The sequence below is a fragment of the Bos indicus x Bos taurus genome, chromosome 24 (genome assembly GCF_003369695.1).
Source record: "Bos indicus x Bos taurus breed Angus x Brahman F1 hybrid chromosome 24, Bos_hybrid_MaternalHap_v2.0, whole genome shotgun sequence".
Taxonomy (NCBI): Eukaryota; Metazoa; Chordata; class Mammalia; order Artiodactyla; family Bovidae; genus Bos; species Bos indicus x Bos taurus.
This window is the reverse complement of record NC_040099.1, coordinates 62,289,620-62,361,708: the sequence shown is the minus strand read 5'-3', so window position 1 is coordinate 62,361,708 and position 72,089 is coordinate 62,289,620. Positions and strand designations below refer to the sequence as shown.

General features: G+C 42.3%; 2 protein-coding genes across 2 annotated transcripts; both read right to left on the bottom strand.

Moving 5' to 3' along the window:
• Positions 1 to 24,245: 24,245 nt before the first annotated feature.
• Positions 24,246 to 43,130, bottom strand: LOC113882832 (serpin B10). The gene is made up of 7 exons (XM_027525969.1): positions 42,960 to 43,130; positions 38,882 to 38,947; positions 38,318 to 38,455; positions 36,899 to 37,016; positions 30,549 to 30,691; positions 27,134 to 27,289; positions 24,246 to 25,064 (listed from the first exon to the last, which is right to left on the bottom strand). The coding sequence occupies exons 1-7, from the start codon at positions 43,125 to 43,127 to the stop codon at positions 24,660 to 24,662; spliced, it is 1,194 nt and encodes a 397-aa protein (XP_027381770.1). The 5' UTR covers positions 43,128 to 43,130; the 3' UTR covers positions 24,246 to 24,659.
• Positions 43,131 to 53,445: 10,315 nt separating this feature from the next.
• LOC113882960 (plasminogen activator inhibitor 2-like) lies at positions 53,446 to 71,228 on the bottom strand. Its single transcript, XM_027526202.1, has 8 exons — positions 71,143 to 71,228; positions 66,746 to 66,925; positions 62,530 to 62,649; positions 60,758 to 60,886; positions 60,004 to 60,121; positions 56,000 to 56,142; positions 55,165 to 55,329; positions 53,446 to 54,625 (listed from the first exon to the last, which is right to left on the bottom strand). Exons 2-8 carry the CDS (start codon positions 66,914 to 66,916, stop codon positions 54,221 to 54,223), a joined length of 1,251 nt encoding a protein of 416 aa, XP_027382003.1. The 5' UTR covers positions 66,917 to 66,925; positions 71,143 to 71,228; the 3' UTR covers positions 53,446 to 54,220.
• Between the last annotated feature and the right edge of the window lie 861 nt (positions 71,229 to 72,089).

Sequence of the window (72,089 nt, the reverse complement as noted above, 5' to 3'; positions counted from 1 at the left end):
AGGGAATCATTCTGTCAGCCATCACCTACACTTCAACATCCTCCCATCTGAGATTGTATTTCTATGTTCCTTAAAAGAGCATCTTAACAAAATCTCGATTTGAACATGAATGGGTTTTACCTACCAATTTTATCTGTCTTTCATTGTATCCTATGGTCTGATTCTGCCCTTAGCCTCTCATGAAGCAACTTGCCAGGACTTATGAATGACTTCTGATCCCTTTTCCATTTACCGCCACCCTTCTGTGGCACATGCTTCTGTGACACGTCCTTATTGCCATGATGCTCTCCCCTTCCTTTTGGAATGCCTGCTGCTGCCTTCCTGCCTCTCTGCTGCATCCTTGCCCGTGTGTGTCTCTCCCTGGCACTCACAGCAGGTTCACAGCAGACTCACTCACATGCTGATCCCTTTGGAGTCCCCGCCTCCCATTTTAGCTGTGATATTTGGGTACAAATTCCCAAGTACAAATTCTCCAACCAAGACTCCTGCTCCCATGTCTGGGCTCTATAGAATCTTCACCTGAAAAATTACCGTGGATCAAACCTAATATACCTTTCCTTCTTCCCAGTTACACCCCTTACGGACTCTCCCTCTCTCCTGGGCACCAGGCTCCCTGGTTCAGATCATCCATGACCCATTTCTCTATACTCAAGGAGTTATCTGGCCACATTGGCTCCAGCTCTGATGGAGTGAGTTGAGCAGTGATGGACCCAGAGAAGAGTGGAGACAACAGGTACGTACCCGGTGATGTTGTAACTTCACCAAGAATAAAGGGCAGTGTTGATGAAAGGGAAGATTATAGAGGGTTTCTGAAGGTTAGAAAGCATTGGAAAGCAGTTTTAAACACAGGTGGGGGAGTGGTGTGATGAAGTTGCAGTTTAAGAGAAAGGCTCATTGGTAGCTCAGAAGGTTCTTACTGGTAGCATCTTATCAAATGCTCTCACAGTTACAAATACTCCAGGTTACAAATCCTTTGGAAATATACCCTACACTTGCTAGCAGCAGAATAGCACAGGTCACAGTTCTCCATTGCAGCATTGTTCATAATATAAACAGATGGTTGCATATCAGTGTTCATCCCAAAGTGGATGGGCAAGAAGTATTATACTACTACATCATCCGCTCAGTGCACTGCTGTGCAGGAAATTATGTCCTGATAGAGGACAACTTCCAAGGCATTGTCAAATAAATAAAAGCAACATGTACCGAAACACCATGCTTAATATATCACTACTTATGTTTTGAACTAGGGCATGAAGGAGAAATATATTTTAATGTTTGCTTATAAGGAATTCTAGAAGGATCCGTAAGAAACAAAATACTACCTAGACACACAGGGTAAATGACAGGAGGCACAGATTAAGGCAAAACATATTTTCAGTATCTTGAATCATGTACCTGTATTAAAACCTCTTTGGAATTTTCAATAAATTGAATTTTTAAAAACCTCCAAAGAATAAAATGCATTTTACTGTTTTTATTTAACTATATTATTTTACTGTTTTTATCAGCTGAATGACTTTCTGGTTGTTTTACCACGGTTATGGTATGGCTTCTCTAAAAAGTCTATTCATGAGTCTTTTCTGGTGGTTTTGATGTTTTTATTTTAACTTTGATAAGAAACAAAGAAAAAGATTTTTCTCAACACCCTGGGTAATTTGTCCTTTTCTTTTTTCCTCCTTTTGGATACTTTATATACTTTGTGGGTTTTGGCACTATTTTCATAACTTTTATTTGCAAGAAAGAGGATAAAGCTATGCTAGTTTGCTAGGGTTGCCAGAATAAAATATCACAGACTGAGGCTTAAATAACAGAATTTCACCAGGTTATCCCATCTCACAGCACTCAGCTGCTCAGAGCTCTCCCTTACTGTGCTATTTTGTCTTATCAGCAGTTATGTTTCCTCTTTGTTGCTGATTTTAGTTGTCTTTTTTCTTAGTCAGTATATCTAAAGATTTGTTACTTTTGTTGACCTGTTTGAAGTAACTTTTGTTTAAAATTGATTTCTTTGGTGTTCCTCTTCTGTATATTTATCTGAGAGCTAATCTTTACTATTTTCACTCCTTCTTCTAGCTTTGAGTTTGGTCTGCTCTCCCTTTTGTGCCTAGGTGAAAGATAGGTTGCTTATTTGAGCTTTCTTTTTCATGTATGCATTCACAGCTTTACATTTCACTGTTGGTGATGTTTTTGCAGAATCCCATACATTTTGGTATGCTCTGTTAATATTTTGATTTGTCTCCGGGTATTTTCTAAGTTCCTTTTTTAAATTATTTTTTAGCCTACTGGTTATTTAAGAGTGTGTTTAATCTTCACATACTTGTGGATTTTCCCACTTTTCCTTCTACTATTGATTTTTCATTTCATTGCTTTGTGACAGGAAAAAGTTCCTTTGTATGATTTGAGTCTATTTAGAGTAGACTTATTTTCCGGCCTAACATATGGTCAGTTTTGGAGAATGTTCCCCGTGCACTTGTGAAAAGTATGGAATCTGTCTCTGCCCGGCTCACACAGTGCCCTAGCTGCACGGTTCTTAGGGGTCACCTCTCACTGTCGGGCACGACTGTTGGGTCCGTCGGCCATTTTCATGCATTAGTCACACGGGGCAATCACTGGGGCAAAAGGGAGGCCTTTCTGTCAGCTGGTGACCCTCAGTACCCCATTCTATGGCAGATAGGCCAAGAGTGAGCTCTGGTATGTCCCGGGAGCCTCTCTCAGACTCACCCCTTGGCTACATTCTCAGAAACTGGAAAATTTAGCCCTGCAAAAGGCCTGGCCCAAATACAAACTCAGTTCAGCTCAGTCTCTCAGTCATGTCCGGCTCTTTGTGACCCCATGGACTGCAGCACGCCAGGCCTCCCTGTCCATCACCAACTCCCAGAGCTTGTTAAAACTCATGTCCTTTGAGTTGGTGATGCCATCCAACCATCTCATCCTCTGTTGTCCCCTTTTCCTCCTGCCCTCAATCCCTCCCAGCATCAGGGGCTTTTCAAATGAGTCAGCTCTTCACATCAGGTGGCCAAAGTATTGGAATTTCAGCTTCAACATCAGTCCTTCCAATGAACACCCAGGACTGATCTCCTTTAGAATGGACTGGATGGATCTCCTTGCAGTCCAAGGGACTCTCAAGAGTCTTCTCCAACACCACAGTTCAAAAGCATCAGTTCTTCAGTGCTCAGCTTTCTTTATAGTCCAATTCGATGTTCGCTCCTGCCATCTCCTGTTTGACCACTTTGAATGTACCTTGATTCATGGACCTAACATTCCAGGTTCCTATGCAATATTGCTCTTTACAGCCTCGAACCTTGCTTCTAAGACCATTCCCATCCACAACTGGGTGTGGTTTTTGCTTTGGCTCCACCCCTTCATTCTTTCTGTAGTTATTTCTCCACTGATCTCCAGTAGCATATTGGGCACCTACCAACCTGGGGAGTTCATCTTTCAGTGTCCTATCTTTTTGCCTTTTCATATTGTTCATGGGGTTCTCGAGGCAAGAATACTGAAGTGGTTTGCCATTCCCTTCTCCAGTGGACCACATTCTGTCAGACCTCTCCACCATGACCTGTCGTCTTGGGTGGCCCCAGAGGGCATGGCTTAGTTTCACTGAGTTAGACAAACTGTGGTCCGTGTGATCAGATTGGCTAGCTGTCTGTGATTGTGGTTTCTGTCTGTCCTCTCATGCCCTATCTCAGTGCCTGCTGTCTTACTTGGGTTTCTCTTACCTTGAACATGGGGTGTCTCTTCACGGCAGTTCCAGCAAAGCACAGCCACTGCTCCTTACATCGGACGTGAGGTAGCTCCTCTCAGCTGCCGCCCCTGACCTTGGAAGTGCGGCAACTCCTCCCAGCTGCACTTCTGCACCATGGGGGACCCCAAAAAATGGCCTCTGAAAGGCACACTAGCTTTTGCCAAAAGCAGTGAGAGAACTCAGAATCTCCTTACGTTCAGTCCTTCAGGGCCCTCAGTCGGAATCTGGATTTCAGGGACTCATGCCACATGTCTCCCTGTTGCCTCCCTGTCTCCTGTCCCCCTCTGTCTCTCTCCATCAAGTTTCCTAGACGACCCCTACTCGACCTTTCATGCCCACATGATCTCTTGGAGAGGATTCTGAGGTTCCCTTTGGTCCAGGTCTTCCTCCTATATTCAAAAGCCTGAAGGATCAAAAGCTCTCCTAATATTCTGAAGATCCCCTTCTAACTATGCTTATCTCTCAGGTGGGGAGAGAACCAAGCTTCCCCCACCCCTGAACATCCTAAAGAATTCCCTTCTAACTACTCCTGTTGCTCAGGATGGGGAAGGACCAAGCTTGCCCCACTCCTGCAAATTCCCTTAACCCTTCAGATCCTTCTGATGGGACAAAGACCTCCCTTCCCACCAGAGGGACAATCCACTATTTTTGTCAGCTGATCTGCCCCTGATACCAGAGTCAATTTGAGCACTATTCGGCCTATAATTCAGGTATAAAACTATGACTACAGAAAGGAAAGGTGACTTTAGGACACAGGATGGCCATGATATTCCTTAGACTTTGAAGAAAACTGGTTAAACTGAAAAAAATTTTTTTCTTGGAAACTGCAAAACAAGTTCTTTTTGCATATGCAATTAAAAACAACAAGTTTGTTAAAAAGACTGCCTAGGGAAAAGCTTGAAGTTAACCCTTTTCATGTCCCTGAAATACATGAAATACACAGCCCACTTTGTCTGAGACCTCAGCCTTGGGCAAATTACTACTACTACTAAGTCACTTCAGTCGTGTCCAACTCTGTGTGACCCCATAGACGGCAGCCCACCAGGCTCCGCAGTCCCTGGGATTCTCCAGGCAAGAACACTGGAGTGGGTTGCCATTTCCTTCTCCAATGCATGAAAGTGAAAAGTGAAAGTGAAGTCGCTTCAGTCGTGTCCGACTTTTAGCGACCCCATGGACTGCAGCCTACCAGGCTCCTCCATCCATGGGATTTTCAGGCAAAAGTACTGGAGTGGGGTACCATTGCCTTCTCCGTTGGGCAAATTAGAACTTCAAGAAAATGGGTGGCGGGGGGGGATCATCAAAGAGACATTTTAAATGTCAAGTGGAAAACTATGAGATTTCTGCCTTTCTGTCTCAATTTATGTATGTCTTAATGTGTGTCTTTTGTTTGTTTGTTTTAACAATATTGCCAAAATGGTAAATGAGTTCTAATTTTATTGGCCTAAAGAGAAGTTGAAGAATAAAAGTTCTTAAAGTAAGGGTTGGGGGGAGTTGGTTGGTTGGTTTCACTTACCGGCTCTCTAGTTGTTCCACCACCACTTGTTGAAAAGACTATCCTTTCAGGATGCTGGTTGAAAGTCAGCTGGCCATATATTTGAGGGTCACATTTCCCTGGTGGCTCAGATGGTAAAGTGTCTGCCTACAATGCAGGAGACCCGGGTTCAATCCCTGGGTCGGGAAGATCTCCTGGAGAAGGAAATGGCAACGAACCCCAGTATTCTTGCCTGGAAAATCCCATGGACAGAGGAGCCTGTTAGACTACAGCCCATGGGGTTGAAAAGAGTTGGACACAACTGAGCGACTTCACTTCAAAGAAAAATAAGTACTTACAAATCAGACAATTCTAAATACAAGTGCAATTAATCTAAATGAATATCAGATTCACGTGAACTGGGAAATATTCAATATGAAATATCTAGTATTAATGTTTGTTTGCTAATCTCATATAGACATGTCTAAGAGTCATTAACATTAAGCATAATATTTTAATTGTGCCTAGGTTTATTATAAGTTAAATATTGTTATATCTGTTACAAGTTTGTCAACAAGGAAAGTACCTCTAGAAAAAAAAAACTCATAAAAATGTAAGTGAGATATGAACTTTTAGATAAACTATTAAGACTAATTATATTTTAGGAATGCCTGTCTAAAGTAGTCTCTCCAGATTGGGGTAACTTGAATTTCTAGGGGTGTGCTAAACTAAGTAACAGAAGCTTATTGAATAGCTAGGTCATTTCCAAATAAGATTCTGAAACATTCATTACTGAACACTAACTTCCTCTTAGAGAGAAACTAGAGATTTTAGACTATTAATGAATAATGTTTGATGCCATCCTGAGACATTCTCTAGAATTTTCTTTAGAAATTACCGCTGGTAATTATGTTCGCCCAATATAGAATGCTAATATAAAGGCCAGTTCTTGGTTGCTTAAGGAAAGTAGGATGTGTGTTTTCAGTAAAAAAGATATGAGACATGAAATTACATTTTATGGAGGGAGAGGGAATTGGGTCTGACTTACAGGTGGCTGTTTCAGGATGGGAGAACAAAGTAATGGGTACAGAATGTGATGAGAGGTTTTATGGGAAGTGGACCCCAAGGGAAGAGTTTTGTGCATAAATACAAGTTTTATTGAGATGTTGAACTGCCTTTGATAATGGATTTTAAGTTTCTTTATCTCTGAAGTGATCTATGTTTACCTTTGAAATCTTTTGTTACCTTTGGCTAAGTGAGTAACAATTGTTTCATAGTGACTTATATGATCCTATCTGATAGAGTGCTATAAACCCGTTTGATATTTATTGAAAACATTTCCTAAATCATTTGACGTCTAGCTAACTTTGGGGTGCTTCAGAGGGCCCCTGAGACATCCCAAAGAGAGATATTAAACTACCTGAGTTCATTTGACATGTTAAATTACATGGGAAGTATTGGAGGAGCAGTGAATCTTGTCAGGTTATATTGTATGGTTGAGGTTACTAATATAGATATCCTAGAAATTATGTGAAATTCATGAGAATCAGATATGTCCTGGTAAAATGTTGTCAGTTATAATTCTAGTTATCATATTAAAGTGTTACATATCACAGCAATGACCAGGCTTCTTTGTCAATTGCAATTTAATCAGATTTTAAACACGCCTTCTATGGTCTCATTCTGATGCCTTTGCAAGAATACTGCTACTTGAAGATTTATGAAAAAGACTTCTAAGATTCACCGATAAACACATTTTGTTTGTTTGTTATCTGGTAAGCTGGTACTAAAGTGGGATTTAGTCTACTCTCTATCACGATGGTGTGATCACTCATCTAGAGCCAGACATCCTGGAATGTGAAGTCAAGTGGTCCTTAGGAAGCATCACTACAAACAAAGCTAGTGGAGGTGATAGAGTTCCAGTTGAGCTATTTCAATCCTGAAAGATGATGCTGTGAAAGTGCTGCACTCAATATGCCAGCAAATTTGGAAAACACAGCAGTAGCCACAGGACTGGAAAAGGTCAATTTTCATTCCAATCCCAAAGAAAGGCAATGCCAAAGAATGCTCAAATGACCGCACAATTGCACTCATCTCACACGCTAGTAAAGTAATGCTCAAAATTCTCCAAGCCAGGCTTCAGCAATACGTGAACCGTGAACTTCCTAGTGTTCAAGCTGGTTTTAGAAAAGGCAGAGGAACCAGAGATCAAATTGCCAACATCCGCTGGATCATGGAAAAAGCAAGAGAGTTCCAGAAAAACATCTATTTCTGCTTTATTGACTATGCCAAAGCCTTTGACTGTGTGGATCACAATAAACTGTGGAAAATTCTGAAGCAAATGGGAATACCAGACCACCTGACCTGCCTCTTGAGAAATCTGTATACAGGTCAGGAAGCAACAGTTAAAACTGGACATGGAACAACAGACTGGTTCCAAATAGGAAAAAGAGTAAGTCAAGGCTGTATATTGTCACCCTGCTTATTTAACTTATATGCAGAGTACATCATGAGAAAAAGCTGGACTGGAAGAAGCACAAGCTGGAATCAAGATTGTCGGGAGAAATATCAATAACCTCAGATATGCAGATGACACCACCCTTATGGCAGAAAGTGAAGAAGAACTAAAGGGTGTCTTTATGAAAGTGAAAGAGGAGAGTGAAAAAGTTGGCTTAAAGCTCAACATTCAGAAAACGAAGATCATGGCATCCAGTCCCATCACTTCATGGGAAATAGATGGAGAAACAGTGGAAACAGTGTCAGGCTTTATTTTTTGGGGCTCCAAAATCACTGCAGATGGTGACTGCAGCCATGAAATTAAAAGACGCTTACTCCTTGGAAGGAAAGTTATGACCAACCTAGATAGCATATTCAAAAGCAGAGACATTACTTGGCCAACAAAGGTTCGTCTAGTCAAGGCTATGGTTTTTCCTGTGGCCGTGTGGATGTGAGAGTTGGACTGTGAAGAAGGCTGAGCACCAAAGAATTGATGCTTTTGAACTGTGGTGTTGGAGAAGACTCTTGAGAGTCCCTTGGACTGCAAGGAGGTCCAACCAGTCCATTCTGAAGGAGATCAGCCCTGGGATTTCTTTGGAAGGAATGATGCTAAAGCTGAAACTCCAGTACTTTGGCCACCTCATGCGAAGAGTTGACTCATTGGAAAAGACTCTGATGCTGGGAGGGATTGGGGGCAGGAGGAGAAGGGGACGAAAGAGGATGAGATGGCTGGATGGCATCACTGACTTGATGGACGTGAGTCTGAGTGAACTCCAGGAGTTGGTGATGGACAGGGAGGCCTGGCGTGCTGTGATTCATGGGGTCACAAAGAGTCGGACACGACTGAGTGACTGAACTGACTATGTTAAGAGAACAAAGTTTTCTTAGAATGAAGCTTTCAAAAACAGATTATGAATTTCTTTGCCTTTAAGTGATTTATATTTGTTTTTAAAATCTTTTGTTACTTTGGTAAAGTAAATAAGCATTATTTAAGATTACAGAACATGTAAAAGCTCATTCTGCCTCCACAAAAAAATAACCCCTCACTGTTAGATTTTGCTATTCTGATGTCCTTAAAACATGGCAACAGTCTACTCCTAAAATGGGGAATTAAAAATGCATGAACAGTAGCTGTAAATCAAGAAGTCAGGGCTATGGGAAATCCAAGGCGGCCGCTTGGCTTTTCCCGGCTCCCTGACAAACCTCATTTTTATTTGATGGGTTAAAGCCTTCCCTGGCTTCAGGGCTAATGCCCTCACAATGACAAAAAATATATATTTCACTTAATATTAAGTTCTAGTTTCATTAGTTAAGGTCTGTGTTTACCACGACTCACTTCTGAGATCATTCCTTGTTGTTATGTTATATTGCTAAAAGGTTTAATTAATTAAGTTATTTAAAAGGACGCTCTAAGTTTGTTTTTAAAGCTTATCTCAGTAACCAATCTTTGGATAAAGGTCAGGTCCTCCATGATGTACAACCAGGAGATTAACAACGGGCTATAATCACTTAACTGTGTCAGATGACCTGGGGTATACTGGGCTCTACCTAATGAAAGTTCTTGACTTAAATTCTTGCTTGTGACCTTACTAATACCTGCTAGCTATATTATTTTCCATGTTGCTTGTTACAGAAGATTGTTTCTTACATTACTAAATGTGTGACTGACGTGATAAAATGCTGATATGCAATTCCTTATGCTTTTGAACTGTGGTGTTGGAGAAGACTCTTGAGAGTCCCTTGGACTGCAAGGAGATCCAACCAGTCCATTCTAAAGGAGATCAGTCCTGGTTGTTCTTTGGAAGGAATGATGCTAAAGCTGAAACTCCAGTACTTTGGCCACCTCATGCGAAGAGTTGACTCATTGGAAAAGACTCTGATGCTGGGAGGGATTGGGGGCAGGAGGAGAAGGGGATGAGAGAGGATGAGATGGCTGGATAGCATCACTGACTCGATGGACGTGAGTCTAAGTGAACTCCGGGAGTTGGTGATGGACAGGGAGGCCTGGTGTGCTGCAATTCATGGGGTCGCAAAGAGTCGGACACGACTGAGCAACTGAACTGAACTGATGAGATAAATGAATGTAATAATGTAACTCTAGATATGGAAAGAAGCAACAAGAGGGAATATTCTCCTGGGCCAAGAGGCTAGTAAGACAGGTATGGTCCTGAGACTTTTGCTACTTGCAAGCTCTGGTCTAGTAACAGCACACAATGGCCTGTCAATGGGATCTTCATTAGACCTGGGACACAAGGGCCCTGAAATGCCCCCAAAGCATGGTCAAATATGTGGTTATGAAGGGACCCTGCTGACTGGAAGTTGGCCCTTGCCAGCTGTCTCTACAAAGATTACATCGTGACCACTGCAAGCTGCTGACCTTGAAAGGAGTTCAGGGTGGAGATCAGAAATAAGGCACTCTGTGCTCTGGGAATAACCCAGAAGGACCAGCCTTCAGAGAGTCAGATGTTTTCAGGTAAAGGTTTTTATGAGCCCAGCTTCTCGCCTCTTCTTGCACCTAGAGAAACACTAATGTCACAACCCAATGTCTAGTCCTGGTTCTCCTGGCTAACTCCTCGGGAGCTTCTCTGCTTCTCTCAATCTTTGGGCCATGTATCTTTAACTTTCTTGTTAAGTTTGTTTCTTCTAGAATACAACAAACCTCCAAGTGATAGTTTGACAAGAATATTCCCTGGCCAACACCCAGACAATGATGAAACAAGCTGCCTTATCATTCCATGGACTCTCATCTCCCTCCGTAAATGCATCCTGGCAGAGAGCAGGCAAAGGGAACCTAGAGCCCCATGATGCCCCTACAGCCTGAAGAAGCCAGAGTGGTCATCACCCCTTTCCCCTGAGACCAGGTTCCCAAATGCCTGAGAAGGGAAATAGGTAGATCGTTAGATGTGAGCAGTGTATCAAAAGGGGCCAAAGAATTGGCCCTAAAAATAAAGAGAGGGAGGACGGTGGAGACCCAAGGATGGAAGAGCAGAGAAAACCAAGGAGGAAGGGAAGTCAGGAACGAGAACCAGACCCTGATCGTCCTTCCCTCCCCCATGGCGTAACTACTAACGGATTTCAGGTCCTCCTGAGCAGTACAACCTGTCTCCCCTCCTACCCCATAGGGAGAAGGTCTTTGCCTTACTCTCTGCCCCGCTTCTTATCCAATCAGCAATGACACGCAAGACCCCTACCTGCTCCTGTACCCTGGGTATAAAATTGGACTAAGGGCCCCTGTTCAAAGATGGTTCTCTCTTGAGCTGGCCCGCTGTTCCAATAGCGTCTCCCACGCTAATAAACTTTATTTCCCTCTCACTCTGTCTCATGTCAGGAAATTCTTTTCCAACCAGAGCCCAGACCACGACAATTTTCCTTACTGTTGTTACAAAATACTGATTAAATTTTCCTATCTAAAATAGGAATGTCTGATTTACTTACAGGCATGACTATAACTGATACAGGAAACCCCACGAGGCTATCAGGGGATTTCTCAGAAGAAAACTACAGGCTAGGAGAGAGTAAAATGAAATATTCAGAGGCAGAGCAATAAAAATTGCCAGCCAGGAAAACTCTATTCACCAAACTTATCCTTCAAATATGAAGGGAAAATAAAGGTTTTCCTAAGGAAACGCTGAGGGAGTTCAGCACCACCAGACCTGCCTTGCAAAGAATGATGAAGAAGTTCAAGCAGAATAAAAAAGATGCAAAGTAACACATGAACACATACAAAAGTATATAACACACTAGGTAAGGTAAAAATGTATAGTCAGATTTAGTTAATTCCAATTACTTAGAAGAATGGTATATTAACAAGCTCAAGTATAAAGGCTCAAGGAAAGGATGACTAAAAGTAACTACAGCTAATATACCTTATCACCAAACACACAGCATAAAAGAGAGAACCGGAACATCAGAACATTGCAGAGGAAGAGTTAAATGGCGGAGCCACTTTATTGGCTAAAAAAGCCAGGTTGCCATCAGCACAAGACAAACTGTTTTAGGTATAAAATTTTAATGTAAGCTCCATGATAACCACAGTAAAAATCTAGAGTAGATGCAAGAAATATAGAAAGGGGAAACAATACCCTGATGAAAAGCCACCAATTTACAAAAGTAGGCAGAGACAAAGGGAAAGGGAATCAATGGAGACAAAAAACAACCAGAAAGCAATCACTCAGATGGCAGGAGTCAGTTCTTACATATCAATACCCAGTGTAAATGCAAATAGAGTGGGTTCACCAATAAAAAGACACAGATGCTTTAAAAAAAAAAAAAAAAGACCCAACTATATGCTGTCTACAAGAAACTCACTTCAGCTTTAAGGATATACAAAGGCTCAAAGTGAGGGGATAGATAAAGGTATTTGACAGGAATGAAAACAGAAAGAAAGGGGGCATAGTAATTCTTATATCAGACAAAATAGACTTTAAGAAAAAACGATAACAAACATCAAAGGAGGCCATTGTATGACAAAGGGTTAATACATCAAAAAGTATACACACACACACATACATATGCAAAGATATAAAACAACATTAGATCACCTAAGTATTTTAAGCAAATAATAAGAGATCTATAGGGGAAAAAAATAGACATTACAACCAGAAAAGACTCATGAATAGACATTTTAGAGAAGCCAACCCGTGTGTGATCAGATGACAGAGTCTCAGTGGGCTCATTAGGCACTTGTAATCATTCTTTCTGTCTGAGTAGCTCTCTTTTTGATGCCCTGCCCCACACATATCACCTTCTGTGCCTCCCTGGCTCACCTGTGTTCTCAGATCAGGGCTTTGCTGGGCTGCATCTGGGTTCCCCTCCCTGTACCTGCAGCATGGAAATTGCCTGAAGGCAGACAGCTGGGAGTCTTCAGATGGATTTGTGTATCCATCTTCACTCTAGGAACTAAGTCCTGCATGGCCTGCTGTCCAGGACCTGAAAACAGTTGTTTCGAGTATTTTGTTCAGCTTTCTAATTACCAGTGCCAGGTGAGGATGTTCAGATGCTGTTCCTCTTAAAGCTGGAAGTGGAAGTCACATTTTATTTTTACAGACACTCTTTGAATCAGTAATTCTAAATCGGGTAACCATATATGTTTGAAAGTATCTTTTGCTTCATTTTCTGTGTTTTGTTCTTGCAAATGTAAAAACAAAACCAAATATCAAGAGACACACTAAAACAGGTTTTGTTTTCTGTTTTCCCTGGTTGAACTTTATGCCAACAAATCCTAGGTAAGGACTTAGGAAGCTGCAACTCCAGGGTGGCAAGAATAAAGCAGCAGCATGCACCTCCTGCAGCATGGCAAAAAAAGGCTCTCTGGTACCACTAAGATCCCTGTTGATTGCAGATCCTGTGATCTTGCTGGTGCCTTGACTTACTGTGTATTGTCACCCTGCTTATTTAACTTATATGCAGAGTACATCATGAGAAACGCTGGGTTGGATGAAGCACAAGCTGGAATCAAGATTGCCAGAAGAAATATCAATAACCTCAGATATACAGATGACACCACCCTTATGGCAGAAAGGGAAGAACTAAAGAGCCTCTTGATGAAAGTGAAAAAGGAGAGTGTAAGATCTACCTTAAAGCTCAACATTCAGAAAACTAAGATCATGGCATCTGGCCTCATCACTTCATGGCAAATAGATGGGAAAACAGTGGAAACAGTGGCAGACTTTATTTTGGGGGGCTTGGAAATCACTGCAGATGGTGACTGCAGCCATGAAATTAAAAGAGGCTTGCTACAGCTGCTGCTAAGTCACTTCGGTCGTGTCCGACTCTGTGCGACCCCATAGATGGCAGCCCACCAGGCTCCCCTGTCCCTTGGATTCTCTAGACAAGAACACTGGAGTGGGTTTCCACGTCCTTCTCCAATGCATGAAAGTGAAAAGTGAAAGTGAAGTCACTCAGTCGTGTCCGACTCTTAGCGACCCCATGGACTGCAGTCTACCAGGCTCATCCGTCCATGGGATTTTCCAGGCAAGAGTACTGGAGTGGGTTGGCATTGCCTTCTCCGAAAAGACGCTTACGACTTGGACAGAAAGTGATGACCAAACTAGACAGCACGCTGAAAAGCAGACACGTTACTTTGCCAACAAAGATCTGTCTAGTCAAGGCTATGGTTTATCCATGTGTCATATATGGATGTGAAAGTTGGACTATAAAGAAAGTTGACTGCTGAAGATTTGATGCTTTTGAACTGTGGAGACCCAACCACTCCATCCTAAAGGAAATCAGCCCTGAATATACATTGGAAGGACAAATATGAACCTGAAACTCCATTACTTTGGCCACTTGATGCAACGAGCTTACTCATTTGGAGGTCACCTTGATTTGCCTGTGAGTGTGGGAGCCCAACCTAGGTGGGGCCTCAGGGGCAATTGCTACTGAATAATGACATTAAAGCAAGTGCATTCCAGCCCTGTGTGACTCTCAGCACACGAGAGACTGGGAAAGCTATCTATCTTGGAGGAAGGAAAGGCAGGCGAGAGAATGTGTTTTCAGGGCTCTCCTCACAGCTGGGGTTTGGCTCCCCAGAGGTCAGACCACCAAGCCTGCTCCAAGGGCCTCAACTCCCAAGTCAGGGCCGTGTGTCACCCTACACTTTCCGAGCCTTGCAAACACATTTCTAGGTCAGCGCGGTACTGCCCGTGGGGAAGGAGGCTTCAGGAGTGTATCAACACAACAGCAGGGTGCCATGCTGGGGTCACCTAGCCAAGGGCACCTGGCACCTCCCATGGGCCCCCGGCAAAGAGTGGCAGGAGGAGCCCTGGCTTGCGAAAAACCGAAGCAGAGAGCACAGCTAGCTCTGGTAGAAGGAAGCAAACAGCCACGGGAGGCCTTTGCAGGCAGTGGCTGGGCTGCCCCGCGTTAGGGCTCCCTGGGCAAAAAATCACTAAAAATTGGTAACACCAACAATGTTACACCAATAATTTAGAAAGTATTCCTGATTATGTGTTGAAAACAATTACTGTAAAACCATTTGTTGCTGTTCACTCACTCAGTCATGTCTGCCTCTTTGTGACCCCATGTGCTGCAGCATGCCAGCCTTCCCTGTCCTTCTCTGTCCCCGGAGATCGCTCAAATTCAAGTCCATTGAGTAAATGATTATAAAGGACTCTACTTTTTAACAGATGTGTATTCTCACTCTAACTACAAGTGTACTTTTTCACTTTTAGAAAGTAGTATTTGAAAATGAACAAGTTACACATGAATCCAAAATTTGCCTAATTCACAAATAGAAATATTTAATTTCCTCCACTTTTCTATCCATGGAATATCCTGTTTAGCTTTGTATTATATTTAGCATAATGAACATTTGTTAAAATAAGTGTCTATTAAAACAAATAAAATGTTACATATTAAAGTTTTACTCCACTGAGAAGTAAATATGGGAGCAGGGTATTTTAAAATGTCTTTATTCTCTCTGTTATTTAATATGACTAAAAATAATCTAAACTTAAAATATTACTTATATTTATAAACATTATTTTTATTAAACCTCAATTTTTGGCTTCAGAAAATTATAAATAGTCAGACAGGAGAGTTTGAGAGGGGATATATTTATTTGTTCTGATATTCTGCTTCAGAACTTCTGGGGAACTTCCCTGGTGGCTCAGACGGTAAAGCATCTGCCTGCAATGCTGGAGTCCTGGGTTCAATCCCTGGGTCAGGAAGATCCCTGGAGAAGGAAATGGCAACCCACTCCAGTACTCTTGCCTGGAAAATTCCATGGATGGACGAGCCTGGTAGGCTACAGTCCATGGGGTTGCAAAGGGTCGGACACGACTGAGCGACTTCACTTATTCTGCTTCAATGAGCAATAATTTCTCAAGTTAAAACACACACGTTTTGGGGGAGGAGCCAAGATGGTGGAGGAGTAGGACGGGGAGAACACTTTCTCCCCCACAAATTCATCAAAAGAGCATTTAAACGTCGAGTAAATTCCACAAAACAACTTCTGAATGCTGGTAGAGGACATCAGGCACCCAGAAAAGCAACCCAACTCTTCGAAAGGAGGTAGGAAAAAATATAAAAGACAAAAAAAGAGACAAATGAGGGAGGGATGGAGCTCTGTCCCGGGAAGGGAGTCTTAAAAAGAGAGAAGTTTCCAAACACCAGGAAACCTTCTCACTGCCGAATCTGTGCCGAGCTTTGGAAGCACAGAGGGCAACATAACAGGGAAAAAAAATAAATAAACAATTAAAACTCGCAGATTGCGAGCCCTACGGTAACTCCCCCAGTGGAGAAGCAGCGCAGACGCCTGCAAGCGGGGGCTGGGCAGGGAGGCGCAGCACGGGCTGCATCGCTTAGAGTAAGAATCTGGCCTGAATACCCTGAGCACTATCTGAGCGAAATTATTTGGGCTAGCAAACCAGACTGTGGGATATCTACCACGTGAAAAGCCAGCCCCAACCTAAGACATCACCTGGCCTGCGCACGGAACAAAGGACTGAACAGAGATGGCCAGCTGCAGACCTTCCCCGTCTGGTGACAGGCAGCCAGAGCCGGAAGGGGGCAATCGCAGCCCCAGAGAGACATTATCTATAAAACTGTAAGCAGGCTTCTTTGCTAACTAAAACTTCTTGGGGGTCTGGATGGTCAACATCTGCCTGAGAAGGTGCACCGGTTTTACACTCAGATAACCGAGTGGCGGGGAGGCGATAAGTCGCAGCATTGGCGCTCGCCAAACACCTCATCACCTGAGCTGCTCGGACCTGGGAAGAGCACAAAACGCAGGCCCAACTGAGTCTGCGCCTCTGAGGACTACCCAAGTGCCTGAACCTGAGCGGCTTGGACCTGGGAGGTGCATGCAGCCTAGGGCCAGCCTCGGATTGTTCTCAGTGGAACAACCTAGAGCCCGAGCAGTGTGGGCAGGGAGGCTACACGCGCCGTGAGCGGGGACAGACCCAGTGTGGCTGAGGCACTGCGAGCGCACGCCAGTGTTATTTGTTTGCAGCATCCCTCCCTCCCTCCCCACAGCGCGACTGAACAAGTGAGCCTAAAAAAAAAAAAAAAAGTTTCCCCCCCACCGTCCCCTTTGTGTCAGGGCGGAAGCCAGACACTGAAGAGACCAGCAAACAGAAGAAGCTATGACAGAGGGAAACACCTTGGAAGCTACAGGCAATAGATTAAAACCCCGTGGTTACTATGGACTACATAGGAAGGGGCCTATAGATCTTGAGAAATATAAGTCGGACCAAGGAACTAGCCAAAAATGAACTGAACCCACAATACTCACAACAAAACCAGAGAAAGTCCTAGATATATATTCAACTGGGGCTGGGGACAGATTCTAAGGAGGGTCTGTGCACCCTGGTATTCATGAGAATGTGATGTGTATATGAGAGTTTTCTGAGACACTTTCACCAGGGAGTCTACTTCCCTAAAGTAATAGCTACTGTTTCACTGGTACATGTGTGTGTGCTCAGCCACTTAAGTCGTGTCTGACTCTTTATGACCCCATGGACTGTAGCCCACCAGGCTCCTTTGCCCATGGGATTTTCCAGGCAAGAATACAGGAGTGGATTGCCATTTCCTTCTCCAGGGGATCTTCCCAACCTAGGGAGCAAACCCGGTCTCCTGCATCTCCTGAATTGCCTGTGAATTCTTTATGCCCTGAGCTACCTGGAAAGCCCACTTCATTTGTATCTAAAGTCATATATAAACCATGTCAGATCAACCAGATTATATATTGATTGATTTTATACACACACACACACACACACACACACATATTGATGTTTTTGAACTGTGGTGTTGGAGAAGACTCTTGAGAGTCCCTTGGACAGCAAGGAGATCAAACCAGTCAATCCTAAAAGAAATCAGTCCTGAATATTCATTGGAAGGACTGATGCTGAAGCTGAAACTACAATACTTTGGCCATCTGATGTGAAGAACTGACTCACTGGGAAAGACTCTGATGCTGGGAAAGATTGAAGGTGGAGGAGAAGGGGACGACAGAGGATGAGATAGTCGGATGGCATCACTGACATGATGGACATGAGTTTGAGTAGGCTCTGGGAGTTGGTGATGGACAAGGAAGCCCGGCATGCTGTAGTCCATGGGATCGCAAAGAGTTGGACACGACTGAACGACTGAACTGAACTGACATATATGGCTGATCTATAGATAGATAAGATTATATCTAAAAAATTCCAGAAGATATAAGTCCCCATTTGTGTTGCACTTTTTCCACTTATGCATAACCTTATACTAGAAACAATGCATTAAAGAAAAAGTTCATTTACATGAATGCACTTCCATTTGAAATATAACATCGGTAAAGGTTTAAAACAGAACAAAGTTGAAATTCTTGGCTTTTTTGTGGAATAGAGTTGCAGTTTCCCTTGCTTATCAAAGACACAGCATATAACACTCAGTGCATCCCATGAGCACTAGCAGGAGGTTTCATCTCACACAGTTCTCCTTGCCACTTTCAGGTCTGCATTCTCTCCATCACTTCAGGGCCCCTCCAATCTCCTGGCCTCACTGGCTTCCATCAGCCAATGTAGAGTAAGAACAGACGAGCTCTATGAGAACACAGAGGAAGCCCACATACCTGGGACATCTGGGCCACCGTGTTCCCCTCAGCCCCCATTAAGACCATGGTCAGGACAAAGGAGAGGCTCAGCGGAGAGAAGAACACGTGTCACGAGTGGTCCTCTTCAGCCAACATTTTTAATAAGTTGAAGGCAAAAGTGCAGTTTGCTTCACAGAGAGCATTCATCAGTGGAGGTCTGTATCAAAAGCCAAACAGAAGCACATCAACCATGCCCTCCACTAGTCACCTGCTCATTCATACCCCATCTGTGGACACTGGGTGTGGTCAGCAGAGTAGCTGCACCCTCAAACATCCACATTGAATCCCAGAAACCTGTGGGTGAGACTGAATGAAGGATCGTGCGATGGAGAGAGTCACCTGGATCACCGGGTGAGCTCGGTGTAATCACGGGCTTCTTATAAGGACCGCAAGGGACTTCCCTGGTGGTCCAGTAGTTAAGCTCTGCACTCCCAATGCAAGGGGTCCAGGTTCAATCCCAGGTCAGAGAACTAGATCCCAAGTGCCAAAACTAAGACTTGGCACAGCCAAATAAATCACTATTTTAAAAAAATCAAGGCAAGAGGGTCAGAGGCAGAGAAGGAAATATGAAGATGGAAGTAAAAATGAGGATGATGTGGGGGTCACAGATCAAAGAACAGCCTCTCGGAGCTGCAAAATGCAAGGAACTGGACTCTGCCCTAGAGCCTCCAGAGGGGGGAGAAAAAAAAGTAGCTCTGCCAACCTCTTACAGAACTCTGACCTCCAGAAGTATGAGATGAATCCCCCTATTACTGATCGTTCTCCCTCAATTTGGCATCTCTGGCATAATCTTGAAGCAACGTTCCCCCCTGGGAACACAGATGGGATATGAAGCTCAGATCTCAAGTCATCAGGTGAACACTTTGAATCAGGCACTCATTACAGATCCAGCCATGACCTTTCCCCAGCTTAACTAAACTACAGACAAGATTCTTCTCGCCTCTAATCCCTGACCTCCCTTTCCTTAAAGAACTTACTTTAGGCAATTGGTCATCTTAAGGTTTTTCTTTGCAGTCTCTTATGGGTTCTGCAGAAGTGGAACCTCTGAACGAATGGAGGACAGACTGTATTCAGCATCTTTTTCTCCTGGGGGCCCTGAATGCCGGCCACCTCCCTGGTCCACCCTCTACCTCTAACACATACATACATCCGAAACGGAATTTGTTCAAAGATCGTTTATGTTGAACTTTCCTTGTAAGATTCTGGAGGAAAGAAAACCAAGGTGAAAAACAAAGGCCATAATTCCTGACTGGGAGCTCCCACCCTTGGGGAGATACGCAGGCATAAATGTTCAGTTTCAAGCCAGCTTTGCACTCTATACCAGGATAAACAACAAAGTGCTAAGGACACCAACAGTAAAGCGGAAAGAATTCTCTGCAGAAGCCCAGGAGAAGGGGAGCAGTAAGCTGGTTCTCAAAGACCGGGCAGGAGCTCTGGAAGGCAGAGTGTCAGGGCCAGCAGGTGCACAGGATGGAGAGGAAGGGCCGGGTCTGCATGGAGCCCAGGAAGCACGTGAGCTCAGTTTCCTATGAGAGACACGGGGCATGAGACCAGAAAGAGGCGCCCCACATACCAGGTTGAGAGTCTGGAACATGAGCTATGATCTAGGAAGCCAGGCACTGTTCTCAAACAAATGTTTTATATGAGTTAGAAGAATATTGTGGCTCATGGTTTGGTGTAGGAAAAAACTGGGGATCCCTGCTACTGACCAGCACCTCCCCAACACAGCAGAAAGGTCTGCACTAGAGAGTGGAAGACAGAACTGCCAGGCTGGGGGGCTGGTCACCCGAGGACAAGGAGGACGGAGTACCATGCTGAGGCTCTTAGCTAATCCACCCAAAGGGTGGGACACCAACCACAGGAAGGTGTATGAATCAGCTTGGAATGGGGAAGGTGCTACATTCCATTTGAGATGAGTGGAACATACCATTTCAAGGGATCCTGTGACAAAGACAGCCCAGGGGTGTTTGTCAACATAGAGAGGGGGCTTGCGATGACTAAAGGCTCTAGAGCAAAAGACTGACAGCCCTCAGTCTACACCTCATTCCAGGAACCTCTAGGTAAATGGGTGAAATTAGAAAGAACAAGTGGAGGCCTAAGAGGCGGCGGGGGGAAAATCCACCTCGTTCTGGGAATTTCCAATGTTTGGAGGTAGTGAGAGGAAAAGCCAAGAGACTGGGACCCGACAATCTGGATGTCCTGGGAGAACCGGACATAAAAGAGGGACCAGGGACCTGGGGAGGATGGAGGAGGACAGGAAGGCAGCACCCCGGTCTGCCCTGGGGAGCGGGCTGCAGAGGGCAGTTTGGACCTCAAATCCCTCAGCAGAGTTAGTGGGAGCAGGAGCCAGGGGGCTGGCGTATCGGGGGAATGTAGAATCCATTCTGTGGCTGCTGCGGAGCCCAAACGGCAAGGAAACTCTTTTACGCGAGAGAGAGGGCCTCACTGGTAGCTCAGCTGGTAAAGAATCCGCCTGCAACAGGGGAGGCCTCAGTTGGGAAGATCCCCAAGATCCCTGGAGGAGGGCACCGCACCCCACTCCAGTATTCCTGCCTGGATTTCACCTGGATCTAATGGACGAAGGAGCCTGGCGGGCTACACACAGCCGATGGGGTCTCAAGGAGTCAGGCACGACTGAGCGACTAAGCACAGCGAAACAGAGACAGGAGTCCATGAGTAAAAATAGATGAAAGATGTTAAAGAAAAACAAGAAAAAGAATGCAAGAAATGCAGAAAGAAAGAAGGGAGGGACAGAGGGAAGGAGGAACAGAGAGAAGAATGTGGAGGAACAGGAGGGGAGGGGAGGCGGCTGGTCACACCCGATGAGCTGGACCGCAGGGGGCCGCACTGGTCTGGAGGCGGCCGGCACCCAGCACCGCCCGGAACTCGCCCGAGGCTCCACTCCCGCCTGGAACGGGGACCACAGACGCCCACAGATCCTCACCCCCGCCAGGGCCCTCCCCGCGTCCTTCTCCAGGAACCACAGCCCAGGCGGAGCTCCGGCCGCGCCCTCCCTGCCGGCAAACCGCCGCGCGGTGGAGGGACCACCCTGTGACCAGGGCGGGTCCGCGCTCCTGAGCTCGGGTCTCCCAGCCCCACCCTTGGAGACTCACCTTTGAGGCCCAAACCAAGCGGGCCGGGGTCCCCAGGGTGCGGCGGGGACCGGGGCGACCCCAGCCCCGCGGCCCTTCCGCCCGGACACCTCCGGTGGTCCTTCTGGTCCCCTCGCTTCCCTGACCACGGCTGCCTCCGGCCTCCCGCCGTCCCTGCATCTCTCCGCCTGAGCTCCAGACTCCAGGAGGCCGCCGGGGGACCCCGAGGGCTCGGGAGCGCCCCCACACTGGGTATCTGGGAGATTCCTGCTTCCCCGGCGGCGGCGGCTCTTCCAGCTGGGTGGATGCTTCGCGTCCGCTTTGATTCTGGCCGGGCTTCCGGCGATTACTCAGAACTCTGGGAGACGGCCGGCTTGTGCAGTGGCTGGACCGTGGGCACAGCCGAACCTCGCGCGTGTCCCCCTACCCCGGCCTGAGAGCGGACAGACTGGCGGCGGAAGCTTGCGCCTGGGCCTCTGAGGGTGTTTGCGGAAGGCCTCTCCAATTAGGGAATGCGTGTGCTTTCCTGGGTTAATTTGCCGCAGTCTTAGCTCATTTAGTGGGCTTCCCAGGTGGACCTAGTGGCATAAAGAACCTCCTTGCCAATGCAGGAGACATAAGAGATGTGGGTTCAATCCCTGGGTTGGGAAGATCCCCTGGAGAAGGAAATGGCAACCACTCCAGTATTCTTGCCTGGGAAATCCCATGCACAGAGGAACCTGGCGGGCCACGACTGAAGTGACTTAGCAGGCACGCACAAGCTTGTTTGATACGCCTTGTTTAGTACGCCTATGGAAGAGCACTTTCAAAATCCAGATTCCAGTCTGTCTAGTTATATTTTTAGCCATGTTATTTACCTTGTTGTTGTTTAGTTGCTCAGTCCTGTCCGACTCTTTGTGACCCCATGGACTGTAGCCCTCCAGGCTCGTCTGTCCATGGGATTCTCCAGGCCAGAATACTGGAGTGGGTTGCCATTTCCTTCTCCAGGGGATCTTCCAGACCCAGGGATTGAACTTGTGTCTCCTGCTTTGGTTTTCAGATTCTTTACCACAAGAGCCACCAGGGAAACCCATATGCTCTTTAATTACTATACTGCTTTTCCAATTTTTTAAAAATAGTTTTGTTTTCCCTGGGGGAAAAAAGGAAGTCAACAGACCATGATTATTATCTATTTTCTAAAGTCTGTGATACTTCTAAAAAGGCAGGCTATATATATATATATATACATTTGCACTAAGGGAGAAAAACAAATATCATCAGCGAATATTTTAAGCCTCATTATTGAAAAAGTCTGATGAGTGCACACACATACGTGTGTGTCCAGGATGACTGCAGTTTATTTTGCAATCACTCTTTGCACTAGCATCCACTTTGAGTCTATTTCCCCCTTGAGTTTGTAAGCTCTATGACTCCAAGAGACAGGGGTCCAGGGTGTTTCTGTTTGGAAACATAGTCTTCATGCCCTAAGTATCAACTGATACAGCACAGATATCTAGTAACCATTTTTTAAATGAATGACTGCCTGAATGCATCCTCAGTTCAGTTCAGTTCAGTCTCTCAGTCGTGTCCGACTCTCTGCGACCCCATGAATCGCACCACACCAGGCCTCCTTGTCCATCACCAACTCCCAGAGTTTACCCAAACTCACGTCCATCGAGTCAGGGATGCCATCCAGCCATCTCATCCTCTGTTGTCCCTTTCTCCTCTTGCCCCCAATCCCTCCCAGCATCAGAGTCTTTTCCAATGAGTCAACTCTTTGCATGAGGTGGGCAAAGTATTGGAGTTTCAGCTTCAGCATCAGTCCTTCCAGTGAACACCCAGGACTGATCTTCAGAATGGACTGGATGGATCTCCTTGCAGTCAAAGGGATTCTCAAGAGTCTTCTCCAACACCACAGTTCAAAAGCATCAATGCTTCGGCACTCAGCCTTCTTCACAGTCACACTCACACATCCATACATGACCACTGGAAAAACCATAGCCTTGACTAGACGGACCTTTGTTGGCAAAGTAATGTCTCTGCTTTTTAATATGCTACCTAGGTTGGTCATAACTTTCAGAATGCATCTTACTAACCTGCAATTTCTAGTATCATCCTTTTTCCTCTTTGTTTGGAAAATACTGTGTTGAATATTCTTTGACTGTCAGCTTCTGACAGAGTCACTCTGGTCTTCCTTTATCTTGGCTCGGTTTCCAGGCTCCCTGTTCACTTGTTAGCCTACTTTTCTTTTGAGTCCACATGACACCTAAAACATAAGGACTTTTAATTTGGTAGAGCACAGACACAGGGATTTATTTCATTGTCACTTAATGTGAGGTGCTATGGGTAGAGGCAAAATGTCTCATGACGATGTGATAAACGTCGTGTATACTACGATTGCCCTTCTTTGGAGCTAAAGCAAAGGACCCGGGTCTCCTGTATTGCAGGCAGATTCTTTATAACCTGAGCCACCAGGGAAGCCCAAAGTATAGGATCTTTTTTTTTTTTTTTTTAATTCTATGACACCAAAACAAGATCTGATACAGAAAACACATTTTCTTGTACTAATTTATACACTGCTCATATCAGATCCATAGTAGATTATGTCTTTCACTTAGTAAATTAAAATGGAAAAAAGCAACTAGAATGATACACTCAGTCTCTAAAATTAGAATAACAGCTGATGAGACTACCAATAAGACATTGTGTATGAGCATTTTTAGTAGAAATTGGAAAAACACAGGCAATTTTGTGGAGATAAAATGTTAGTAAGAATATCTTCTTATACCCAACAATATACATTTATATAAATTAGAAATTTACTCTTCTAGTTTATAAGATTTTTAAAAGCAAAGATGTTAATGTGACAACTGTTACCCATAGTAATTCTTTCTAATAAAATTTTTATTTTAGAATACTTTTAAATTCACATATCAATATCAGTGATATCATTATATCACCTTTATAAAGATTTTTCTTCACTAAATGATGCATGTGAAATATAATCGACAATGGAGATACAGTGACCAGGTAGGTCAAGCATTGAAGGCATTTGATTGAATAACCGAATTTCTGAAAAGCAAATAAAAGTCACATTAAAATGTTAAAAAAATTAAATTTGCATTCTAACTATATAGGCCTGATAGGATCACTAGAATATATTATTTCAAGATAATCTTTCTAATATGTATGCATACGAAAGAGTCAAGCTACAAACTGGTTGTATTGTAATTGTGTTTTCCATCATATGTGTATTTTTCACACTTTAGATGCTCTTGTTTGATGAGAGAGATGCAGGGTTTAGGGGGAGCAGAATCTCCCATAAAATAAAATGCCGTTGGTTTTGTTGTGCCTGATGAAGAAGAGGAACGGGTGGTCTGCATTGAATTCAATGGAGGGGAGTTTCATTCTTACACTCACTTCACTCCCAGTACCAGCTGCAGCCTCTGTACCTTGTTCATTTATTTCCACAAAACACTTATGGAAAACACTGGACAGAAATAGGTTTCTCTCTGAGGACATTCCTGAGAAATCAGCTTTGCTCTGGTTAAAGGCATCACTCATCCCCATACTGCTCAAAGTTGACTTGAGATCGTAAGTCTCTTCCAGCTTGAACTTGGGAAGGTTTAACTGCACGTTGCACAACTCCATCATGTCTGCGCCGGTCCACTCACTCAGCTTCTCATAGGTGATAGCCTTTTCCAGCTGCAATTTGGAGCCAATGAAGAAAGAATCAGTAATTTCCAATTAAGAAATAGGAAATAAAGGTTGAGTGAAATCTCTAGATATTACATAGATGAATTATAATCACTCCCATTACCAAAGGTAACAAAACACACACATTTGGAATTTTTTTGTTTATAAAGAGATCTTTCACACTGTTGACATATCATTTTGCAGATTAATAGTTCTCAGGATATAGGCTTAATAAGTTAGACCTTGATTCGAAACAGAAGTACTTCTATGATATTTGCAAGACAGCAACTACATACACAAATATACCAGTATAAATATACATTTAGATGTCATCAACACAAAAGCATACACTCTAGGACACGTTGTACGCCAGGGAACCAAAAAAATTATTTTTATTAGTTGTATTAACTAGTTTAAAACTAGTTTATTAACTAATAATCTAGTTCAATAACTAATTTATTAAATTAGTTTCATTAGCACAGTATACAATCCTTCAAAAACAAAATATGAGATAAAATGCCTATACTCTATAATTACACCAATATGAAACTAGTAATTATAAATTATGGGGAGAAAAAGAATAGTAAAGAAAGGAAAATCATTCTATCTTAAGAGTAATAACTTTTTAAATAGTGATTTTGAAGCTGCTTTTTCTCTTGATATTTAAAATTTTAAAACAATAAATATATATGTATATACACATATGCATTACATATATAGGATAAAAAGCAATGTTTGATTTTTTAAATAACATGTTTGTTTAAAGCACATGGTTTTGCTAATTTGGAGTTTTCTAGATCCAAGTATTGCTATCAAAGACACATATGTAAATGATGTGCATTAAGTGACAATGTTTCAGGTCAGGAACTTGCACTTTGTAAAAAAAAAAGGCTTATAATGATGTAACTCTAATGGTTTAGTGTTCACACTTGGTTTTACCATCCTCTCCAGTTTCACAAATTTTATGACACTATCTAGAGATCTTTCTAAACACCAATAGGAAAGTGGAAGCAGAAATATAAACAATCTGGCACACATGAAAAACTACACACAGTGCACAGAAAGACAGACCACTGATTGCACGTGAATCGCTCAGAAATGTAGTCTGGCCAAAATCAGGCTTCAGTTCAGTGCAGTTCAGTTCATCGCTCAATCGTGTCTGACTCTTTGCGACCCCATGAATCACAGCACGCCAGGCCTCCCTGTCCATCACCATGTTTAACTGGTGAACAACTTAAACAATAACCTGAAGATGCACTGATACAGACTATATCTTCTGAAGAGTGTTTACTTGATAAAAAGCATTCTTTAAAAAATGTTTTAGACTCTGTTTATGTTTTTAAATGTATGTCTAAGGCTAGCTTAATGCATGTGACTTAAAAATTAATTAGGTAGGTTCTACCAGAAGGGGAAAAAAGACCTATACTACCTGAAAGATTGTTATGATCAATCTACACAGCTTTGTTACTCACAATAAATATTTCTAGCTGTTGTTTGTGTGGCTACCCAATGCTAAAGGTGTCTGTAGACTACTTATCCTTCCTGAGAAATAGTAACATCAACCTTACAAAGTTTTGTAAAGCTTAAGTGATACGTGAAAATACAGTAACTAGGGTTGAAGATGTGTTGGTTGCCCCCCTGTGCAGAAATTCAAAAACTGGGAGATCATATCTTTATAAGATCATATCTTTTTTCCCAGGAGGGATAAACACTAGAACCATATTCATGTCAGACTGATGTCTCTTTTTTCAAGTTATTTTTCCATGCAAGTAAACATTCCCAGGTGGTGCTAGTGGTAAAGAGCCTGCCTGCCAATGCAGGAGACATAAGAGACACAGGTTCAATCCCTGGGTCAGGAAGTTTCCCTGGAGGAGAAAATGGCTACCCACTCCAGTATTCTTGTCTATAGAATCCCATGGACAGAGGAACTTGGTGTGTCAATGGAGTTGCACAGAGTCAAACATGACTAAAGTGATTTTGCATGCATTTGCAAAATAGACATAGACTCACAGAGAGAAAACAAATGTTACCAAAGGGGAGAGGAAAGGAGGGAGGTATGAATAGACTGATCCCTTTACCTGATCCAGTCCATCAACGTCTTCTGGCAGCAGTATGAGCAGACTGAGGTCACGGCTCTCATAGTAGAGTTGAAGGCCCATGGCTTGTGGACTTTCTATGTAAAATACTTGAAGTTTTTCTTTCATGGACATCATTTGCACTGGTTTGCTTGTAGTCTGTAGAATATATGCAGCAAAATCACTGGGGAGGTATCTCACCAAATTCTTAATTCTTTAGCAACATTGGTTCCCAGCCATCTGTGACACTGACAAAGATGATGATCCTCTGCTAAATGCTGAATAAAACTATTCAAACTTGCTTTCTGGAAATATGTGTTCCACTGATAACATCGTCAATAAATGATGTGAGAATTTCTTTCTCTGACAGTATTATGGCATCCTCTATGAATCATGGCAAGCTGGATTGTACCAAACACTTAAAACAATATATAATCTTATGCAAACTATGCAAATACCAATGATTCAGAAACTAAGTTGCATTTCAGATGCAAACATTTGAGACAGCCTTTTAATATCATAAAACTGAAATCCACTAAGAGAAGAAAAACACAAGCAATAAACTAGGAGCTAAGAATTGCAAAATATGTGTTTGGTAAAATACCAGTATCTGAAATTTGTGAAGAACTCTTAAAACTCAACAATGATAAAGCAATGAACCCTGCTTAAAAAATAGGCAAAAGATCTAAACTGATACCTCACCAAAGGAAGACCTACAGCATGTGAAAAGACGTTCAATCCTATGTGCTTAGGCAATTGCAAATTAAAACAGTGAAGATTAGCTGTGGAGTGTCACAGCTAATAGAAAGGCCAAAAGTTCAAAACCCTGATGACACAAACTTCTAGCTAAGATGGAACTGACATTCTCTGCCAATGGGAATGCAAAGTGGAAGCCACACCAGATGGCAGTGCAGTGGTTTCTTCCAAAGCTAAACACAACCTTACCACATGATCCAACAACTGTGCTCCTGGGTAGTCACCAGAATGAGTTACAAACATGTTCATGCAAAATCTTGCACATATATGCTTATAGCAGTTTGAGTCATAATTGCCAAAAACTAGAAAGAATCAAAATGCCCTTCAGAAAGGCAAACAGATCAACAAAATCTTAAATCCATACAATGGGAGATTATTCAGCAATAAAGTGAAATGACCTGTCAAGCCACAAAAAGTGGCTTTAAATACATATTGGAGGAACTTTAAATACATATTGCTAAGTAGAAGAATGTGGTTGCACCTTCAAGAAGATTGCATACTATGTAATTCCAATTTTACTGCATTCTGGAAAAGGCAAAACTATACAGACAGTAAAAAGATCATCAGTTGCGAAAGACTTAGAGGGAGGGATGAATGTGTTGAGTACAGGGCATTTTTAGGACAATGAAATTATTCTGTACGATACTGTAATGGTAGATACATGACATTATGAAATGTCAGTAAAGCCAATGGTAAACAAAAGCAAAACCATGCAATTCAGACATTTTATACTTGTTATTTATCCACTCTATGTGGTGCTAAATGTCAATCACAAAGCCCTACCTTTCTGCTAAGGTAGTGGCCTCGTGACCATGGCTGTTCACTCAGGATGCTCTGTGTTGAAATGATTGTCTCAAGGATAAGCATATGGGTGGGACCAATCAGAGTCTTCTTTGGGAGCATTCTGTTAGAGCTAGCAGCCAAGACTCTCTCTGTATTAACAGTAGAGTTGTGAAGCTAGAATAAAGGGCAGTCATATTCCCTGGTCATATGGATAAACTCCATCCTTAATATTAGAGAATGAGAGCAATAATGATGGCTCAAGGGTAGAGGCAGAGAGGACAGATTATGTTTGAGACTCTAGAGGTCCCACTCCTGGTTCCTCTTAGTTTCTTTGATGTTGTTTAGTTTATTAGTCATGTCTGACTCTCTTGTGACACCATGAACTATAGCCCACCATTGTCTTCTGTCCATGGGATTTCCCAGGCAAGAATACTGGAGGTGTTTACTTCTCCAGAGGATCTTCTTGACAGAGGGATTGAACCCACATCTCCCACATTGGCAGGTGGATTCTTTACCCCGAGCCATCAGGGAAGCCCTTGAGCTAACACTAATATAATTCTCATGTCACTGGAGCTAGTTTGGAATGCTTTCCTATCACTTGCAGCTGAAAATTTCTACTGCTTTTATCAAGCCAAGTAACTATCCAGCTTATTTCCAGTTAGCCTGTAGGATTATAAATTCAGTCCTTTCTACATCTTTTCCCCACTGATCATCTGAAAATTGCCTATTGCACACAACCTATTGCACACAACATATTGTTACAGCCATATGTCATCAGCAGCAGTGTTTAAGTGAGATAATCCACCCAGGACTAAAACATTTTCACAAACTTTGGCAGTCAGTTCTTTACCTAAGAATTTGGAATGTGACCTATCAAACTCATCTCTAGAATGGAGATCAGACTTCAGATTGAGAGAAGAAGGATGGGAGAAACAGAGTTGAGAAGATAGAAGATGAATCCTGACAATATTTGAATCTTTGTTTCCATTCAATTCTCAAGACCCAGCCGCATTCCAGCCCTTGGGTGTATCTGTGACCTTCTGTTCATCTCCCTTGTTGCTGAAGTAGTTCCTACTACAAAAACAAATGCTCTGTGTGCCAGCCCAGAGGGAAAACTTAAAGAAAGAGATGAGATTTTAAAATGTTTTTTATTTCTTTTTCTTCTGGAAAAGTAAGAGTTTGGTGTAAGATGATGCTAGTTTAGTAGAACAAGAACAGAACTCGTAAGTGAAGAAGGTGGAATCATGGTTCTGGCAGCCTTCTAACTGAGGCACAGCTCGAGGCACTTGAGGCTTCCCCAGAGTCTCAGTGGTAGAGCATCCGCCTGCCACTGCAGGAGACACAGGAGATCCAGGTTCGATCGGAGACCCAGGTTCGATCCCTGGGTCAGGAAGCTCCCCTGGAGGAGGAAATGGCAACCCACTATTCTTGCCAGGACACTCCCATAGAAAGGGGACTCTGGCGGGCTACAGTCTGTGGGGTCACAAAGAGCAAGTAACACACACACCCCCCAACACTGGACATTTAAAGGTTGGTTCCTCTATTGACCAGAGAAACTATAATGAAACCAAAACAAATAAACTTGAAATGAATCTAGCCACTTAGCCCCACTGCACTTCTAACTTGGAAAATAAATGCAATAACTACCTTACCTACTCTACCATGATCGCAGCGAGGGGTGAGTGATAAAATATGTGAGATTAAAACAATGAAAGGGCAACGTCCAGGTGGGATGAAACTGGGGCTTTTGGGTCAGTCATCCCTGCCCAAGTAAAGAGCCATCATTTACAGGAACAAATATTCAGATAGAATGAATTTAAAATAGAATTTCATTTGCAATGTCTTATAAAATACATACTGGTTATTAACAGGCTCCTACCTTGTTTATTTTGAAAGACTTTTCTGTGGTATTTTGGACTAAGAATTGATGTTCCCAGACTCCTTTAAAGTAAAGGGCATTCACCAGAACCATTCTGGTTGTAGGATCCACTGCATCATCAGGTAGGAGATTTAGGATTTTTCCTACAAAAGCAAAGGGACATATTTCAAATGATATAGTTATGTCCTGGTGAAATGCCACACTTATAAAACTTATGATTATGAAATACTGTTAAACGGTAACATCTTATACCCAGAAAAATTCAAACCAGGAATTCAGTATTGATAGAATACCATTAATATTAACAGGTCTACTTAGATTTCTTCTTCTAAAAGGTAATTTTTATGTAGACCATTTTTGAAGTCCTTACTCAATTTGTTACAGCACTGTTTCTGTTGTACGTTTTCATTTTTTGGCCACAAATCATGTGATATCTTAGTTCCCCAACCAGGGATCAAACCCACACCCTGCGTTTTGGAAGGCAAAGTCCCAACCCCACTGGACCACAAGAGGTGTGCCCTGTTTAAATTATGTCATCTGTTGTTCCAATAGTGTCCTTTTTTTCTAGATTAGAAATCAACCCAAGGGCTCAAGTTGCATTTAGGTCTCATTTCCTCTTAGTCCTCTTTAAGCCAAGGCAGTTTCACATTCATTCTTTGTCTTTCATGACCTTGATACTTTTGGGGAAAAAAAAATTGTAGAATGCTTAACTCTCTGCTCAGATTTTTCTGATGCTTCTTCAAGATAATATTTAAGTTATGTATTTGGGGGAGAATATTGAAGAAAGTGGGGAAAAACACTAGACCATTCAGGTATGACCTATATCAAATCCCTTATGATTATACAGTGGAAGTGAGAAATAGATTTAAGGGACTAGATCTAATAGACGAGTGCCTGATGAACTCTGGACAGAGATACGTGACATTGTACAGGAGACAGGGACCAAGACCATCCCCAAGAAAAAGAAATGCAAAACGGCAAAATGGCTGTCTGCGGAGGCCTTACAATAGCTGTGAAAAGAAGCGAAAAGCAAAGCAGAAAAGGAAAGATATAAGCATCTGAATGCAGAGTTCCAAAGAATAGCAAGAAGAGATAAGAAAGCCTTCCTCAGTGTTCAGTGCAAAGAAATAGAGGTAAATAATAGAATGGGAAAGAATAGAGATCTCTTCAAGAAAATTAGAGATTCCAAGGGAATATTTCATGCAAAGATGGGCTCAATAAAGGACAGAAATGGTATGGACCTGACAGAAGCAGAAGACATTAAGAAGAGGTGGCAAGAATACACAGAAGAACTGTACAAAAAAGATCTTCGTGACCCAGATAATCACGATGGTGTGATCACTCACCTAGAGCCAGACATCCTGGAATGTGAAGTCAAGTGGGCCTTAGGAAGCATCACTACAAATGAAGCTAGTGGAGGTGATGGAATTCCAGTTGAGCTATTTCAAGTCTTAAAAGATGATGCTGTGAAAGTGCTGCACTCAATACGCCAGCAAATTTGGAAAACTCAGCAGTGGCCACAGGACTGGAAAAGGTCAGTTTTCATTCCAATCCCAAAGAAAGGCAATGCCAAAGAATGCTCAAACTACTGCACAATTGCACTCATCTCACATGCTAGTAAAGTAATGCTCAAAATTCTCCAAGCCAGGCTTCAGCAAAACGTGAACCATGAACTTCCAGATGTTCAAGCTGGTTTTAGAAAAGGCAGAGGAACCAGAGATCAAATTGCCAACATCTGCTGGATCATGGAAAAAGCAAGACAGTTCCAGAAAAACATCTATTTATGCTTTATTTACTGTGCCAAAGCCTTTGACTGTGTGGATCACAATAAACTGTGGAAAATTCTGAAAGAGTTGGGAATACAGGACCACCTGACCTGCCTCTTGAGAAACCTGTATGCAGGTCAGGAAGAAACAGTTAGAACTGGACATGGAACAACAAACTGGTTCCAAATAGGAAAAGGAGTACGTCAAGGCTATATATTGTCACCCTGCTTATTTAACTTATATGCAGAGTACATCATGAGAAACGCTGGGCTGGAAGAAACAGAAGCTGGAATCAAGATTGCTGGGAGAAATATCAATAACCTCAGATATGCAGATGACACCACCCTTATGGCAGAAAGTGAAGAAGAACTAAAGGGTGTCTTTATGAAAGTGAAAGAGGAGAGTGAAAAAGTTGGCTTAAAGCTCAACATTCAGAAAACTAACGTCATGGCATCCAGTCCCATTACTTCATGGCAAATACATAGGAAAACAATGGAAACAGTGGCTGACCTTATTTTGGGGGGGGCACCAAAATCACTGCAGATAGTGACTGCAGCCATGAAATTAAAAGACGCTTACTCCTTGGACGGAAAGTTATGACCAACCTAGATAGCATATTCAAAAGCAGAGACATTACTTTGTCAACAAAGGTCTGTCTAGTCAAGACTATGGTTTTTCCAGTGGTCATGTATGGATGTGAGAGTTGGACTATGAAGACAGCTGAGGGCCGAAGAATTGATGCTTTTGAACTGTGGTGTTGGAGAAGGCTCTTGAGAGTCCCTTGGACTGCAAGGAGCTCTAATCAGTCCATCCTAAAAGGAGATCAGTCCTGGGTGTTTATTGGAAGGACTGATGTTGAAGCTGAAACTCCAATACTTTAGCCACCTGATGGAAGAGCTGACTCATTTGAAGAGACCCTGATGCTGGAAAAGATAGAGGGCAGGAGGAGAAAGGAACAACAGAGGATGAGATGGTTGGATGGCATCACCGGCTCAATGGACATGAGTTTGGGTAAACTCTGGGAGGTGGTGATGGACAGGGAGGCCTGGTGTGCTGTGGTTCATGGGGTTGCAAAGAGTCGGACACGACTGAGTGACTGAACTGAACTGATTGCTGTTGTGGGCTGAATTTTGTCCTTCCCAAAAGATACATTAATTCCTAACCCCCAGTCCCTGTGAATGTGATCTCATTTCAAAATAGGGTCTTTGCAGGTGCAATCAAGTTACAATGAAGTCATACTGGATTAGGTTGGGCCTCTAATTCAATGACTGGTGTCCTTATAAAAGGAGAGAAATTCGAACACAGACACACAGACTGTGAAAACACAAAGACAAAGGAGAGGAAGAGTAGAAAGCCATGTATCAACAGAGGCAGAGATTGGAGAGATGCTTCTACAAGCCAAGGTTTGCCAGCAACTATCAGCAACTAGGAGAGAGGCATGGAATGGCTTCTTTCCTAAAATTTTCCAAAGAAGTGGAAGCCTGGCGTGCCACAGTTCATGGGGTTTCGAAGAGTGAAACTCAGATTAGCAACTGAATAACAGTAGAGCCCTGTCAACACCTTAACTTCGGATGTGCAGCCTCCAGAACTGTGTTGTTGCATGTCTAGCACTAAGTTGTGTCTGACTCTTTGCGACCCCGTGGACTGTAGCCCGCCAGGCTCCTGTGTCCATGGGATTTCCCAGGCAAGAATACTGGAGTGGGTTGTCATTTCCTTCTTCAAGGGATCTTCCCACCCCAGGGATGGTACCTGCATCTCCTGCATCTCCTTCATTGGTAGGCACATTCTTTACCACTGAACCACTAGGGAAGCACCAGAACTATCAGAGAATATATTTCCATTGGTCTAAACCACACAGTTTGTGGTCATTTGCTATGACAGCCCTCAGATTTATGGCACATTTCTATCATCATAGGAAAGTCCGGACAGCTCTGTGATCTGGTGAAATGGATTCTGTCATTCTCCTTGAGTGCATCAGCCTATATGGGGAAGATGGCAAGACCCTTATGCAAACCAATCTTGTGAGCATCAGACATTTACTCTCTACTCAGCTCTGAAAGGATTTGCTTCGGTGAAAGCATATGAGTTGTTCCCTGTCTTCCTGTCCATAAGGCCCTTTTCTGTCTTCTAGGGACCCAAGTAGGCAGAGGGTAGGCATTTGAGAGCTGAGATTTAATTCAGCTCCGGCACTATAATTGCTTCTACATCTACTGGAAAGAACCCTCTGTCAATGCAGGCAGACATAAGAGATATGGGTTCGATCTCTGTGTCTGGAAGATTCCCCTGGAGGAGAGCATGGCAACCCACTCCAGTATTCTTGCCTGGAGAATCCCATGGACCAAGGAGCCTGGCGGGCTACAGTCCATAGGGTCGCAAAGAGTCGGACACGACTGAAGTGACAGCACAGCTACTGTGTTTAGTTTGTGTTGTGCATTTCAATGTGCTTTTGCCTGTACAATCACATTTGGTTCTCACATGAACTGGAACAATGTAAGTAGTTTCTTTCTGTAAATACAGGCTAATCTATAATTCTCAAACCAGACTCACATTTGGATGAATCCAAATCAGGCGTAAGTTAGGAAAAACAGTCACTCCTGCCTCAGCATGGCTTCTGAATCACTGTTGCTGCTGCTGCTAAGTCGCTTCAGTCATGTCTGACTCTGTGCGACTCCATAGATGGCAGCCCACCAGGCTCTGCCATCCTTGGGATTCTCCAGGCAAGAACACTGGATAGGGTTACCATTTCCTTCTCCAATGCATGAAAGTGAAAAGTGAAAGTGAAGTCGCTCAGTCGTGTCCAACTCTTAGCGACCCCAAGGACTGCAGCCTACCAGGCTCCTCCATCCACGGGATTTTCCAGGCAAGAGTACTGGAGTGGGTTGCCATTTCGTTCTCCTCTGAGTCACTAGTTCAGTAAAAAAAAGAACTGAGAATGTAGGGCTGCCAGCTTCCTCAATTCACTTCAATAAACATCAATGTTCTGAACAAATACCATAAGCGAGGCTATTATTTGTTAGTGATTCAAAGCAGAAACTCAAATAAGGTAGTGTTATTGCACTTAGGTCCTTGAATCTAGTGGGAGAGGTAGGGACGTCAATGAACAACTGAACAATTGTTAGTTTTAGGAACGACGTGGTAAGTGTCAAGGTAAAGGTTCCCAAAGGGGCTTTGAGAGCAAGGAGGAAGGCTCTTTGTCTGAGGGAGGCCCTGAGTTGTTAACCAGTGGCCATGAAGGGGCTGGGAGTGGCAGGAGAGGGGCAGTTTCTGATTGAGGGGACACAGGAGTAAATATGTGAGGGTGTGAAGTAGCACAGGAATCTTCTGGGATTCTGTGCCACTTGAAATTCCTGAGCATTAGTTTTGAGTCAGAGAATGATAAGAGTTGGAGTGGAGAGACAGGCAAGACCCCATGGTCACGCTGAGCTTCTATATCAGTTTAGGGAGTTAGGATTCATCTTTTACTACAGGTCCAGGTAACTGACTATCTTGGTTTGTCCAGGCCTGAGAGACTTTCAGAAAATAAAATCTGGAAATTCCCAGGCAAACTAAGACAAAATGGTCACCAGAGCATAACGTATGCTGTGTTCCCAAGTTTGGGATATAAATGGAATTGATGTGTGAAAGTTTCAGGGCAGCCACTTAAAAGCAAAGAGGCTTTATCTTCCCTATTTCCTGCTGACTGTGACACTGACAAACATTAAGAATCATCTCCTGTGTGCACAATCTCACTGGTGTGCCACTCTGCAACCTCATGGACTGTAGCCTGTCAGGCTTCTCTGGAATTCTCCAGGCAAGAATACTGGAGTGGATTGCCATTTCCTTCTCTAGGTGATCTCCCCAACCCAAGGACTGAACCCAAATCTCCTGCATTGGCAGATGGGTTCTTTACTACTGAGCCACCAGGGCAGCCCAAGAATCATCTTAGACAAATATAAAAGCCACGTCTTGAAGATGCAGCTCTAATCCACAAGGTATATCTCTGGAAGGCCTCTGGGAAGAGAATGCTTATCTATCCTGTGATGATTAGGTCAGAGATAAACTATCTTTTTTGGACATGAATCTGAGCAAACTCTGGGAAATGGTGAAGGGAAGGCTGGTGTTCTGCAGTCCATGGGGTTAAAAAGAGCCAGACAAGACTTAGCAACTGAACAACAATAGCAACAACAAACTTCTATCCTATTACTAGGATAGTTACTGCATTTTAAATCTGTTCTAATATATGACCTTATTCTGGAACTTACTTAAGGTTATACAGTATATTTAATGCCACACATTAATTATTCATTAGCAGCCACTTTTCTTTAGAAACCACATGTGCATCAGTATTCCAAAACTTTTTGCATTTCTCTAGAGTCCTCTTTGGAATTAGTAGAGTGTGATCATTCTCTTGTTTACTTGGTATTAATTAAATGGTTGTCTTATTTGTTTTAGATAAGACTTAGAATAAAAACAAATGTTCTGAATAATTAGAATATGCCCACAGTTCTATTTAAGAAATGTACATACTTAACACATAACACAATTCAAAATGATAAAGTAATACTTTTCAAAAATACACTGGTGATCACCTTGCAGAAAGCTTACCCTCAGTCTGTTTTTCAACCCAAGAGTTGATCTCCTTTCTGATTTGGTCAGAAGCTCCTATAAAGTTCACAGACTGTGGCTCTGCACCAAAATATGTTTTCACATCTTCTAAATATTTCTGGAAGATATAGGTAAAATCTCCTTTTGTAGATTTTTTTTTTATCAAAGCTGAGAAATCAAGTCTATTTAGATTATTGAAAAAAAAAAATACAGCTAGATGGATAATTGCAAACTCTCACCCCATTGTTTTCTTCAGTCTTTCCATACTCCAGCTATGGTTAAAACTAAGCTCCCCTGTGTAAACTTAGCTGGATGCAGACTAGCCATGCAGAACTGCAGTTGTGGAAGGAAGGCCTGCCCCCTACAGCTCTGGAGCCCCCACATCCATATATATATGTGCCATGTGGCATGTGGGATCTTATTTCCAGGAGTCTTCTCCACTGTACAGCTTGACTTTTTCTATTGCTATCCTTCTGTCCTATTCAATTTCTTTACTTCTTACCCACAGGGCACCTGGGTCTTCTGGCTCTTTTCTGACACATGCCAAAGAATGTGACAGACAAACAGGAAGAACTAAATGTTTGGCCGGACATAGAGTTGACTCGGGAGAAGGCAATGGCACCCTACTCCAGTACTCTTGCCTGGAAAATCCCATGGACAGAGGAGCCTGGTAGGCTGCAGTCCATGGGGTCGCTAAGAGTCAGACACGACTGAGCGACTTCACTTTCACTTTTCACTTTCATGCATTGGAGAAGGAAATGGCAACCCACTCCAGTGTTCTTGCCTGGAGAATCCCAGGGACGGTGGAGCCTGGTGGGCTGCCATCTATGGGGTCGCACAGAGTCGGACATGACTGAAGCGACTTAGCAGCAGCAGCAGCAGCAGCAAAGTTAACTCCTCTGAGGATCTGCATTGTGGGGTCTCAACCATCAGAGAAGAGAAGTTGACTTAATTGCATGTAAATAGCATTTTCTATAGTCATAATGTGAAGTGATTTATCTGATCCTAAAGTCAGCTTTGCTCTTGAGGACAGAGTCTCCAGCCACCCTCTGATGACGATGCCGCCCTCTGCTCCTTCAGACTCACCACATGGAACTACTCTAGATCTTTTGTTCTATTTCCCAAGAAACAAATGTTGGCCCAGGGTTTATATAAACCCCATTTCTATGTGTGTTAGCGGGTTGTACCCCTTTATTCTGGGCATAAAATTCTGATCACTAGATGTGGTTTGAGATACATTGTTGGTTTCCTTTACAACTTGACACATTGGTCAGTTTAAATGATTATCAGAAATACTGACCACAGACATCCTATACATTAAGATTGTCCCGGGATCCCTGTAGAAAAGCACAAAGCGTCTGATTGGTCTCACATGGCTCTTTCTTTCCCATCAACTTAAAATAAGAGGTTTGCACTTACCTTGTGAAATGGAAAAGTTTTCTCCCCGTAGATCCTGTTGGCTGTTTTAAGTATGCAAGCATGGCTGGAACTGTTGATTTCCGAAATAAGTGTCTGGAAATCAGAGTATATTTCTTCAGGCTTGCCCACATTGAATTCCTTTCAAAGAAAAGAAATTGGTCAAATAAAAATGTTGAAAAAGAAACACATGTATATGAACAATTTAGAATAAAAGAAATTATTTCACGTTCATGAACTGATCATGAAATCAACTGCATGGCAGGTAAATGTTTTCTTTGGTGTTCTTAGTGCAGGATGTAAACGTTGTTGAGGCATAATTTCTTCACACTCAGTATGCAGAGATAACAGCAGGGTTGAACGTGAAATAGTTTGAAGGGAAAGAAAGGGGAGAATATAACTCTTTCAAAAAGTGTAGACAGTGTGCTCTAAAATTTTCCTATAGGTTTAATATCTTTTTCTAAGAAAAATGACCTATTAAAGGTTGTTTGATTTAGCCACTAAAAAAAAAAGGCTAAAAGTACCTTCTCCTTAATTATCAAATGGATATTGAAATATAAGACATACCATTTTCCTTTTCTTTTCACTGTCAGGACAAAATGTGCTGTCCTGGTCTCTGCTAAATTGAAGAACCTATAATTTCAATAAAAAGGCAACACATGAGCACATTTTGCAGAGGTGTGATCATTTGAAATACACATCAGTAAATACAAGCCTGTCATTCCCATAGCTGCAAAACATATGATTAATGAAGCAAGGGAGCTCTGATTTGACTTAAACGGTGTATTACCTGGACTAACAGAGTAAGTCAAGAGCTGCTTTTAAATAAATTTTTAAGTTGAATTTAAGTTGTTAGTCTGTTTACTTTAATGCTTGGCACTGGACATTGAAAATAGCATTGGGAATGGCCTTAAATGTAAAATCCTCATGTTTTCCATGGTTCGTTTTTATCTATCATTGTTTGCGAAGAAAGCTAAGTATTCAATTAAGTGCATCATTTAGCCAGTTTAAGCAAAAGCCACCATTGCCCTGATTATCTGGAAAATTCAGGAGTTTTAGTTGTTTTTTCTACTTAAGTGCTTCAGTTCTCACTGCCGACCATCATCTGACGATAGAGTCAGAGTCTTTGTGTTCCCCCAGCATGTATGTGAAATTCACAGGAAGGATGTGGACTCTGTTTCTCTTAAATTGTCCAAGAGGAGAAAGACACTAATTATACTCCCACATGCGTCCTGGATGCAGCTCACAGAAAGGAACAGCGCTACTGAACGGCCTTCACTTTCACTTTGCTATATAAGGCTACACACACATATAGAAACACTGTGATTTGAGAATGCTTACATCAGATTAACTGCTTATACAGTAATCAGTTTAGTTCAGTCACTCAGTCATGTCCAACTCTTTGTGACCCCATGGACTGCAGCACGCCAGGCTTCCCTGTCCATCACCAACTCCCGGAGCTTGCTCAAACTCATGTCCATCGAATCGGTGAGGCCATCCAACCATCTCATCCTCTGTCCTGCTGTTCTCCTCCAACCCTCAATACCTCCCAGCATCAGGGTCTTTTCAATTGAGTCAGTTCTTCACATCAGGTGGCCAAAGTATTGGAGCTTCAGCATCAGCATCAGTCCCTCCAATGAATATTCAGGACTGATCTCCTTTAGGATGGACTGGTTGGATCTCCTTGTAGTCCAAGGGACTCTCAAGAGTCTCCTCCAACACCACTGTTCAAAAGCACAACTCTTTGGTGCTCAGCTTTTTTTATAGTCCAATTTTCACATCCATACATGACTACTGGAAAAACCATAGCTTTGACTAGATGGACCTTTGTTGGCAAAGTAATGCCTCTGCTTTTTAATATGCTGTCTAGGTTGATCATGGGCTTCCCTGGTGGCTCAGTGGGTAAAGAGTCGGCCTGCAGTGCAGGAGAACCAATTTCTATCCCTCACTTGGGAAGATCCCCTGGAGAAGGAAATGGCAACCCACTCCAGTATTCTTGTTTGGAGAAGTCCATGGACAGAGGAGCCTAGTGGGCTACAGTCAATGGGGTCCCAAAGAGTCGGACATGCCTGAGTGACTAAGGTGACCAGGTTGGTCGTAGCTTTTCTTCCAAGGAGCAAGCGTCTTTTACTTTCATGGCTGCAGTCACCATCTGCAGTGATTTTGGAGCCAAAAAAAAATAGAGTCTGTATACAGCCTTGACATACTCCTTTCCCGATTTGGAACCAGTCTGTTGTTCCATGTCCAGTTCTAACTGTTGCTTCTTGACCTGCATACAGATTTCTCAGGAGGCAGGTCAGGTGGTCTGGTATTCCCATCTCTTTTAGATTTTTCCACAGTTTGTTCTGATCCACACAGTCAAAGGCTTGGCATAGTCAATAAAGCAGAAATAGATGTTTTTCTGGAACTCTCTTGCTTTTTCCATGATCCAGTGGATGTTGGCAATTTGATCTCTTGTTCCTCTGGCTTTTCTAAATCCAGCTTGAACATCTGGAAGTTCACATACTGTTGAAGACTGGCTTGGAGAATTTTGAGCATTACTTTGCTAGCATGTGAGATGAGTGCAATTGTGTGGTAGTTTGAGCATTCTTTGGCATTGTGCTTCTTTGAGATTGGAATGAAAACTGACTTTTTCCAGTCCTGTGGCCACTGCTGAGTTTTCCAAATTTGTTGGCATATTGAGTGCAGCATTTTCACAGCATCATCTTTCAGGATTTGAAATAGCTCAGCTGGAATTCCGTCACTAGCTTTGTTCATGGTGATGTTTCCTAAGGCCCACTTCACTTCTCATTCCAGGATGCCTGGCTCTAGGTGAGTGATCACACCATCGTGATTATCTGGGTCATGAAGATCTTTTTTGTATAGTTCTTCTGTGTATTGTTTCCACCTCTACTTAATATCTTCTGCTTTTGTTAGGTCCATACCATTTCTGTCCTTTATTGAGCCCATCTTTGCATGAAATGTCCCCTTGGTATCTCTAATTTTCTTAAAGCGATCTCTAGTCTTTCCCATTCTATTGTTTTCCTCTATTTCTTTGCACTGATTGCTGAGGAAAGCTTTCTTATCTCTCCTTGCTATTCTTTTGAACTCTGCATTCAAACTGGTGTATCTTTACTTTTCTCCTCTGCCTTTAGCTTCTCTTCTTTTCTCAGCTATTTGTAAGTCCTCCTCAGACAACCATTTTGCCTTTTTGCATTTCTTTTTCTTGGGGATGGTCTTGATCACTGCCTCCTGTACACTGTCACAAACTTCCATCCATAGTTCATCAGGCACTCTATATATCAGATCTAGTCTCTTATATCTATTTCTCACTTCCACTGTATAATCATAGGGGATTTGATTTAGGTCATACCTGAATGGTCTGGTGGTTTTCCCTACTTTCTTCAATTTAAGTCTCAATTTGGCAATAAGGAGTTCATGATCTGAGCCACAGTCAGCTCCTGGTCTTGTTTTTGCTGACTGTATAGAGCTTCTCCAACTTTGGCTGCAAAAAATATAATCAATCTGATTTCAGTATTGACCATCTAGTGATGTCCATGTGTAGAGTCTTCTCTTGTGTTGTTGGAAGAGGGTGTTTGCTATCACCAGCACGTTCTCTTGGCAAAACTCTATTAGCCTTTGCCCTGCTTCACTTTGTACACCAAGGCCAAATTTGCCTGTTACTCCAGGTATCTCTTGACTTCCTACTTTTGCATTCCCATCTCCTATAATGAAAAGGACATCTTTTTTGGGTGTTTGTTCTAGAAGGTCTTGTAGGTCTTCATATTCATAGAACCACTCAACTTCAGCTTCTTCAGCATTAGTGGTTGGGGCATAGACTTGGATTACTGTGATATTGAATGGTTTGCCTTGGAAACAAACAGTAATACTGTTCTACTATTTTAATGCTCTTCATGTATTCATTAGATTCACCCAGACAAGCAGGGACTGAACAAAGTAACAACCAAACAAAGCATGAGAAACAGATTTCACCTGATTTTTTTATTTGTGTCTTTTTAAATCAATTTATTATTATTTTGTTTATTTATTTTTGACTGTGCTGGGTCTTTGCTGCTTTGCGTGGGCATGTGGGCTTTCTTTATTTGAAGTGCCTGAAGGCTACTCTTTGAGTGGGGCTTCCCTTGTTTTGGAGCCTAGGCTCTAGGTGCACAGGCTACAATAGTTGCCCTGCAGCCTGTAGGATCTTCCCCGAGCAGGAATCAAACCATGTCCCCTACATTGGCAAGCAGATTTTAACCACTGAGCCACCAAAGAAGTCTTCTATTTGTGTTTTTAAGAAAATCCTTCCAAGATTAGAAAGATGATGACTAACTCTATTAAAGTACGAGCCATGACTTTCTTGAAATATTTTAATAATCAGAATTTTTAAAAAATTTGACATTGAACCAAACTTGATAACCTCATGTCTCCGTCTGATTTTGCCAGAGAACACTGGTTCTTAAATAGTTTTCCTAGAAACAGTTGTCTGTTGATTCACTTTCTCAGCCTTACTTTTTAATGTCTGGAAAATGTGTGTGTGTTTTATTTTGGAAGACATGATTGTAAAATGTGGACTATTTGGGTTCCAGGAGAGGAATGAAGGTAAAAGCCAAATAAAAGCATTTCATTTTAAGCCAGTAGAGGATAGTTGACCTTTCTTACTCACCTGGGCCATTTGGGCTGCAGTGGTCCCTTTGGTGCCCAAATACACCATGGCCAAGGAGGCTGAGATCCCCCAGGGAGAAAAGAAGATATTTTTACCCTCAGCAGATTCAGCTAGCTTTTTACTAAACTCCAGAGCAAATTGGTTGATAGATTTTGCTAGAAAGTCCATTGGGAAGATCTAAGAAAAATAAAGCAGAGTTAAAGAACATATTAATAATCTTTTCCATTTATTTTACTTTTTTTAAATGGATTTTTTGGCTAACACAATTATCTTTTCTATCATCCTTCATTGAAATGACAAAAGAATGTATTATCCAACCTGATTATATACATAATAACCTATGTAACAATCTATATGGGGCTTCCCTGGTGGCTCAGTGGTAAAAAATTGGCCTGCCAATGCAAGAGACATGGGTTCAGTCCCTGGGTCAGGAAGATCCCTCGAGAAGGAAATGGCAACCTACTCCAGCATTCTTGCCTAGGAAATCCCATGGACAGAGGAGTCTGGCAGGCTACATTCAATGGGTCACCAAGAGTCAGACACGATTTAGCAACTAAACAACAACAATAATCTATATATCTGTATTTATGCCCTCCTAAGAGCTGAATGAAAATAATTCCAGTATTATTTTAAATCTTAGAAAACTGAAGTCCAGAAAGTTTGAGAGAACGCCCTCAAATTCTAGCGCTGAAACACCTGAGAGAACACCTGGATTCTGGTCATTTGGGTCTTCCTGTTGAAATTGCCAGAGTTTAAATTGCAGTAGAATCAGCCAAGTGCTTCTTTTCTATACACCACATACCTGCTGGCTTCACCAGTAAATGAGGAATAATTATACACCTTTTTGACTTTGTACTTTTTCTCACTTATCTTTCATCCTTATTTTTATACTTTTTAACCTTGTTTATCCATGCGCACCTTGATAGATGGTATCCTGGTTCATGGAGAGCCTTTATCCTCCTTCATAATAAGATGAAACCCAACCCTGCTCCATACCTTTTCCTCTGGATGCTTTTTCTGAACTTAGGGGTTCACAAGAGCGTGTCTACCACCAAAGTCCCATAAGGTAGCTTTTGCCACTGCCTGGTGCTTATCACACTGCTAGTTCTGTTTTCATATGTTCGTATCTTTTCATCTCTAGAACAAGTTCCCTGAGAGCAAAATTTTCTTATTCTGCTTTGTGCATCTGCTAGCACCCATCTCAGGACTTTGTACAAAATGGAAACTTCCAAATATTTATTTATTTTTTATTTAGAGTGTTTATAGTTAAGGTTCTAGTCACCATTTTTAAAAATCTATTTAAACCTGAAACTTTCACAGTCTAGTGGAAATGCTTATAGAGAAGTAGAGAAGTCAAGACTCTTGTCTTTATTCTCACTCACTTGAGACCCCCTGAAACCAATCATAATGAACAAAGAAACTCAAGCTTTCTCATTTTTAAAAATATTGTATTCGGTTTCTAAATTTCACCTCTAATCACCCTGATATTCTCATTTAAGATTTTTAAAACTGGATTGCTATCAAAGAAATAGTGAGTTTAATCTATTGTGATTTTATAGCCAAATAATTTCTCAAACTGATTAAATAATTTAAAATAAACCAAATTCCTAGGCCTAGAGATTCCTATTAGGGTGAGTACTGTATAGAACTTGGTCTTGCACTGATATCATGTGGCCCTCTGAGAAACCTAGAATGAGAACTTTAGAGAAGTCAGGAGATCTCTCTAGCTAAATGGTTGAATCAAGGGAGAGACATGTGCAGACAAAGTCTTGATTTCTTCATGACTTGAATTAACAGTGATACTGTTGAAACCCCTCCTAGTCATAGGCTTACCCTTAACCAAACAACTTCTCAGCCTTTAAATCATCTCTAGTCATAGCTTCTACCTATTGCAGAAGCTGATGATAATTCTAGGCTAACACTATTTTATTAAATGAAAAAAGCAGCAACCCTTGTTTTGTAATAACTCTACACCCTCATAAAATGTTTGAAATTTACATATAAGCACTTTCTCCTGACAGATCCAGTGCCATCTTGGAAATAAGCTCCCTGTTTTCTTTATAGCTATATCCCTTTAAATGATGTTTTGTTTACTACCTATATATTAAGCTTTATCTTTTATTTTTTAATTTTCTTATTTGGCTGCACTGGGTCTTAGTTGCAGCATGTAGAGTCTTTGCTTGCAGAATGTAGGGTCTAGTTCCCTGAACAGTCATCAAACTCGGGTCCTCTGCTTTGGTAGCATAGATTGTTAGCCACTAGACCACTGGGACAGTCCCCTAAGCTTTCTATTTTAAGAACTCATGAATTTTTCATATGGAAAATGCTTGGCTCCATGGCCAAAGCATAATCATCATGAAGGGAAGAGAGGAGAAATTATTATTTTAAGGCTGAGGACTTTTATCTTTCTACCTATGATTTATGATTATTCTAGAGTTTAGATACTGGTAGCAAATTCCTGAAAATGATAATTCTCTCTGATGAAAGAGTTAATTTCTTGTGGAAAGTTAATAGACAGTTATCTTCAGTTTCATTAACTCTCATTAATATCATCATTAATAAATCATATGCAGCCTAGAACATACAAGAGGAACAACTCTTGCCTTTAAAAAAAAGTATCGAAGTGCTAAGCCAGCATTAAAGGTGATTCCTGAAAGATGCAGAATTTGGGGATGAAATTCTCATGAAATAATTTATCCATTCAAGGGATGGAGAGTGATCTTCTCAGAGGATATTATAAATAAAGACTAAAGTCTAGATCAAAAACCATGTGTGCCCTTTTCAGAATGAATTTCTCTTTTCAGTTTCCGGGAGGTATATAGATACGTCAGTACGCCTGCTCAGTCGTGACTGACTCTTTGAGACCCGGTGGATTGTAGTCTACCAGGTTCCTCTGTCTATGGAATTTTCCAGACAAGAATACTGGAGTGGGTTGTCATTTCCTAATCCATATATCATTATCCATACATTTATGTAAAATATGTAATATCTCAGTCTGTAATGGGGCTTAATCAAAGAAATATGAAAATAAGAAAAGAATAGTATCATTCATCAAAATGTGTCATTATAGATACACATATTCCCAGCAAATCAGTCTTGGAAAGAATCTTCTAATCCTAATCAAATTATCTCATTTTATCTGCTAGGAAACTAAGGCCCAGAGAAGTAAAATGTGCTAACATGCACAGCTCCCTAACAGCAGAGCTCTCATTTCAATCCCAGTCTCTGGACTCTAAATACAAATCCTTTTGCCACTATATTTTATTGCCTTTAAGGTTTTATGGTGAAAGGGAGGGATTGGGTGACAAAAGAGGTCGAATAAGAGGAGGGAGAAATGAGCGGTGATGGTGAGTGGGAGGAGGGAGCAGGAAGGACTCTGCTCTGCTTTCCTGTTAGAGGACAGTCAAGGCCTCCTGACCTTCCCACGGTACTAACAATACTGTCTACTTGGTGGAGTCATGCATGTCAGAAAATGAGCTCTCCACACCCCCAGCACTTCTGAGTTTACCTGAAGCCATTTCTGAGGGAATTAATAGTCTTGAAGGGTTTCTGATGAGCATGTAGTGTAAGGTTAGGGTCTTGATTATTCCATGAAAGAGAAGAAAGCTTTTGGCCCCTGGAATGAAGGCCAAGACTTGAAATTGGGTAGGGGTAGGGGGTAGAGAGTCAAATCATTAGTTCCCTATGCAAATGAGTGAGATCAAGTTCATGTTGCCAAGTCTACTCTTTTGAAGGGATAGAAGGGTTTTGGGTCAATCATTCTGAGAATATCCTATTTCTTTTTGCCCCTGTTGACAAATACAAAGGCAGCAAATCCCAAAATGTGACTGGAAAAAAATATCATTCATAATCCACAATTCATGGTAAAACCACATCTCTCACATCTTTGGAAATGAAAGCGCTCTCCTGCGTAGCCTTTCCCAGCACAATCTTTGAACCAGTTCAAGGTTAAATCTCTCAGACTTGCACAGAATTCTAGGGGGATGGCCTCAACTATCATTTCTGTTCTGTGGAGGTCTTGATAGTTTGTTATTCATCTAGGCAGTACAATGAATAAAGAAAACATAAACATTTTTAAACAAAGAAATATTTACAATACCTTGTTTTCTTCCACTGGAGCAGAATTGGCAGTGGGTTCCTTTAGTAAGAAATTGTGGCTGAGTTAAGTAACTCTTAACTGTAGGAGTAATTTTTAGCAATTTTAGTACCACCCTTTTCTTAGCCCCACCCTCTGATTCACTTTTACAAGCCTATACACTCTTCCTTTCAAGTTTATCTTGGCCAGAAGATCAAACAAAAAGAGAGATAGACAAGGTTTTGCCTCAATTACTTAATGGCCCACATTTTCCATGTCTGTCTGTCCACAGAGCCTGGAATTCTGACAAATTGTAACTCACACATTCCTGGCTTCATGTTTTCCCTAGTCTGCCAACTGGCAGAGATTACTGGCTTCCCCTAGATATTTTTTCCCATAAAAACAGAAAGTTTTAAGTTAGTAGAATAATTATGAGCAATGAAATGGAGATTATTATTATTATAAACACCAATGTTTGCTGTTAAATTGCTCACAAGGTATTATGTGAAGTATCCAAGAAATGTTTCTGTTCTTCTCATTTGGGCTCTGGTGTTGACCCCCAGGCATACTCAAACTATTTCATGCCCATTGTCCCCACTCCAGGGACATGGGGTCTGCATGGATGTTTTACATGCAGTTACTAGGTCTGGTAATGAACCTGCCTGCCAAAGCAGGAGATGTGGGTTTGATCCCTGGGTCACGGAGATCTCAAAGCTTCTCAGGTAGCACTAGTAGTAAAGAACACACCTCCCAGTGTGGGAGACCTAAGAGATGTTGGTTCAGTCCCTGGGTCTGATCCTCTGGAGGAGGGCATGGGAAGATCCCCTGGAGGAGGCCATGGCAACCCACTCCAGTATTCTTGTCTGGAGAATTCCATGGACAGAGGAGCCTGGTGGACTGCAATCAATAGGGCCACCAAGAGTCGGACACAACTGCAACGACTTAGCACACACATGCGCACGCACACACACACACACATCATATGGAGGCTCCAGATAGAGGGGTTGTCCATCTTGACTGCCAGTGGTTCACCAGAGAGTGGCTCATGCTTTATCACTGCACAGATCTAGTTATTTGCATTACATTCAATGCATCTATATAGATTTGGGGGGATCAAACAAGAAATTGTTTCATCTCCTCTAAAGCCTCTTCTCTAAAACCACAGACAAGATTTTATTCATGTTTCCCCACAAACCTTCTCCAGATTCCTTTCTCACTTACCTCTTGTTTAAAATTTTTAGGGACTTTCCTGGCAGTCCATTGTTTAAGACTCTGCACTCCCACTGCAGGGGGAATGGGTTCAATCTGCGATCAGGGAATGAAGGTCCCATATGCTGCACTGCACAGCCAAAAATAAACAAGTACTAACATGAAGCCTTTATATGTTGACATACTAGCTATGGGCCTCCCAGGTGGCGCCAGTGGTAAAGAATCACCTGCCAGTGCAGGAGACACAAGAGAGGCAGGTTGGATCCCTGGGTTGGGAAGACTGGCTGAAGCGGGGCAGGACAACCCACTCCAGCATTCTTGCCTGGAGAATCCCACAGAAAGAGGAGCCTGGTGAGCTATAGTTTACAGGGTTGCAAAGAGTTAGACACAACTGAAGTGACTGAGTTCAGCGCACACATACTAGCTATATTGATAAAATTTTGGTTTTGCCTTGTTTTGATGGCTGTTTGGAGCTGGCTGGGAAAGAGGTAATGCTATCCTAAGTCAACAATATAATATTATCAGCAGAATTTTGCTCATATGTTTATTTGTTGTTATTAGTTATGGCCTGCCCTGTGTATGTTTAGCAATATGTACCAATATTCCTAATGAGAATGAAGGAATAGGAGCTACATGAATGGAGAACAGGCATCAAAGGAGAGTTGTGCTCTAGCTTTTGTTTTGTTTTTACAATATTTGATGTTAAGATTGCAGGAATTTATTAAGTATTCAAAATGTATTGGAACATAAAAAAGAACTCTAGGTGCATCAGGAATATTCAAATGGAAACCAGAAGAAGAGAGGAGATAGAGTGGAGCCGAGACGATTGTGTGGATGATGGCTGTCATTCAACCACCGGTCGGGTAACAGGACACCACTGACTAGGTGCCTGGTGAACATGCATTTTTCACAGTTCTGGATGCTGCAGGTCTGAGATGAGGGTGCCAGTGTGACTGGGTGCTTGGTGAGGGCTTACTTCCTGGCTCACAGGTGGTTGCCTCCTTGTCTTTACTTGGCTTAGAGCTCTTGTCTTTTTTTCCTTTCTCTACAAGTCACCAGGGCTTCACAGGTGAAGCACTTCACAGGCACTAGTGGTAAAGAACCCACCTGCCAATGCAGGAGATGTAAGAGATACAAGAGATTCAGTTTCAATCCCTGGATCAGGAAGATCCCCTAGCAGAGGAAATGGCTTACCCACTGCAGTGTTCTTGCCTGGAGACTCCCATGGACAGAGGAGCCTAGAGGGCTACAGTCCATAGGGCTGCAAAGAGTTGGACACAGCTGAAGCAACTTAGCATGCATAGGCGTTACAGAGTCCAAGCTCTCTCTGCTCACCTCACGATAAGCTAATAAATCCAAGACGAGGTGTTAAGTCAAAGAAGGGACTTTATTCGAGAGCTGGCTGACCAAGAAGATGGCAGGCTAGCACCTCAGAATAGCCATCTTGTCCAAGCCTAGATGCCAGGTTCTTTTATGGATCAGAGATGGGGAGGTGGGAGGCAACAGAGTAACATGTCACCTTGCAGATGTGCCCGAGAAGGGCAAGCCTCAGGCAGGGGATGCGCTGTCGTTTTCTTACAGTGGTGTCCTGGGTGGTGTGAAATGGACTATCTCCCGTCATATCAACAAACAGAGATGCCACATCTATCTGCAAAACCCGCCTCCCCAAATGTGAATTTCTGGGCCACGCCAGTAAGTAGCCGGTGAGGGGGGGGCCCACCATATGCCACACAAAGAATTTAAGAATGTCACAGTCTTTCACAGGTGAGCAGAGTCAGGTTATCTCCCTGAGGCTGACCACTATGTATGCCTATAATAACAAAACTGGCAAGATAAGGGTTAAAGTCACAGAGCAGATCCATTGTGAATTCAAAATTAACCCTTCCCGGTTACATAAGAACACTGATCACATCCTTGACTCACCCTCATGACCAATTCTAATCCCAATTATCCTGCAAAGGCCCAGCCTACAGATTACATTACATCAGGGATTAGGGTTTCAATGTCTGTGTTTGAATGAGGATAACAAATATTCAGGCCTTAGTGGTGGCTGAGAGTTTCCCAGAACTAAACCAAGACATAGGCTTCCAAACGGAAAACATCTCCTGACGAATAAGCTAAACTTTGGAAACTATTTTAAAGGACTCCTAATACAATGAAATATCAAGAACAGCATCAAAAATAAAAATAAAACTATTAAATTTTAATAATTTAAACTACAAGAAGCAAAACTACAGAGACATCACTTTGCCCACACAAGTCCCTACAGTCAAAGTTAGGGTTTTTCCAGTAGTCAGGTACGGATGTGAGAGCTGGACCATAAAGAAGGCTGAGCACTGAAGAATTGATGCTTCTGAATTGTGCTGGAGAAGACTCTTGAGAGTCCCTTGCACAACAAGGAGATCAAACCAGTCAATCCTAAGGGAAATCAACCCTGAATATTCATTGGAAGGACTGATGCTAAAGCTGAAGCTCTAATACTTTGGCCACATGATGGAAAAGCCAACTCATTAGAAAAGTCTCTGATGCTGGGAAAGAATGAAGGCATGAGGAGAAGGGGAAGACAGAGGATGAGATGGTTGGATGGCATCACTGACTCAATGGACTTGCATTTGAGCAAACTCAGGGAGATAGTGAAGGACAGGGAAGCCTGGCATGCTGCAGTCCATGGGGTCACAAAGAGTTGGACACAACTTAGCAACCAAATAACAACAAAGTGTGAAGAACACTTTGAACCTAAAATTCTACGCTCATGCTCTAATTCAGTAATGATGGTCATATATATCTTAAGACTCACAACCCCACAACGATTCAGAAAGTTACTATTTATCACCTTGCTGAATGAATTGGTAAAACACATTTTTTTAGTGAATCTAAAAGTAAGTAGGAGAAAGCAAGGAAGAACCTCTAATTTTTAAGAATGTCTGATTTAGAGGAAGTAAATCACAATTCAAGCCTTAAAGAATTAGCTGAATAATTTTGGGGACTCTATGTTTGACTAGCTGACAATGAGACAGTTTTATTGCTGACTAGGAAAATAATTATACTCACTAGTATTTATTAAGTAATGTGTGTGCTAAGCACTCATTTAATTTCTTGTTAGGTATGAATTCATTCCACCATCAGAACAACCTTATGAGAAAAGCACTGTTTTCTCTAGTTCACTGCCGGGAGCCAGCGTGAGGAACTCCACCCATGGCAAAGGTCATGAGGAAGGAGCCTCGGCATATGCAAAGGCGGGATTGAGCCTCAGGAGTCCCCCTGGAAATTCTCGAGCATCTACCCCCAAAACCAGAGTCTGCCTACTTTCTGCTTTGTGCTCTTACCTACACCTCTGACTTTACGGGGGGCTGTCCCCCACTACCTCTCTCTGAAAAATAGTTAACTTATAGCTCCAGTTAATAAAGTTCCTGGGTGTGACAAGAGTGTTTCAACTTACAAACTCCTTTGGAAGTCCTCTAGCCTGCCTGAACAGGATCTTCCGGCCACATGTGACTGTTCACAGCCTCCCAACCGTGAGAGGCATGAGATGTTCTAAACTGTCTAAATACAGATTCCTTTGAGCAGTTAAAAGATTGATTAGAAATTGTATTGGTGAAGGGTTTTTCACTTGTTGGGCCAATGTTTGCTGCTAAGTTTCCATATCCCTTACCTACTGTGTCCCTGGGAGTATATTGATTAATATAATTGGTGTATAGGAATGTAAGTAGTAGCTTTAATGTTTGTAACCTTGGGCCCTTGAGTTAATTCTTTTCTTGTTATAGCCCACCACACTTTTGCCCTATAGGAATGCAACTTTATCTAATGCTTTCGGAAGGTGGCACCTGACTTTAGAATAATCACCTTTAGAGAAAAATAAGTTTTCTAAAGAAAGGATCATAAAATGTTAACAGGCCTCCTGGCCAGAAGATGATGTAAATCACCTAAACTTTTGCATATGATAAGTTTGAAAGCCTGGCTTCGATAGGAATCAAGGACTGCTGTCCTTGCATGACTCTACCCCTTCCCCCATTATCCTCTATGCACAACTTAAGGTATAAAAACTACTTTGGAAAATAAAGTGCGGGCCTTTTTCACCGAAATTTGGTCTCCTCAGGTTGTTTTCTCTCACCTTCTGGCTGAATTCCCATCTGGAGTGTGGAGGCTCGTCAAGCCTACTAATTTTGCCTGGGCTTCTAAGATCTGACTGGGGAGGCCTTAGTGTCTCCTCTCCTTCAGGAGAATGGGAGGACACCTGTGGCCTATGTAGGTGATGCAAATTCCTTGTTTTGGAATTTTATTAGCTTTCCATGTAAACCAAGTTATTCAGCCTCTTTTCTCCACTGAATTTTCTCACTGAGCTATCCTTATTTAACCACTCTTTATATCTTTAATTCTATAGTATCCTGATCACCAAAGCCGTCTCCCCTTTGAATTCCCTGGATCCACTGGGGCTGGGCCCCGGCAGTTTACACTGAAAGAAAACTGAAGCAGGAAGAAGCATCATTCCCAGCTTGTGGTTAGCAGACTCATAAGTGTTCGAACTGGGATTTAGGTGCAGTTAAGACAAGGTCATAAGGCTGCCTCTTTAGCCATGATGCTTCAGTGGGTCACCCATCCCTGGATTTCATCAAAAAGAGGGCAGTGCCTGGAATGCATTTTCAGGACCAGCCACACTTCTGTAGCCAGGTCAAACTCCCTAAACCTCAGATCTTCCTTATTTCTCAGGACTTAAATTATGTTTTTATGTGCTGCTGATCCACTCAGAAGTATTCAGTGCTATTTGAAGCAAACACACTTAAAAGAAGTCAGCTTATGTTTTCCTTCCACCCTTGTGCCAAGCTCTTCTCTACCCCTCTGAACTCTCTCTCTCTCAATGCACTCAGCGAGTTGACCTTGATGCTATGTCTGCACCACTAGACTCAGTGTTTATTCCTGATGTCCTGATTTGAACACAGGGGTCCCCAGAGGACTCTGACCCAAACTATCCTTTTGAATTGCTATACTTTTTGCTGCTGTGAGAAAGCAGTTCTAATCAATTTTTCACACAACTCCATTCCACCCCCAACACTGGGGCCCCTTGCAAAGCAGTTGTTTATTCCCTTGGCTCTCTTATTCTGTTTACTTGGTTCTCACAAATGAGCCGTGATGCCTGATTTCTGAGAAACAAGATAACCAGATCTTATAATCTAAAGACCTAATATAATGTGAACAAACAAATGGTTTGTGAAAATAGGTTTATTTTCTATATTTTTGCAACCTTATGTAAGTTACAGCCATGTGTATGGGATACATAATGCTAGAAATGCACACAATATACATTTCCCTGTTGTTCAATGCTTTCTTCTAGGTTTCTATTACAAAAGGGCATGGAAGGCCACCTACTTATCCTTAATTATAAGAACAAATACATATGCCTGCATACTTAGCCACTAAGTCGTGTCTCACTTGTTGCAACCCCATGGACTGTAGCCTACTAGGCTCCTCTGTCCATGGCATTCTCCAGGCAAGAAAAGTGAAGTGGGTAGCCATTCCCTTCTCCAGGGGATCTTCCCGACCCAGGGATCGAACTCAGGTATCCTGCATTGCAGGTAGATTCTTCACCCTCTGAGCCACCAGGGAAGCCCACAAATACATATATTTCCTTAGAAAGAAAAATAAGTGATAACTGGCTTCAGTAGACAGTGACCATAATTTAAAAAAAAAGTATATAAAACAATAAATAATACAGTAAAAGTTAATGCTATAAAATAAACTGAGAGTAAGAAAGAGCTTAATGACATATCATCCCATTTTAGGAGGCCAAATGATTAATGGCAGGGGGCGGGTAATGTTATGATTGACAGATGTCACGCTATGTCTGTGTTTCTAGTTAGTGTGTAACAGAAGTTCAGAAAAGCAGAAACATGCAGAGGTCTCTAAAGATTTGGCACTTGCAGAAATCCTGAGGCTTATACCTCATATTATAAATTCCTGTGCAGAAACGGAAACTTTCAATTTAGGGTGATGCAAATCTACCCCAAAAGAGAATGCTCTTGGTTATCTTGTGCACAATAAAGAAGAGGAAAGGATGGTCTGCCACGAACTGCGGACCTCCGTGGCCTGTTCTCCCTGTTACGATGGCCCCAGTGCCGGCAGCAGCCTCAGTGCCCTCCTCGTTCACATCCACAGAAGCTTGATGAAACACTTCAGACAGAAACAGGTCATTCTTTTCTGACATGCCTGAGAAATTGGCTCGGCCTTGGCTGAAGGCATCGCCCATGCCCATGCCCGTGAGAATGGTCTTGAGTCCATAACGCTCTTCCAGTTTGAACCTGGGGATGTACACCTCCACGTCATCCTCACCCATGGTGTCCTCGCTGAGCCACTTGCTGAGTTTGTCAGGGGTGATTTCACTCTCCAGCTGTGAATCCAAAACATAAAACCACTGAGTGCTTAGCAGAGAAAGACAACAACCTCTAATGCTGACAACCAATGACTTTACTACATTAAAGTAAAGTAGGTGGTATTAGAATTTAATAGGTAAAAATTTTCCAAGAAGATAGCATATACGAGATGTATTTAAGGCTTCTGAATTACTGGGAAACCTGGCACAATTTGTCTCAAACAAGTTCACATATTCAAACTGCACACCATTTCCTCAGATGTGGGCATGTGCAAGGGCTTCCCAGGTGACTCAGTGATAAAAAAAAATCCACCTGCCAATGCAGGAGACGTGGGTTTGATCCTTGGGTCAGGAAGATCCCCTGGAGAGGAAATGGCTACCTGCTCCAGTAATCTTGCCTGGGAAATCCCAGGGACAGAGGAGTATGGCGGGCTGAAGTCCAGGGGGTCTCAAAGAGTCGGTCGTGATTTAGCAACTAAATAGCAACAGCAGCAGCAGACATGTGCAAAGGCGAGTTTAGCCCCAGCGTTTAAAACAACGGAAGTTGGAATTCTTACCAACTCCAAGCCCGTAGAGGATTCAGCAATTCCATCTGGAAGCAGCAGGAACATACTGACCTCTCCAGCATATGGGAGTTCTAGAATCTGGACCTTCAGGTCTGCTATGTATCCAATGTTTAGCTTTTCATGCAGGAACATCATCTCTACTGATTTGTGCTGAGTCTAAAGTAATTAAAAAGTAAAATATGAAAGTTGATAGTAAGATGTCAAAAGATTTACAATCAGACACAAAAGAGAATGGGTTCTTCTTTCATGCTAAAGAAATAGATTTTTTTAATTAAAAATTTGTTTTGAAATTTGTCAAAAACATCAAAATATATTTTAAAAAATAAAAATTTATTATTTGTATACTCTCACAGTGATTCTGATCTATTTTGTTTTTTCAAGATTATGCCCATTAGTAATAAGATGGACAATTATAATTAAATACTAAAACATTTGTTCAGGACCTACTAGGGGTCAAGTACTCTGCAAAATCTCTTTGAATCTTTACAACAACATTTTGAGTTGGATATTATCATCCTAGTTTCACAGATCAAAAAAAGGAGTGTATGAACCACAACTAACATCATAGTTGGCACAGCCTACATATGAGTCCAAGATTGTGTAATTATAAAGCCCATGGTCTTTACCATTACTCATATGACCTCTCAGAAAATTACTAAGTGCTATTCAGTAACCTGAAAGAGTCAATCAACTATCCAGTGTGTATAACTTATAACTATTAATAGCAAATCATATCAATGAGTGGTCCCAATTTTTCTTTTTCTATTTTGTCAAAGACCCTAAAATATATATTAAGAAAATCTGTTTTATTTTCATTGTCTCATACCGAGTTCACATGGAAAGGATAAAGCCCCTTTAGTTTCTTCTGAAATGGAGTCTTCCATTTTCCTTTGAAGTAGATAGCATTCACCAGGACCATCTTGGTGTCTGCATCAACAGAACCTTCAGGTAACAAGTTTGGGATTTTGCCTACAGAAAATATGATATATGCTTATGTTTCATGATTAACAATTACGAAGTCATTATGATTTCTTGAATCTTTTGAGTCACCATCAAGCTTAGCATCCACATTTATCAAACTCCGCAGAGATGTTGATATTCACATTCAAATTTTTCTCTTAATTTATTTAAAACATAAGTAAAACTTTTTCAGGTTTGCAAAATTCAAAAGCAAATGAAGAAGTAATGTAATTAAGATTTAGAATTGCTATTAGACTTGGGAAAAAAATTTTAAGTTTCTTTTAATTTTTTTTTCTTTGTGCTGCATGCAGGATCTTATTCCTCTGACCAGAAACTGAACCTGCGTCCCTTGCTTTGAGAGCACAGAGTCTTAACCCCTGGACTGCCAGAGAAGTCCCAGAAAGTTTTTAATTCCTTTTATACTGTTTTCTCAAAGTTTTATAGTTATATGAAGTTAGTTCATTCAGATGGGAGTGAAAAAGAGACTCAAGGAATATAATGGGCTTCCCTAGTGGCTCAGATAGTAAAGAATCTGCCAGCAATGCAGAAGACCCGAGTTCAGTCCCTGGATGGTGAAGATCCCTTGGAGAAGAGAATTGCAACCCACTCCAGTATTCTTGCCTGGAGAATTTCATGGGCAGAGGAGCCTGGCTGGCTACAGTCCATGGGATCGCAAAGAGTCGGGCACGACTGAGCGACTGACTCTACCAAGGCATTTAATAGTGCATTTGCCTGTGTGTCAGTAGGCCCTTCTAGGTCTGGTCTAGACAGCCCATAGGTCTAACTCATTGATTCATCCAAACACAGTGTTTTGGAAGTTGTGCTGCACCTATATCAGGAATAGCACAGATTCATGAAGTAATAAAGGAAAAATTGTCCTGGGGGTGGGGCGGGCTTAGAATATTGGAAGAGACATTCTAAATCATTCAGGAAAGAAAGTGCGGTGAGTTCTATTAAGAGAGCTGAATAATGCAGAGAACTGTAACAACACAGAGAAGGGAATGAATGACTGAGTCCAAGAAAGTTCCCAGAAGTGATAATATCTGAGTGTGTGGTTTTTTTTAAAGTTGGTTTAAGAAACAGCCCATTTATAGTGAATACCTGCTCTGCAATATTTCAACCACATTATTCTATTTACTCCTCACAACCATTCCAATAAGGGAGTATTATTAGTGTCATTTTACACAAATAGGAAATCAACCTTGAATATTCGCTGGAAGGACTGATACTGAAGCTGAAGCTCCAATACTTTGGCCACCTGCTGGGAAGAGTCAACTCATTGGAAAAGACCCTGATGCTGGAAAGACTGAGAGCAAGAGGAGAAGGCAGCAACAGAGGATGAGATGGTTCTATGGCATCACTGACTCAATGGGCATGAGTCTGAGTAATCTGCAGGAGATAGTGAGGGACAGGGAAGCCTGGCTTGCTGCAGTTCATGGGGCGGCAAAGAGTTGGATGTGACTTAGCAACTGAACAGCAACACAAACGGACACCGTAGTGAGATCTTAGTAATCCTTCCAAGGTCACAGTGCTTGGGAGCTGCTCAGAACTCCACTGTCTTCCATTTCTGCTGACAGATACAGGACTGAAGCAAAAAGGTCACTGTAGTCTGACCAGTTTCAGTACAGTTATTCAATATCTTCATTCAGTATGCTTGCTATGCTATGCTAAGTCACTTCAGTTGTGTCCAACTCTGTGCGACCCCATAGAAGGCAGCCCACCAGGCTTCCCTGTCCCTGGGATTCTCCAGGCAAGAACACTGGAGTGGGTTACCATTTCCTTCCCCGATGCATGAAAGTGAAAAGTGAAAGTGAAGTCACTCAGTTCTGTCCGACCCTCAGCAACCCCATGGACTGCAGCCTTCCAGGCTCCTCCATCCATGGGATTTTCCAGGCAAGAGTACTGGAGTGGGGTGCCATTGCCTTCTCCGTCATTCAGTATAACCCCTAGCAATTAAAACTCCTGGTTACCACTTGGAAATCTACTGGGACTTTATTTAACTTTGTGACACATAATATTTGATCATAACAAGGAAAAAAGAAAATTTTCTCAAATTACTATAAAAATTGGTAAAACAATCAGTCTAAATGACTATTTGGCATTTTTGCAGTTTCACTGATTGATTTATAGCCATTCACCACAAATGCTTAGAAAGAAGAGAAATTCTTGCTGTTCTCAAAAAAGCAAAGCTTTCATGCATCTCTTTGATTTTGCAATCTGCTTTGACTTTCATTTTTGTTAAATCTTCACTTTCTCTGCTTCCTTTTTGTCAGTGGTACATCAATCTTTCAGAGCAGTAATTTAAAAATCTAGAAATGAAGAACTAAAGTAGGCCAACTGTTTTTAGAGGAACAATAATTCTTTTTTCAATTCTACAGAACTTAATACAAGTGCTTTTTCTATTATGGTAGCTAAGAAACGAGGATAGCGCACTATGGTTTGAAATGATGTTTTAAACATAGGAGGCAGGGACTTCCCTAGTAGTCCAGTGGCTCAGATTCCATGCTGCCAACGCTGGGGGGCCCAGGTCCAATCCCTGGTCAGGAAACTAGATTTCACATGCCACAACTGTGACCCAACACAGCCAAATAAAAATGTATTTGCTGCTGCTGCTGGTAAGTCACTTCAGTTGTGTCCGACTCTGTGAGACCCCAGAGACGGCAGCCCACCAGGCTCCACCGTCCCTGGGATTCTCCAGACAAGAACACTGGAGTGGGTTGCCATTTCCTTCTTCAATGCATGCAAGTGAAAAGTGAAAGTGAAGTCGCTCAGTCGTGTCTGACTCCTAGCGATCCCACAGACTGCAGCCCACCAGGCTCCTCCATCCATGGGATTTTCCAGGCAAGAGTACTGGAGTGGGGTGCCATCGCCTTCTCCAAAAATGTATTTAAAAGTAAATAAATAAGCATAGGAGATACGTGAAAATATGTTTTCTGCATTAAGTTATCAAACTCTTTAAACGTTAATTTGAAGAATTCCAGAATTAGACTAAGGCTCAGAAGAAGAGGAAACCCCAGCTGCACCAGGAACAGATAGTGGGATCTTGGATGAGGCAGTTAGAAACTGAGGACACGCATAATACAGGTAGAAGTAGCTTAGACGGTTAACAGGAGATGAAAAGGGAGACTGAAAGAACTGGACAGCATACTGACTCTGGATGGTGAAACAGAAGAAAGAGCTAAAATTTTGTGATCCCTCCTTTTTCCATTGCCCATATTCTCACATTAATTACTCAGTTGAATATTGTTCCTTTTTTCTTTGTTTTTGTTTGCAGTGAACATAAAGTCACAATTATTTCAATACTGATATTTCCTAAATTAGAAAAGATCTGCCTCTTCTTATATTCTATTCAGTAATAATCCAAACCAGATTACTGAATATATATCTTCTATTAGTAGACTTTGATTATTTTTTTCTCACTTGCTGCTGCTAAGTCGCTTCAGTCGTGTCTGACTCTGTGCAACCCCACAGACGGCAGCCCCACCAGGCTCCCCCGTCCCTGGGATTCTCCAGGCAAGAACACTGGAGTGGGCTGCCATTTCCTTCTCCAGTGCATGAAAGTGAAAACTGAAAGTGAAGTCACTCAGTCGTGTCTGACTCTTCGAGACCCCATGGACTGCAGCCCACCAAGCTCCCTCGTCCATGGGATTTTCCAGGCAAGAGTACTGGAGTGGGGTGCCATTGCCTTCTCCGTTTTTCTCACTTAAAACACCACAAAGCTCAACAAGAATCAGGTTACATTAGCCAAAATAACTAAGATTAGGAGTAAGTGCTAAGTTCAAGGATTTTAAACGCACACACACACACACACACACACACATCAGAGTTTTCTACGTGGAAAGAAGAGCAGAAACTATTTCTTGGTTTTACCTTTGGTTTGAGTCTTGACCCAGGAATTAATCTGTTTTCTGGCATCTTCTGCACATTCTAGGAAGTCAACTGCCTGCGGTTCTGTAGAGTAATATCTCTTGGAGAGTTGCATGTATTCCTTTAAAGCGAAAAAACAGTGACAAGATTACTTAGAATATACACAACAAGTGAAAGTGAAAGTGTTAGCTGCTCAGTTGTGTCCAACTCTGTGACCCCGTGGACTGTAGCCCGTTAGGCTCCTCTGTCCATGGAAATCTCCAGCCAAGAATACTGGAGTGGGCTGCCATGCCCTCCTCCGGGATATCCAACCATCTGTGGTGTATTTGTAAATTACAGGTTTCCTGTCAAGACTGGGGAGCCTGAAGCAGGGTACAGGGGAGGTTGGCTGGGAGCTGATTATGTGCTCTCTTGACGCCCCCAATCCAGTCCCGACTGCCTTTGTTCTCCTGCATACTTTGCGCAATGAACACTGAATGGAGACGGAGAGGCTGGGCGTGGGGTTAGTGGTTCTGGGAGCACCTGTGCGCACCTCCTGACTTGTGACTTTCCATGTGGGGTTTTTACAGTAGAAATAGGTAACACCCACAGAGGGAACACAAGCATGCCTGTGTTGGATCGTGTCCCATGGCCTCGGGGAGCCTTGCGAGCCTGAGTGGAATTCTCACCCTCTGGGAATGAATCAGAGAAAACAGCTTTGAAAGTGATCTTCCTGCAAGTTTGGGACCCTGCCATTTAGATCGCAGGTTTCACTCACTTCCTTGAATCTTGCAGATTTCTCTCCAAACAGTTTATTGGCACTTTCCAATAAATACTCCCCCATGGACACGTTGATAGTGTTGCTGAGAGAATGGAAGGATGAATGGATTACCCCCGCAGCTTGTGCCTTAAAAGGAAAGGAGAGATTCAATTTATATAACTCAGGACTTCTAAACAAGATATTTCTTAAGCAATAGTATTTTTTTCTAGGATATCAATAAAATGCTGTATTACAATATACTTTTTTTTTCTGGCACTTTAGAGGTAACTCAGGAAATAATTTTGATATGGATATAGTACATTAAAACTTATCAGATAATTTTTGACTTGTTTCAGATTTTTCTCTGCCCATAGGATTGGATTTATCTGTAACAGAACTGAGATCCTAGAAAAAGTCAGGCTCCTTTGATACTTACCTAAGCTATAGTCTCTAAGCAATTTTTATTATATTAAAATGTTACCTTAGAAATGTTCTTTTAAAAGTTTATATAACTTCTACAAGTCCTTTGGCATAATTAAGGGGTTGTCTGTGCAATGGAATCTGGAGTTTAGAAAACATAAAATCGAGGGGAATTCCAATCCCCAACCTGAAGTTTGCGAGCATGATGACAGACACAGGGCTTAGTCACAGCAGTGGCTGGGTGAAGCTGAGGTCAGAGCCCTGAAGATGGACCATCAGCTGTCCACTCAGGCCTGGCAGAATCGCCTTTTGAAGAGGCCCTCTCATCATCTTGAGTCTGTAATTCCCTGAGTGACAGAGAGATGGAGCATCAGCATCCCTAAGAAGGAACCTGTGAGAGGACCTAAATCAGAGTGTGATTGTGGAAGTTATTTACCAGTAGGAGCCCATCTACACCAGGCTCTTATCATGTAGCTGAATAGTGTTTAAGGAAGTGGAGTACTGGGAAAATATACTAACTTGAGATTGACTAGATGAATGGATGGTAGATAGATAGAGAGTAGATGATGATCACAATAATGATGATAAATAGGTGGATAGATTGGTGCTGTTCTTTTGTTAATAATGATGATGATAGATCCACAGATAGGGAGAGAGAAGGAAGATAGATAGATAGTAGATGATGATCATAATGATGACAGTAGGTAGATAGATAGATAGATAGATGTGTGCTTGTGATCAGTCGCTCAGTTGGGTCCAACTCTTTGTGACTCTTTGAACTGTAATCCGCCAAGCTCCTCTGTCCATGGGATTTTTCAGGCAAGAATACTGGAGTGGGTTGCCATTTCCTCTCCAGGGAATCATCTTATCCAGGGACTGAACCTGCGTCTCCTGCATTGCAGGCAGATTATTTACCACTGAGCCATTGGGGAAGCCCTAGATAGATAGGGAGAGAGGAGATAAAGGATACATGAAGGTCAGTGACCTCTTCTGAAGTCACCAGGCCTGGCCACCTCCATTCCTCAATTACTTGTCACCCCTTACTCTGGAAATCTGCGTTCACACATCTGTATAGTAGGAGTCTCTACCGTGGCTTTAGAATGAATTATACATACCCAACTAATGGCAGAGTAATGTGACAGAATTTACAAACAGTCTTGACCTGGAAGTCATAAAGCATGGATTCTACCCCAGGTCTGCCCTTCCCTATGAGAGTGACTGTAAGATATTTACTCAAGGACTGTGAGTCTTAATTTTCTTCCTATGAAAGGTGGAAGTTGTACTAGGTTCCTTCCCTAATATTGTGACTTTAAGACAAGAAGTTTCTGGAAACAAAATACAAAAGAACTAGGAATGGATGAGTCAGATACCTGCAAAATAGCATCAGGATAGGTGCCCCTCTGGATCTGCTGTGAGAAATTACAACTGCTGAGGCTCCGTGGGGTCACTGGGGTGCCTCTGTGGACTCCAACTTGGTTAAACTGAAGCACCTACAATTGGAATTCGAGAAAATTTGGTACATTTTTCTGCTGCATTATTTAACTTTTAAACCAATGGCTGTCAAGTACCTCCTAGTGGTCCTACGTCAAGTTCCCTGCCTTTGTGTCTGGGCACAAAGCACAGATGCTCTTCAAGTGTAATATGTGTCAGTCCATGAAATTCCCTTCATGGGAATTAGCGTGAGTTATTTTATACTAATTCAAATACTGGCCATTTTGACCAAAAAAAATATAATGAGATGATTTATAATCTTTTAATTAAATTATCTAAATTATCACCCAACTCATAAACTTCCTTGAAAACATCCCAGTATTTTGAAGGAAGTAATAAGGCTAACGCCTGACCCTGTATCTCTCTGTTCAGTGGCCTTACACATTATACCCTTCTAGACTGTTAACCATTAGCAGCCACTGCTAGCTTAAGCACAAAAACAGGGTGCTCAGTATTACCGAGGATCACCTAAAACATCTGCACATACATTATCTACACATAAAGAAATCCCTCACTTCTGTCCATGTTGGGGGAAGATGGCAGGGGTCAGATGACAATATGAATTCCTTTTTTAAATATTTATTTGCATCTATGTATTTATTTAGCTGCCCATGGTCTTAGTTGCGGCAGGCAGCATCTTTAGTTGCAGCATGCAGGGTCTTTAGTTTCCACATGTTCCCCGACCAGGGATCAGATCCAGGTCCCCTTGTGTTGGGAGCACAGAGTCTTAGCCACTGGACCACCAAGACATCCCAATGTGAATTTCTTTATGTTGTAAGTGGCAGGTCCAGCTAACAGTGAAACTGGCAGGTGCAGACTGGCCCAGGAAGGTGCCTCAAGCCCCCTCCCCCAGTACAGTAGATTCCTCCACCTGACCCTGACACCCACCCACCCCCATCTCCAGCATCCTTTCGGTCCCAGCGCCATGGGGCCCCAGGCAGGGAGGAACTTATTGGTAAAGCATTGATGGTGGAGGCTCTGCCAAGGAAGGGAAGGCAACCTTGCCCAGCAGATGGTGGATTTCTAGGCTGGAAGGAGAGGTGTTAGGATTTCTGGGGTCTTTCTCTGCTCTTTAGATCATATATTATAAGTTCCTACCTAATACTCTCTGAAAAGCAGTCTGACTGACACTGTAAAAGGGAGGAATACTTTGTGTAAGAGCTTCTCTGGTTGTCCTACCTTTTAAGGAAGTTGACCCATAAGCTGGGGTCTCTGGGCAGCACTGAAGCCCACTCGAGTCATGGCAAGAGTCCTTGCAGGTGTGGGGTGTGTGTCATGGTCCTGAGCCAGGCTGAGGCAGGCATCCTGCCCAGAGAGCTGGCCTGGCCCAGGCCGGTCTGTGGCCTTATCCTAAAGATAAAGAGCTGGGTAAAAATACTCCTGCAAATCTCACATTGCCTGTACTCTGAAAGAGAGTATCTATTTATTCTATTTGCTCCTTTTTCCCCTGCAACCGTTCCAGCCTTACCAGCTATACCAGTTCCCAAATGTGGGCAGCCTCTTCCTGCCCTGATTTTCTCATCTGTAAAGTTAATATGGTAATCAGAGCACCTACCTCACAGGATTTTGTATTCTGTGGATAAATTCATAAAACATTCTCAGCAAGGTGCCTGGCTGGGGCATTGTAAGTATCAGCTATGAAAACAATTAGTTCTACCACATGCCTCTCCTGTTAACTCTAATCTTCATACTCATCTTGCCCAATACACATTTTCATTTACATTTTAAAAATAAGAAAGTTACTACTAGACTCTTTTGAGTTATCAAATGGTGTTCGAGAGGTCTGCAACTATTGTACAAAATATGTGGTTAACAATCCGCATTCAGAGGAGGCAATGGCACCCCACTCCAGTACTCTTGCCTAGAAAATCCCGTGGACGGAGGAGCCTGGTAGGCTGCAGTCCACGGGGTCGGGAAGAGTCGGACATGACTGAAGCAACTTAGCAGCAGCAGCAGCAGCAGCAACAACAATCTGGATTATGTATGATCAAATTAATATAGTTTATGGGTACAGAATGTCTCCCATCCAAGTACTAACCAGGCCCAGCCCTGCTTAGCTTCCAAGATTGGGAGGGTTCAGGGTGGTATAGCCATAGACCATACAGAATTCCTTTGAGGAAGAAGAAGATACTCTAAAATTAGACTGTGGTGATGGCTGCACAATTCTTGTGAATATACTAAGAACTACTGAATTGTAAACTTTAAATGGGTGAATTTTATGAAATGTAAACTATATCTCAACAAAGTTGTTCTTATAAAATGAAAAATAAGAAAGCTGAGGCTCAGAGTGTTTAAATGTCTTCATTTACACACCTAGTAAGTGGCAGAACCACCAACCAAAGACAGGCAGGTCTGTCCCCAAAGTCCAGGCTTCCATGTCCAAACTAAAAAGCATCTCCTCTTTTTTTTGGTAGAGAATTAAGCCAATTTGCCTTTGAATTTTAAAATCTTCCCATGTGGCAGAGTTACAAGAAAACTGTATATAAAATTCTTGTCCCACGTGCAAAACATACTTTCCAAACACAGAAAAGCTGCGTTGTACCATGAGTGACCAGTAAGTTATTTTCCTCTGGCAGCAAAATCAAGATTTTCTCTTTAGCACCTAGAGCATGGCGTCTATCCTCAAAAAAAAAAAAAAAAGAAAAAATTGCTTCTGGTTCTTTTACATTAAAAAATGGAGACTTCCCCAGTGGTCCAGTGCTTAAGACTCCATGCTTCCAGTGCAGGGGGAAGGGAATTAACAGTCCTCATGCCGCACAGCACGGCCAAAAACTAAATAAAAATAAAAATTGAAGTCCGTGATGTTTTCTAAAGTTTTTAATGGAGTTCACTGCCTTTTTTTTTTTTTTTTCAAGGCAAAGAAAATAAAGGGGAAGGCATTTTGCAAAATGTGGCTGGTATCAAAGAATTGAGCAACTGGGCTTTGTTGTGAGTCTTGATGTTCAAACTGCCACAAACAGAGAGAGAAGCTCCCAGCCCTTTTCCTCCTGCGGTGAGATTGGCTAACACTCTGTGTGAGCCACTCCAAATGAGGCCTGCCTTAAGTGGGTCACCGTGTACCTGGAAGACTGTCCACCTCCCTGTACCCACACACTCAGGTGCGATTCTCACGGGAAACTCCAGGGTGACTGAGGACAGCATCCACGCTTGTGAGAAACAGAGCTTGACGCCCAGCACTCGGTGCTGAGCTCTGTACACACGAGTAGGAAAGAATTTTAACGATATAATTACCTCGTCTCCTCATGGATCCAGGGAAGACAGGATCATGTGAACTTTAATAGCACCACCTTCATCCCAGAGGATGACTGCTGTGTACAAGTGAAGTAAGTCAATGTATTTCCACAGTCCCTGACCCAGTGAAAGGGTCCCCTGACTAAGCTGGTGTCCATTCACCAAGGAAGGAAGCCAGAGGCCCTGATAGAAAGACCCCACAGTGCTGGCCCCCCGACCACCTTGACTTTGAAGACTGGCCATCCCGTCAGCCCCGTTTTTTGACATGAGCTCACGGGGCGGAAAATGTTGTCTGAGGCCCTCCGAAGTTGTGTTGCTCTCGGTGCCTCCCTCAGAGTGCAGAGACCAAGCTCTGGGACAGTTTTTTTCTCTTCATGGCACTCTCCTAAAACCACTACTAGGAATTCATAAATGGAAAGAGCCTGAGATGAGAGAGCAGAAACCAGAGGAACCCAAAGAAAGGTGCTTCAGTCCCACTGTCCATCCGTCAGTGATGCTCTTAAAATCAGTAAGAGATAAAGCAGACAAATCTTTTGAAAAATATAAACATTATCAGATGTCAGATATAGTCACTATTAACTATTTCTAATGTTGCAGGATAAGAAAACTGATAATCCTTCTACTATATCTACCATTGAGGATTTTCGTGGTTTGGCTCTTTTATATATTTGAATCTAAGTAACTTGTGTTGTAATGGCTTGTGATGATTGCTGAGGGCATGGGTTCGATCCCTGGTGGGGGAACTAAGATCCCACTAGCCACTGACTGTTATAGTCCAGATCCTGTAAGCATATAATCAGAGCAGTTCTGCAATTCAGTTCAGGAATCCTTCAGTCCCAACTGGGAACTTTAACAGAAACTCACTTGGGCTATCTGGTCTGCAGTATTGCCCCGGGCGCCCAGGTAGACCATGGCCATGGTGGAGGAGATGCTCCAGGGACAGAAGAAGAGATTCTGGGTGTTGGCGCTTGTATTTGCCAGATGCTTGAAGAAATTGAGGGCAAAGATTGTATTTGCCACATAAAGTTCTTCCATTGTCTCAATCTGGAAGGAAAACGAGGAAAAGCAACAGCTCTAAAAGATGACTCAACATTTTGAGTGATGTCAGTGGCGTAGCACAGGCTGTACCCTGCACAGGGCAGGGGTTTCCTCTCTGTTCTCCTTTAACTGAACAGGGTCAGCAGCATCGTGACCCTGGGACCTGTGCAGCCACTAAAGGTTCCACTCTCGGTGCAGTGCGCTGCTGTCACAACCCGGCAGTTCCTTAGTAACTTTATACAAAGGGCCCTCCCTGCATTTCCCTTTTGCACTGGATCCTGCAAATGACACAGCTGATCCTGTGATTGAGGGAACAGTCCTGGGATGCATGGTGACCCTCCACCTCATAATAATGATAATAACAGCAATAACAATAAATAGCCCTTATTGAGTTCTTAACTGTACAACAGATGCTGTGTTCAACATTTCACCTGTACTAAACCAGTTAATCCTCACACAAACCCTGTGAGGAAGGCACTGCTATTCTTGCGCTTACAAAGGAAAAAACTACTGCCCAAATAGAATCAGAAAAGTGACCCATGTCACTCGACTATAAGGGACAGGACTGAAGCCAGGTTGGTGGATGGCCTTCAGGGTCATACTCTCAACCTCTGTGTTGTACCTACAAACACACATCACACGTACAGACACACAGATACACACACTAGGGTCTTCCCTGGTGGCTCAGTCCGTAAAGAATCCACCTGAAATGCAGGAGACCACCTGCAATGCAGGAAACCCACATTTGATCCCTGGGTCGGGAAGATCCCCTGGAGAAGGAAACGGCAACCCACTCCAGTATTCTTGCCTGGGAAATCCCATGGGCAGAGGAGCCTGGTAGGCTACAGTCCACAGGGTCGCAAGAGTCCATGGACATGATTTAGTGACTAAACCATCACCATCACACACTCGAGGAAAACACACACATATTCAAATGCATGCCGCATGCACACATACTCTTGTTGGCCCCAGTGGAGATGGCCAAACTCCTTTCTAGAAGTGGCTTAGACTCACCTTTTGAGAGGGAGCATTTCACACTGCCCTATCTCCCATTCCTACACCCCCTCCACTCACTCACACACCACAGCCTTTCTACCAAAGCGCCCCCTGTGCTGAGCAGCTCATTGCTGGGATGCTGGAAAGGCCCCCCTCCTCCCACCACCCCTAGCAGGGCAGTCAACACCAGGTCCCTCTGCAGGAGTGGTCCTGGATTTATGGAGCTCACATACGCACACATGAACACACACACCCCATCCACCGTCTGAAGATAAATGACAGACACACCTTCCGTGACCTAAAACTCGCATGCAGCCAAACGCTTGGACACACCCAGGTGTGGGTGGGTACCTGCTGGTTCTAGCCGACAGACTGTATCTTACACTTTCACAAAGGCTTCAAACACACCCTGCAATTACCAGAATCTATAAATATACCAAGCTACGCTGACACTCATCATTCCACAGGAACCTTCTGGGGACGGTGGCTGGGGAGCCGCTGGGGGAGGCCCTGGAGGAGGCTCTCTGCAGCCTTGGGCTCCCCCAGCGGGGCCTCCAGGCTCACGTCTCCCCAGTCCACGGCTGTCATGTGAACACTCAGTTTGCAAACATTTCTCATGAAGAAAGTGATTGCCATTTGTATCAAAATTTCTCGTGTGAGATACCACCCAATTGTATTTTATCAAGACAAAATAGTAAAGTAAATAAAACATGTCCCCAAAACTCTTTCATGCCTTCTTGTCTCCTTTAATTTATAATATTCACAGGATCAATGTGAGGTACATATTCTGATCTTTATTCTATAGGTTACATCCTGAGACATATATAAGGTCACAGAGTTTGTATGTAATGATGCAGGGATTCAAGCTCAGGATTCAAGCTTCAGAAACCCACTCTGTCCAATGTCACTCACACTTCACCTGCTGATGTTTAACTGCTACGTGTAAGTGTTTCAGCCAGTTACTGGTTTGAGAAATGCTAGAAAGAGGAAATAAAAAGAGGAAGGAAGACAATTTGTAATACTACTAGAAGGCTTAAGTTTCAAAAAATCACTTTTTTCTCTTGCTTCATCACTGAGATTAGATTAACCTGGGTGACTCAGGAATTTGTTTCCTCTTCCTTCTCAATTTTAAAATCATCCTTATGATGAATTATTCCTCTCAAAAACATTTCAAAAACAGAGAATTAATAGCATAAATATTTCTCTATTGTGTGCAATAAAATAAAGAATTGGAGCTATAAAAATAAACTTAAGCCTGGGAATTCCCTAGTGATCCAGTGTTTAAGACTCGGAACTTTCATTGCTGAGGGCACGGGCTCAATCCCTGGCTGGGGAACTGAGATCCCACAAGCTGCATCATGTGACCAATTAATTAATTAACTAGTTAATGTAGGCTTCTCCTATACCTAATTCTTTATAATGACCTGAATAGCCAGTCACTTTGACACTAGCAAAATTTGTCAAGACAAATGAAAAGTGAGGGGTTTTAATGCCAAGTTAGAAGTCCAGTTGACTGTGACTATTTTGTTAAAAAAATTAAAAAGTAAGGACAGAATTAAGTCACTCCAGATATATTTACTTGTTTTTAAAATAGTCTAAATTCTATCTTTCAGATAGGTGAAATTAACTGCATTTAACATAAAAAATAACGTGTGATGTCTCTATCACAGCTACCACATTCCTTCGGCCTCACTGTTTTATTTCCCTTGCATAATTACTTGGCTGGTAAACCTAGTAATTCTTGTTATACCAATGAAAATATGAAGATGTTGACAGCACAGCTGGTTTCAAAGCGTAGACTAGCTTCCAATTCCAGCTCTAGTGCCGTCCCTTGGAGAAGGAAATGGCAACCCACTCCAGTGTTCTTGCCTGGAGAATCCCAGGGACCAGGAGCCTGGTGGGCTGCCGTCTGTGGGGTCGCACAGAGTCGGACACGACTGAAGTGACTTAGCAGCAGCAGCAGCAGTGCTGTCCCTACAGACCTTTCAAATAAGGTTTGAGAAGTTTATATTCATAGAAATCTGTGAATATATCATATATATGTGTATATATACACAGTGTCTTCTGACTCTACCACACATCCACCCTACATTTAAGTGGGAATCTGCCTAAGACCGTGTAAAATCGAAGCCACTGAGTGACATCAGAATCTCTCAGAACAGGAAACACCTGTTGTGAATTTCTTAACACTAGGGTGAGTTACACAACTTCAACAATTTCTAGGTATTATACTCTTAAGCAACGTTTGATATTATCTTTAGAAGAACAAACAGATGAAAATCACATTGGGGCTGGTCTCTGCGATGCTTGTGTTGGCTCCTGAAATGCAAGCTGACAGACGTGCCGCTGAAACTTGGCACAGGCGGCAGGGAGCTCAGGCCCGTGGCCACACTCCCTCTGCTCACTGGCATCGAACGGTAGATTCGAGTTTGCTGTCGCATTTCTAAGTGAATTTTTTTGCAGCAACACAGTGTAAATATTTTGAAATTGACCAGAAAAATTAACGACACAGAGAAAACAATAACTTCAAGGAAATATCCCATTCCAAATTACCAAGTTTTCCCCCATAAAATTAAAAGCCTTTTCTGTATTTGATTTATTTCATAATGAATAATTATTTGTTTATGGGATATTAAATTATTTATTGAACTATTACTTCAGTCAGTCTAGCAACTAACTGGGCTGTTCTTTCTCTTTCACTAAATTGACCAATTATCAAACTAAATTCAATAAGTATATTCTGGTATTGAACTGAACCACTCAGTTTCCTGCTTTATTTCCGGTTGTTTCAGATGAAAACTGAGTCCTCTTTTTGTCTTTATCATATTTATGTACAATTTATAAATTACTTTCAGTTGCTAAAAAAAATACGTTTTAATTGGTCTAGCTATTTTCATTAAATTCAGTGCCAAACAAGAACTGGTAAAGGATACACACATTCTAAGCTGTTCAGGAAAACTGACATCACAACTAGAATGTACATTTGGGTTTGGTGAGTGTTACATAGGCATTTGCTGATCTCTGAGATTTAAGATTATGTATAACTTAATTTAATTCAAATCTTGAACCAAAATATTCTCAAACAAGCAACTAAACAAGAAAACACCGTTAAACTTTTACTCATCCTCTAAAAACATCCCACAGTTTAATTTTCATTATGTTAATAATACCAGTATGCAAAATAAAACCCTATTTCACAAAGAGAGACATGGAAATGGCTGAAATACCTGGTCCTTCTCTGCCTGACAGGAAACGGCCTTCTCAGCGTTGTTAGTGTTCAGACATGGCAATGACCGGTTTTATAAAGCTCTGCCCCTCCCACGTGGCATTTTTTTTCTCTCTCTATCTGTGTCCTTCGAGTGATTCAACATTTTACTCAGAAGGACATCATTAGAATAGAAATGCTCATTTGCTAAGGCATCATTTACAAAGATGACATCATTCAGAAACTTTAAAATTTAGCAATACCTACACATGCCTGTTAAAATTAGCTAAAATCTAAAAAAATGAATAAAATAAAATAAAATTAGCTAAAATCTGTCAGCCCCAGTTTCAACAGTCCCCTCTTTAGCTTGCTCTCTTGGTAAGAAATTCTACAATGTCTCTTCAATCTTTTGACAAGAATGGCCTGGGAGCTTTTTGCAATACTTAAAAAGCAATGGAATCCTTTCTCTTTTGAATCTAGACAGCCCCCAAACAATTCTTTGGGAACAGGGAAAAAAAAACACTTTTCTTCCTTATAAATTCTTTATTTTAAACCCTGTTACATTTTCTCAAGCTATAATTACCTAAATAATTCTGGGTTCCACCCTGCTGCTGCTGCTGCTAAGTCGCTTCAGTAGTGTCCGACTCTATGTGACCCCATGGACTGCAGCCCACCAGGCTCCTCCATCCATGGGATTTTCCAGGCAAGAGTACTGGAGTGGGGTGCCATTGCCTTCTCCGGAGTTCCACCCTAATCTGTCACAAATCACACCCAAAGAACATTTCATTTGCCATTTTTTAGAACATAAATCTTATCTTTAGTTAAACAGTGAAAATCCATTGTGCACTTTAAGTTAATTTTTAAGTGAGTAAATTAAAGGTGTTAATTGGAATTTGTGATGTTAAAATCATGATTCTGAAAATCACTAAATTTTTAGATACAGCCAAAGGAATCTGATAAAAACAGATA

Bases quoted from the DNA above. Each gene is read 5' to 3' on its own strand.
- LOC113882960 (XM_027526202.1), bottom strand. From the start codon at position 66,916: ATGGAAGAACTTTATGTGGCAAATACAATCTTTGCCCTCAATTTCTTC. The intron at 60,122-60,757 runs GTGAGTGAAACC...TTCGCTTTAAAG, and splicing joins AATCTGCAAGATTCAAGGAA to GAATACATGCAACTCTCCAA. The intron at 54,626-55,164 runs GTAAGAATTCCA...TTGGATTCACAG, and splicing joins CCTCTACGGGCTTGGAGTTG to CTGGAGAGTGAAATCACCCC.
- LOC113882832 (XM_027525969.1), bottom strand. From the start codon at position 43,127: ATGGACTTTCTAGCAAAATCTATCAACCAATTTGCTCTGGAGTTTAGT. The intron at 30,692-36,898 runs GTAAGCTTTCTG...TTGCTTTTGTAG, and splicing joins GGTTGAAAAACAGACTGAGG to GAAAAATCCTAAATCTCCTA. The intron at 25,065-27,133 runs GTAAAGGGATCA...TCCAAATTGCAG, and splicing joins ACGTTGATGGACTGGATCAG to CTGGAAAAGGCTATCACCTA.